The following is a 72,089-nucleotide window of genomic DNA, read 5'->3' as shown; positions in this document are numbered from 1 at the left end:
ATCTATTTTCCAAATGATAGCTCCTGTACTGCAGCATAACCACAAAGCATAAAGTTGAGGTTTCTGCTGGTATGAGAGTCAGGGCCGGATTTACATAGTGGGTGCCCCTAGGCCTGCTGCCATTCGTTACCCCCATCCCCTCCCCTTTATTTGGGCACATATGCAAATTTTCATCATCAGATCTGGGGATTGCACAATTGAAATTTCTAAAAACGATTATATTTCCCACTCTTCCCCAGTGTTTCTGAAACAATGTGGATGTGGCTGGCAGCATGCTGCCCCCCTAAAATCCTGCTGCCCCAGGCATGGGCCTTGGTGGCCTCTCCACAAATCCGGCCTGATGAGAGGAGCAAGAAAAATTGGAATAGACAAGGAAAGGCTCTACTTACTTGGGGTGGCAAAGGTTAGGCACCCCAAGTGATTGTATATACTTACCTGATACCCTGGGCCAGTGCTCCTATCAGCAAAAAACGGCACCAGTCCGGGTTCCTCTAGTGAGCACCATGAAGTGATCATCTTCATGCTTCTGCGAAAAGCTGAACTTTAATGAAGAAGTAGTCTATTTCATTCTACTGCGCATGCATCTGCCACGGGAAATTTTAAGAAGAAGAAGGAAGCCGATCGCTCCATGGTGCTCACTGGAATAACCCCAGGCCAGTGCAGTTTTCTGCTGATAGGAGCACCTGTCAGGGAAGTAAATGCAATCACTTGGGGTGCCTAATATTTTGCACCCCCAACTAAATAGGCATTTCCTTCTCCTTTAAAAGGAAAGGTTGTCTTGCAATCTGTACAAGGCCATTGACATCAATAGACAGGAGACTTATGTAATACTGTAATGTTATTGTTCATTGTTAAATGATTTGCATGCGTGAAAGAATAGGAAATGATTCAACAAGCACCAGAGCTAACAAACATCTTGGGACAAAAGAATGTAGTCTGAGTAATGTAGAATAGGACAGATTACTTAGCTGCTGAGAGATGCTGAGAGATGCTGGGAGATGCTGAGAGATGCTGGGGCTTGTAAAGTAGCAGTTCAGTTACAGGCAGGACTTGAAGCTTATACAGTAAATCAGCCATAGGGGATTGTGTCCAATGCAGGAGAAAAGGGGCATTTATTTGTTATATGACCCTATGCATTATTTCTGCCACCAGATATCAAACTACAGATCCTGGTTCAAATTCTAGAAACCCTGCTATTGCACATAATGCATTAAAATCCAGCTCTATTGACCCACAGAGCCCCATTTAATAAAGTTTATGAAACCATGACTAAACTTACTCTAAAACCAATGAATACATCTAAAATGAATCCTCTTCTATGTTCTTGTCCAGAAGTCTTGTGTTGGCTCTGGTGGGGACTCACTCAGTAGATTTTGGCTCAAAATGCAAAGTCTCACGTTTTGGAACAAGGCTTCGGCACAGCAGGCTGATTTCAGACCATCTAGACCTAGCCTAAGTTCTCCAGGTCCTTAAATTAAACTTTGCAAAGAACCTCTTAATTATATGCTATACAAGTGTAGAGACCCTGATGTTTAGATATATTTAACTCAGGCAGTTTGCCCTTATATTGGACATCTATGTGGTCCTTTGATTCACCCAGACAGCTATATTCCTTTTTGTGGGTCCATTGTAGTTCAAGGTTTGCCCAGTAGGTGGCAAGTGTTTAAGAGTTTAAAAGGGATTACACATATGCTCAAGGCTCTCTTCCTGGATCCCACCTTGCGGGGAGGTGGGTACATTAGTGGGTCTGGACAGCATCAGGTCTCAAGGTAAGGTAAGTAGTGGTAGAAGCTGATGTTATAGTCGCTTTATGAGTGAAAGATAGTGGCAGGGTAATTTAGTGAGTAGCTTTCTGGCTCCAACAAAGAGAGTAGTTGGGGTTAGCACCCTTGCGGGGATCAGACAGGGACACAAGTGGGTGAGCTCAGGAGCAGGGAAAGTGCCAAGGAGCAAGATACCCCATTGGATTGCTAGTGCTGGGGAACATCACCAACACAGGCTGCACTACCCCCTGACAGGGATCCACTGGAAATATCAGTAAGTTTCCACTGTGTGCTGTGATTATACTTGAAGAGCTATACTGCCTGACTGCTGTGAGACATATCATCTGCCATTGTCCAATAAAAAAGTTATTTGTTTAAAGCAATCACCATGGACTGCTGTTATTTATCTAATAGATTTGTGCACTAGAAGACACCGGAGGGTTAGGTGCTTAAAGGGACCACTATGTATTGCTGGGATTTGCAGGTAGTTGTCCAAAGCCTCAGGGTGCCCGGGATACACTGGCAGCAGGCCCACCTACAGGTGCGCTACACAAGAAGTAGAAAACAGTTGTCAAATGCCCCCTTTACAGCATGCTTAATGTGTCCCAAGTCAACCTCCTTGATAGCTTCCAGTCCCAGAAATCCCATAGAGATAGAACTTCCTGATTGTTGACCTTGTGTAGGTCAATAGGATCCTTGGAACCAAAACCATGGACACATGAAAACAAAAGAAGGGCCATTCAATGCACTCATTCAGCTCATTCATTCAGCTTTATGATCAATTCATCAAAGAGCTTTTAGTGATTTTGAAATTATAAGCTTGAAGACCTGGTAAGAGTACCAGAGAGTACTACCCACAGACAAAGTGAGAAGTAATGTGGATGAGTACATCAAGCTCATTTGGCCCAGACAGATATGATTCAAGGTGTAAGTAAGTGGGCATCTTGGTTACCACATGCCCCTAACATTATTTGCACAGACAGGGTCCATAGGGCAAGCAGAGAATAGCACACACACAGGGAGCTTAGGGCAGGCAGAGTACGGCACACACACAGGGAACATAGGGCAGGAAGAGTATGGCACACACAGGGAGCATAGGGCAGGCAGAGTATGGCACACACAGGGAGCATAGGGCAGGAAGAGTATGGCACACACAGGGTGCATAGGACAGGCAGAGTATGGCACACACATGGAGCATAAGACAGGCAGAGTATGGCACACACAGGGAGCATAGGGCAGGCCAAGTATGGCACACAGGGAGCTTAGGGCAGGCAGAGTATGGCACACAGGGAGCATAGGGCAGGCAGAGTATGGCACACACAGAGTGCATGGGGCAGGCAGAATATGGCACACAGGGAGCATAGGACAGGCAGAGTATGGCACACACAGGGAGCATAGAACAGGCAGAGTATGGCACACACAGGGAACATAAGGCAGGCAGAGTATGGCACACACAGGGAGCATAGGGTAGACAGAGTAAGGCACACAAAGAGCCTAGGGCAGGTAGAGTATGGCACACACAGGGAACATAAGGCAGGCAGAGTATGGCACACACAGGGAGCATAGGGTAGACAGAGTTTGGCACACACATGGAACATATGGCAGGCAGAGTATGGCACACACATGGAGCATAGGGCAAACAGATTATGGCACACACAACGAGCATATGGCGGACAGAGAATGGCACACACAACGAGCATATGGCAGACAGAGTATAGCACACACAGAGAGCATTGGGTAGGAGAGTATGGCAGACACAAGGAGCATAGGGCAGGCAGAGTATGGCACAAACAAGGAGCATAGAGTATGGCACACCCTGGGCCAAGACAGATAGGATTCAAGGTGTAATTGAGTGGGCATCTTGTTTACCACATGCCCCAAAAACCTAATAGAGCTTGGGGAGCAACTTAAGAAGATCCAGTGAAATGTCATCTGTGGGTCAGAGAGCCCAGTTGAATTCAGGCTGGTTTTGAGTTGTGACTGTATCAAAGGTTAGGCTAAAGTAGGCCTCTCTGGATTAGCCTGGAAGTCTTGGTATTTTTATAGTCCTCCTATTACCTATTTAATATACCTGGTGGATGGAACTACCCCACTGTTTCACCACAGTGGATTTTAAGTAATTGAAAGAATCAACCTTTATTACTTTTTTTCTGAAAAGGTATGCACTGCAAAGGACCCAGTTCATGGTTACCATTAAAATCGATTTTATTGAGGCATATCTTCTACATCATCTTCTACTGAAAAAAAAGAAAATACTGTGGGTCACAAGATTGCAAGCATGAGCAGATTCTTGATGTAAGAAGTTGGTAATCTAAAGCAATCCAGGTCAGACATAGATAGTATCTCTGCTTGTGAACTATGATGTAAGAGGAAAGAAGTTTGTGATCTCACACAGCCCACGTCAGACATAGACAGTATTTGCACTCGTGGAATATGAAATAATCGATTTCAGTAACTGCAATATATTGGTGATGCCAGTATAAAATGATAGTCAGTTTGTAGCCTTAAAGGTTAAAACTAAATAAGCTTTATGAGAAAGGTCTACATAAATACACCAGTAAACCCTCAAAGTAATGCGCCTCTGAGTCCTCTCTCAAAGGAAAGACTATATTTCCTTCTATTGTGTATACACAGACTTCTGTATCAAACTCTGTTTTCAGCTTAAACCTCCAGGGCATGGGCTTGAGCATGCTCAGTTTGCTTCTCTCTCCCCCCCCTCCCTCTTATCCCCACTGAGACCGGTGCTAGGAGTGAGCAGGGAGAGATTTAGGCATGAAGTGATGTCACATCAACATACCTCCCAACATTCTGGAAATAAAAAGAGGGACAAAAGAATTGGCGGGCATAGCCATGTTCATTTTACAAAATTTGCCAGATTATGAAAGCAGGTTATGAAATCAAAAGAAACCCTGCATTGCTTTCCTTCTATTGTGTACAGATTGACTTCCTTATTTCAGCTTAAAGCCCCAGGGCACAGGCTTGAGCATGCTCAGTTTGCTCCTCTATGCCACTTCCCCTCCCTCCTCCCTGTTGTAATCTGAGCACAGAGCCATGAGCCAGATGGGAGACACTCAGGCAGGAAGTGATGTCACACCAAGCTAATATGGCAGCTGCTATCCTAAACAATCACAGAGCTTATAGAGCTGTTTACTCAGGTATGGTAAAGCATTCTACATAATAAATGTAGCATTCTAACTTGCGCTGTTGTGGCTAATCTATTGGCAATAAAGCCTTGGTAGCTTTCCTTCTCCTTTAAGTATGTTGATGCATCCTGTAAATAGTGCTTATTGAGGATGGATCACAGTTTAGTACACCCTGATATATGTAGTGCCAAGATCCTGCAGATGGTGCCTAATTACAGCTCTTAACATTTGATGGCTAAATATATTGGGAGCTGAAACTTTGTAAACATATGGCTAAGGTCAGTTAAGGCAGGCTTACCTGGCTTCTCCTGAATAAAAGATTATCCTGTAGGTGATACAGATATTCTAGATATTTCATAATACAACAAGGATTTTCTTAAAAATAAAAAAAAGAGGTCAATTGCGTGAAATATGGATTCCTAAATTGTAAACAGGACCAGAACCAGATTTAAGGTGAAGGTGACTAGGGTACTAAACTCTAAGCCATTTCCATTGATTCTAGAACAAAAGGTTAGGTTAATAGGTAGAAAGTTAATATGGTAGTAGTGCAGAACTTTTTCCCACAGTATCCAAATAAAAAGAGTTTGGCCTTACACAAAGGCAATTACAGGAGCAGTAGAAAGAACAACTAATCATAGGATAAGAGCCGACTGCAATAATATTGCAACAAAAGCAGGAAGGTCTATTACAAGCTGAAAAAACACCTTGACACTATAATGAAAGAAGTCATTTAAGGCAAAATATGCAGTCACTTTTAACGTTATGAAAACATACAGTAGTGGGCTTTTCCGTGCAGAGTGTTTTATACAGGTATAGGATCCCTTATCCGGAAACCCGATATCCAGAAAGCTCCAAATTATGGAATGGATGTCTCCCATAGACTCCATTTTATGCAAATAATCCAAATTTTTAAAAATGATTTCTTTTTTCTCTGTAATAATAAAACAGTAGCTTGTACTTGATCCCAACTGAGATATAATTAATCCTTATTGGAAGCAAAACCAACCTATTGAGTTTATTTAATGTTTAAATGCATTTCTAGTAGTCTTAAAACATGAAGACCCAAATTACGGAAAGATCCGTTATCCGGAAAACCCCAGGTCCCGAGCATTCTGGATAACAGGTCCCATACCTGTATAAAGGTGCATAGTGTACATGGTCCCTCACTCAGCTGTCTACAGTGCAATGCAGACATATTCAAAACTCTTGACCAATACTGTCATCTTATTCAATGACAAGTGCAACACAGAAATGTTGTTTGCTGTGATAGAAACCTCCATGCACTCTATATTGATCTAACTAAATCTTATGCAACAACCTTGATTAGTCATTTGCATCATTATATATGCACTCCTGAATATGACCTTGGACCCTTTTTTGCCTATATAAAATGACATATAAATTATATCCATGGCTTCCTTGGAAACAGCAAACCCAGTAAGAAAATTGCATTTAAAAAGTGTTGCCATGCTGTCACAATTTTTTTTCTGTTTCGTAGACAATCTATTAATCTACTTTTGAAGTTTTATCAATAACTGGCGATTTTGGGGTTCCTTCAAGTATATGACATGGATTTCATCTTTCGCGAAGATTGGCTGAAATTGCAATGTAATTCTACCATACGCTGACAATGCGCTTTCATATTACCTGACAGACAAAATGTATATGTAATGGCCATGTTTTAGGGTCCATGTTGAGGGATAAACTGTAGCTTTCCTAAGATTACATTGTGAGGTTCTCTTCAGGTACATTCTAATGATTATTATATGGTACTTCATGTGTTCTGGGGTACACTTCCTGGGGGATAGACAAGCAGTTTCTTGCCACTTTACTGAAAAAGGCCATGGGGTTCCACAGTTGAAATTCCAGGTGGTTGACAGTGTGCCAAAGTTTCACAGAGGAGAAGGAACGTTAAAACGAAGTAAGCTTTATCAGAAAGGTCTATACAAATACACCAGTAAACCCTCAATGTAATGCTACTCTAAGTCCTCCTTCAAAAGAAACACTATATTTCCTTCTATTGTGTACACGTGGACTTCTGTATCAAACGTCCTTTTTCAGCTTAAACCTCCAGTGCATGATGGGCTTGAGCATGCTCAGTTTGCTTTTCTCTCCAACCTCCCTCCTTCCCCCCCCCCTGTAATCTGAGACCAGTGCTAGGAGTGAGCAGGGAGAGACTCGGGCAGGAAGTGATGTCACACCAAGCTAATATGGCAGCTGCTATCCTAAACAAACCGAGAAAGCTGCTATGACTGTTTACTCAGGTATGATAAAGCATTCTACAGAATAAATATATTTTTCTAGCTTGCACTATTGTGGCTAATCTATTGCCAATAAAGTGACTAAGAGGTATAGTTCAGACTGGAGACCCTTCTTCCAATTTATCTGCAAGAGCCCAGATGAGGTGAAGAGTTGCAACGTCTACTCTTGAGCGCTGCCTGGTACAGTATAACAGCCATACATCGTTCTTTTACCATATGTGAACACCCAGATTTCCACAATAACTCGCAAGCAACTACCCTTGTTTTCTGTTACCTGTCTGCAAGTGCTATTGGCCCCCACATGGGGTCAGAGAAGGTCATGCTGTTCAGTCCATCTTGGAAATTTGGCAGATGTCAACCTTAAGATGAAGTGCTAATGTTTGGATTTAGAGAGGCCAAGATTTCTTCCTGAGGGGATGATTGTGTTTGGGGTTATACATATTTATAAAATTCGCTTATTATGTATATCATATCATATTGCGTCATCTACTCCCACAGTGCTGCATAGAGTACGAGGATACAAGCACAAGACATAGTTATAGTTGCATATAGTTAGGAAATACTAGGGTAGAGGCTCTGCTCATATAGATTCTACCTGTACATTATGATATACAGCGAAACCATTATGTTACTGTGGCACAGGGCCCAGAAAATAAATACTTACTGGCTTCATCAGGGATGGAATAATGTACAGAGGGCCTGCTGTTCCTGTGAACATATACAGAATGCTTGCATGGCACCAAAGACCCAGTATGAACACAATACATTAATCTTGTGTGTCCTACTGATATAGGACTTCATGGTTTTCTAAAGGTGGCATTAGAGGCACTCAAAAATGCAATGAAGACTGTGGCCACAAATTGGCACACTTTGCGGTGAGTTAGTAAGCTTGGGAGGATGGGAACATACACAGTATTTAGTGGTTTTTGCACGTTTGCAGTTCATGTTCATCTTGACATCAAACTTATAAGAGGCCTTGAGATAAAAATGGCAGCCATGGTTCTAAAAATGTCATGGGTAACAAATGAGTTTCAGGCCTCCAGGCCACATACTGGCCTTTAATCTTGTTCCCCAACAGTATCTATAACTGTACATGGCATTTTCCCTATATTTTACCCTAGAAGGTGAGTTTAAAGAGTTACTCCCAGAATATTTAATACCCAATTTGGAGAGGTGGAATGGTTGCTGTGGGTTGCTACTTGACAGTGAAATGACCAATGTTGTACAGTTGCACTAAAGTAATAAATATGATTGGTTGAAAAAAGGTAAAATAAACTCCATGAAAGGTTTTATCCTGCAAAAAAAGGTTTTTCTCAGTATGCATAAACAATTGCTAAATATTCATTGCATCAACATGAATAAAAACAAATTCAAGTTCTGTTGCACTTAATACATATACCTTATGTTACACTAAAAACACGCATTACCCACATGTTGTCAATCTATTACACTATGATGGAGATGCATGCTGTATGGCTGCAGAAAAAACAACACAATTTAACTAGATCCATTAATTAGCCATGCAGAACGTGGATGTGAATGTCCCCTTTTAAAACAAAACTGTAAATTAAAGGGCAGACTGCGGTTGTGCATTTTTCATCCAACGATGATTTTCCATTGGAAGCCATCACTAATCAGACTGCAGCACGAGGCGTTTATGTGTCTTTCTTGAAAGGTTTTGGCAGGGGGCACTCATCTTTCTAGGAACAGGGCTTCCTTTTAAAAACATGACACATGTTAAATCCATATCCTGTTTGTCTAATTAGCAGTCAATGTATACTTGCTGCCTGGTGACAGGTCGTTATGGGTTATTGCACCATGGGAGCATATTCATAAAGACTATGAAAATGGAAATTACAATCATTGTAAGTTAAGTAAATTATTGGTGTAAAGGTGATATAAAATTAATGGCATCCCACTTTATTTATGAAAGTGCCCATTTTTATTCTTTGGACGTTAAATTTCAATGATTTTATGTCATTAACTTTCTTACTCCAGTTCGACTATACTCTGCCGCAATCTGCAGGGTTGCAGAAATGAACAGTTTTAAGTCATTGGGTGGAACATTTATCCAATAGATGGCGCTATTGAAGCTCAAATAAGCTTTGGAGGCATTGTACAAGTAATAATTTATTTTTATCGGCTGGGAATTAGCCGGGAAAGACAGTGATGGAACAGCAACCATTGTCTGTGGGTACAGAGTGCAGTGTTACTAGCTGCAGCAGCTGTATTGCATGACTGTATATATATGTATATATACCATATGTATTTGCAAAATAATCATGCAAATACCTGGCATGTGGAAATACTTATTCCATTGCTGCAGGGCAATACAAAAAGTTCTGTCTTTAAATTATGGAGACCTTTACATTAATTTATATCACACAGAGGTTTTACAATAATTTAACAAACAAGAGTGAAAGAATAAAACATAAAAAATGTTGGCCCTGCTCACAAGAGTTTATAATCTAAAGAGATTATTTTTTTAAAATGTAATTATTTCATATTAAGGGCTCATACAGATAAACACTCAAACCTGCTCTCCCCTGCTTTGAGTTTCAAAGCTCTCAGCCACAGGGGAGTGCAGGAAGCAATACAGTACATCTAATTCACTTGAAGGGCCTGCACTGACACAGGTGCATGCAAGGGCCCTGAACGCAGGTGGAGCTCAGCATGTTGCTTTCCACATGCATTCGGAGCTTACATGCACCTGTGTCAATATGGGCCCCTTCAAATGAATTAAAAGTGTTCCATCCTGTGGTCCCCTGCAGCTGAGCACTTTAAAATGTAACGCAAGGGAGCGCAGGTTTGAGTGCTGGTCTGTATGAGCCCTAAGGGTTACACCCCGACCCCTCATCTGCAGATGAAAGCAGTAATAGTAGATGGCTGTGTCTGCCCCTATAAAGAGCTGCATGTTCTTTAGGAGAGTTGCATATTCACAGAAGCATACAATGCACACCATGATATTGTAACAGAATGTTAAATGGTGGTATAAAGTTTTTATGTATAGGGACCATGTGTGAATGACTGTGAGGGGACCAGAGCCAAGATTAGGGGTAGATGTTGGAACACTGTTGGTGGGATTTGCTTTGATTCAGCCACAAGACCATTAGTGGGATCAGGCCTGGCTCTCAATCCATAGGTTAAGTTCTTCTACTCCCATTTCAGCAAACCAATTCTGTACTGACCTGACTTTGTTCCCCAAACTGTTGCCATGAAGTAGGAAGCACAGAATTGCCACAAATGGGTGTGGTTTAAATTGTCAATTCAAATAAGGGGTGTCCATATACCTCACCGATTATGAGGGGTGCAAGTAAGTAGGAACACAAGATGTTATTTGTAAATGTGAGTTCCCATAAAGAATGTCATACCAGCTAAAATTGCTTAGTATTATAGTAAAATGAAGCTATAGTAAAATGAAGTGGTACCATTACTCAAACTGATAGACACCAATGATTTACACCAATAATGCGCCAGATGAGACCTATTTTCCTCAGGGGTGAAGCCTCTCATCAGTATGGTGTGCCACTATAACTGTATGCAATGCACAATAATTGGGTGAAGTGTTTTTTGAAACTTTACCATAGAACTTATTTATGAAAGAACATGATCCACAAAGGAGTTCAGTGAGAGATAAGCAGGAGCATGTAACACAGTGGATAGGCATATACGCACAAGTACCAATAGTCAGTATAAGTCCCCACAGGGACCATAGCATACATAGGGTTGCCACCTTTTCTGGAAAAAATACCGGCCTTCCTATATATTAATCTTTTTTACCTATTAATAACATTGGGATCAACCATAATGCTTACAGACCAGATGGCAACCCTAAGCATACATAGTGTATACTTCTATATAAGGTAAACACAGGTTTCAGCTTTTTCCATAAACAGAGCAAACTCTAACGCTTAGTCCCTACTTCTGGGCAATAATCCCACTTAACACTCCTTGGTGGAGCCCTGGCTGCTCGGCTAAATAGCCTGACTATCTATTACTCCTAGAGTGACCTATGACAGTGAGTAACCAATCACTTGCTAGATCTTGCTAGATCTGACCTTGTCTAGGTTCTAAGTCCAAACCTCCCTGCCTACTCAGGTAAGGGGACTAACAAAATGGACCCTGAGCCTGTGTGCATCAGCTTTTATATTAGAACATGGTGCCATCTAGTGGCTAAACCTGGGATGATTATGGGTCATTCTTTGACCGAAGAAATGGAGTCTAGCCCCTGTATAACTAAGAGCCCCTTCAGTGGCAAAACTTTATGAGATTGCCTTATAAATGTGGAATACATGTATCTATCTTCTACATTATCATTTTACTTTTGGGCTGTTTGTGGTTAGTAGTTCTACAGAATATTAAATTAAGAAACGGCTGTACAACAGCAGATTTCTGCTCATTCTATTAATCATTTCCTTGTTCCTAATGGTTATAATTTTTAATAAACTTATTATGCCAACCTATCGCTTGGAAAAATTCAGATTTGTTCATATTTTATTTTGAGTGGCACCATTCTGCCACAAGGTGAGAGATATATTAACACAAAAAGCAGGGAAAATTGGGAGTGCATCCATTCAGAATAATCTGCAGAGCATATTCAGGCCTATTGGATTTCATTTACTTTCATGGGCAGCAGAAGAGACCAGAAGAAACCAGAGGCAGACAAGGAGAAGTGCCATCCCAATCATATATATGAGCATAATTGTTTGTCAAAAAGACAGTAGTGCAGGTTAAGACGTATGCGTAGTGGTGTCAAGGAATAATAGTCACTTGCACCTTGGAGGTATAGAAAACAATGAGCAGATTCTCATGATAGATCAACTTATTCAGATTGATGCTGAGCAGCCCCTAATAACAGGCCACTGTAGTCACCTGCTTCTGTAACTTTAGAATTGAGAGTGAGATGGTGAGATGTTTGGCCAGGCTGTGGGAAGGACCAAATTCATATAAATCCCCTGGTTTATGAATACAATGTTGGACAGGCAGGTGCTCGGACACATTATTTTTGGCCATATAGTTTGCATTTCCATAGGCTGTTTGCTTGAAAGTTCTATTCACTTTTTTTTATATAATGTAAAATGCCCAGTACCCACCCTGTAGGAATTAGAAATATGTTCAGTCTCACACTTCCAATGGAATACAGATGCAATTTCTGTTATTATGCAGTGTAGCACATTGATAAACATAGATATATTTTGATATATACTCACGTGTCAGCTGATGTACGACTTTAAGTTCAGTAACCTATTTGCAACACTGCCTGGACTGTGCAGCTACACAATAACTCACCGGCAGCACTGTTTGTGCATGTGTCCTGTATATGTATATATAATATTAACAGACACATTTAATCTAGGCAGTGGCCTCTTTATATTGGATTCCTGCCCATTCCTCACTACCCATGTCATGCACACCAGGCTAGGAAAACTTCTATACATATATATACACCATTGTGGGTCACTGGTCTAATCTTTTCTCAAACTTACAGCACGCTCTGAAGGAAAGTAATGTGCCCCCTATTGTAAAATACAGTATAAGGATAGAAGTTGCCATATAAAGGCAAAGCTGTAGTCCGAGTAAAACCCCCTTCAGTGACATTAAGCAGGAGTGACAGGAGCTTATCTGAAAGCAGTTTCAACGTGCTGGCTCTATCTGAAAACAAAGGGTCAGGCACAATTACACACATGTACTAAAACTTAAAAAACACTTTCTGGTTCAAGAATTACATTTGAATTGGTAGACTGTATTGCTTGCAATGTACACAGTGTAATTTAGTGATAAAAAAAACTGTACCAAAAAAAAAAATCTAAATTAATTAAACTGACCCCCTGCAACAACAATGTTCCCTAATCGGGAATCGAACCTGGGCCACAGCAGTGAGAGCACCGAATCCTTACCACCAGGGAAGTTCTACCCTAAGGATTGATGGAACTGAGGTCAACAGCAACTTATAATCATATGGTTACACAAAGGCATTTTGTAACCCTCATATTCTGAAGAATTTCTTCTCTGTTGAACATGTGCCCCCTTTTGCATAGCTGTGTCCTTCACTGAGCTGTATGCACTTTTATCCACTCCACACAGGTGATGCTGGATTCAGATATTCTTATATTTGGCAACAGAAACTTTCATCATTTTTTTACATTCCATGTGTTTTATGGAGTCATCAAATGACATCAATAAACACTAATTATAGTTGATTACTAAGCACCATTTATACAGTGCCCCCTACTGTAAAATAAGATACTAGAAGCTGACTTGGAGATCAAGAGCTGGGTGTTTTTATACAAGTTATGGAATATCGAGATCTTTGTAATAGCTTCAGCATTCATTCTTTTAATACATAAATTGAATTAGTGATGTGGCGGGGACACAAATTGCATCACTAAGCAGTAGGCAGGAGCAAACTATATTGCAGAGAAAAATGCCCTTAGACTATAATAGATAGTATGCCCACTTTAAAAAAAATGCATTTTAACACCCATTGACTTCAATGCGTTTGCCAACTTTTCTTTTTACCATTTTGCAAATTTTTGGTGATGCAAAACATGTCAGATTAAGCAACAATTATACCTGATGACATTGCCAAGTAACATTTATAAATATATATTTTACCTGATATTCATGGGCCTTGGGTTTTATAAAGAGATATAGTTATATTGCAGCCAAAAATTACACCAGATCCCGTGTATGGCTAATTTCAGTGTCAGACTGGGGGGTCTGGGCCCACGGTGGCTGCCACATCAGGAACCCACACACCCCTCTGGGCCCCCGAACCCACCCTCTGCCACTCCCTTGGGCCCCTCGCCACAAATCCCCCTTCCTCAGCCATCCGCCAGTGCATAACTTCTTCATGTGCGATATTTCTAGGGATGCACCGAAACCAGGATTTGGTTTGGGATTCGGCCAGGATTCAGCCTTTTTCAGCAGGATTCGGATACGGCCGAATCCTTCTGCCCAGCCGAACCGAATCCGAAGGTGGGGAGGGAAAATCGTGTGACTTTTCGTCACAAAACAAGGAAGTAAAAAATGTTTTCCCCTTCCCACCCCTAATTTGCATATGCAAATTAGGGGTCGGATTCAGTTCGGTATTCGGCCAAATCTTTCACAAAGGATTTGGGGGGTTTGGCCGAATCCAAAATAGTGGATTCGGTGCATCCCTAGATATTTCCTCATTCAGAGGGAAGCAGGTCAGTGCCGACGTGGCCTACTGGGTTTTTTCCCAGTGTCCCGTCGGCCCAGTCGACCCTATCTAGCTATAGTGGCTTCCCATTGGGGACACCAATATTCCCAGATGTATCAGATTTATGTTGCAGGCTGCCCTGGATTCTATGCAGATACACAGTAGCCACCTGAACTAAACATTAGTCAGCTCTACCCCTCACCTACTTTACATCACTGGAAATTATGCTTTTAATATTGAACATACTGAGTGATTTAGAGATTTATTAAAACTGCCATTCCCTCTTCCACTCTGGATCTCACATTTGTTTTTAGTGTTACAAGAGAACATATAGGAATCCCCTTTGTTTTAGATGAATTGGCACATACATTAAGTTCTGACTGGTGAGAGCATTCAGTGCCTGTTGCAGTGTAGCCGGCCCACTCTGCTTGTGAGAGTTTAAAGACAGAGAGAGAGATCATCTGCCTCCTTAAAAAAAAACTGGAACACATGGCACTGAATACTTGCTAAATATAACTAAGGGCTAAGTTACAAATCTGGCTGCACCTCTGTAACTTCTTGCTTCCAAACATAATAAGGAGCTCACAGACAGGTCAGAGACAGAGAGAGAGAGTTTAAAGTAAATTCAGGGAAACCTGTGCCCCCCCCTCCCCGGTCGAATTCTGCTATACAAACATAAGCACCTGTCTCACTCTACACTCTCTCTCACGGACTTGGAATTCCTTCTACCAGTGAGATATGTTAATGGGAAATTCTGGATAACAAGGGATTGGGAGAAAACAGCAATGTGTGTATGATAAAACTAATGTAGGATGGGCACTTATTCTCACTAAGGGTACAATATCATTGATTAGTGTTGCTCAAACTGTCAGGTGTGCTTGCAACATTGGTGATCCCAGTGGCCTCTTACAGATTTCTAGGGCAGCAGAGATCACTTCTGCTTCTTGATAGAACTTATTTAAAATAACAAAACACATGTAGCCATGTTTTTCCACTTAGTGCTGCTGCATTCTGTTCGGAATCCAGCATAATTGCACTCACCGCATAAATGTACACACATATAAATGAAGTCTTATTTCTTTCAATCGCAAGGTATCTTCTCTTAACATCTACAAGTTCATCAGTCGCCAGAGATTTGTTCTATTTCCTCTTGATTAATAAGTTAATAATAAGAGTTCAGATTCTACCATGCCCATTATTTATTTTGTTTGCAGTCTCTAGACTTTTTTTTATAAACCGGAGACTAAAAGTGCATTTTTATGATGCTGTCATATCAGTGCTTTATTTCTATAGGTGGCCAATGGTCACTAGAACTTCTCCCAGGTACTGTCTTTCCACAATGAAGATAATAATGTAAATGTAGCACACGGGCAGTACAAACACTGCTCACTGCTTGATCAGCACGTTTAAGGACCTCACTTATCAGGTGACCCATAGATGCTTATAGTGCCGGCATCTTTTTGTTTCTAATTGTACTTTGGGAAGGGCCGTCTTCCCCAGGTCTGTGCCCTGGGCAGATATTGACCATTGAAGGACCTCGGGCGTGCACGTGAATCTTTGTATCTGCTTATAGGGCACTTTACCATGTATCTCTTCTAACACAACTAGTGAAGTGTAGTTTTAATCCCATGCAGATGTTTGAGTTCCTTCAGCCTGTTGTTGTTCAAGCAGAATGTTGCAACCATCTTAGATGTTTTGCCAGAGATGAAGAATAAATCACTTCATGTTCTTTCCAGTGCAGATGGTTGAGTGTGCAATGGACTAATGCACAATATCCTGGACCCCATAGGGGTTAAATGGAAATATGGCTAGGAGCACTTGGTAAACATGCCCTGGAATATCAGAGTAAAAAATAACATGGAGTCATTTGCTTATAACCAACCTTGTACAAGATGTGTAATAAAGAGAGATTTTGTAGTATTTGAATGTTGTATGTACTTTTATTTGTGTCTCATAATGTAGCAATATTTTCCGTGTATTGTTTAAAATACATGTATCCTTTAATGTGAATGTTCTTTTGTAAAAACAAATAAAAATATGTTACAAAAAAAACATGCAAAATATGACCATATCTCAGTTCAGACTCAACCAAAACACTTTTCCAATCTCTAATTATCCCACACCGTGATTACTGCAACCTATGCCTTGCAGGTATTCCAACAAGTCTCCTTTCACAACTTCAATCTGTTCTAAATGCTGCTGCTAGACTCATTCATCCCTCTCACCACTCAGCTGCTCCCGGTGTCGGACTGGGACACCAGGGGCCCACCGGAAAAGCTTAGACCAGGGGCTCACTTTCAGTACTATTATTCTTCCTCTCCTCACTCTATTCTCCTAGTCTCTTTTCTTTACATAAAATAATCTTTTATTCCATCTATTTAGCCTCTTTGTTTAGCAGCATGAGGGCCCACCGTGAGTTTTCCTGGTATCCCGGTGGGCCAGTCCGACACTGGCTCCCATATACATATCTCTTCACTGGCTCCCAATCTCCTCTAGAATCAAATTCAAACTACTCACACTTACATTCAAGGCCTTTAACAATGAAGTCCCTCTCTATATTTCATCTCTGATCTCCAAATACACTCCTTCCCACCATCCTTCACTTTACTTCTGACCTTCATCTCGCTTCTCCTCTCATCACTTCAGCCCATTCTCATCCACAAGACTTCTCTTGGGTATCTGATCTTCTCTGCCTTGAGCTGTCAGACTTTCTCCTTCTTTGCAAACTTTAAAACGTTCCCTAATGACCCACCTGTTTAAAGAAGCTTATTCAATGTACCTTGTTTAATCAGTCATTGTTGTATCATAAATCACCATTGATGAATGGGGCAAATACTAAAAGGGTTGGTAACATATAGGCAAGTTAATGGCTTCCTATTTTGGGCACACAATGTAGCAAAAAGTTCCAAAATATAATTATTAATACTGAAAGGTGTCAGCATTAATAGAGGAGTGATAGGGCCAAAATAGTTTTTCTATTACCATTAGTCCTGATGTGTGGTATAGACATAGGCCTTAGTTCTAAGCTTGTGTATTAGAGACAACAGTGATTGTCTAGTAGTCTCATATTGTGAACTCAATTGGTCCCTTATAGTGTCTGGGCTCAAATAAACCTATACCTACTACATTAGTACTACAACAGTACCAGCATAGGCTGAAACCTAAGTCTGCCTGTAATTAACCAAGTAAAACAGCCAGTCAGTTTTTACTATAGGCATGATAATTATAAAGCCAGAGAATTATGTTTTCAGAGGTTAATAATTGTTTCATTATTCAGAACAACTCTCTTTTGTGCAAATGAGTTAAGAGCAACATGGGGATTCATCAAAATGTCAACATGTCAACTGAGCTTTATTGGCTCCATATTGTGTTCCTACCTGTTATACAGTAGGTTTACAGGCATATACGTTATTTGTTTATGAACGTTCATAAAGGATACAGACAGATTTGTGGGGTGTCAAAGCAGCAAGTCTGTGATGTATGGCATTTTGAAGGTACAATTGTCATTTGTACAATAAAGCAAGTATAAATCTAACCAACTTTCCAGTATTCATTCATTAAAATGTCTCAGCTCAGTGGTTTCTGTGGTAAAGATATGTAAACTTATGTTAAATAAATGTTATGTTAAAAGTTATGTTAAATGTAACTCATATTGAAAACAATCTCTGTCTGTCCCTCTTTGTAATCGGGTTCTAGTTTCTCCTCCATTACTGTTACTCATGTAGCAGCTTCTGCTACATTGTGTCAGGAGTCGGAAATGCAGAGAATATAAACAGCCAGAGATACTGCTTTTAATACAAATGAGGAAACAGAAAAAAAACACAAGCAAACTCATTATGTAAGCAGTGGGGTTATTGTTTAATGCTGTTGCATATAGCTATGTTATGGAAGGAACTCGTTGAGCTCAGGGGTTCAGATGTATAGCAAATGATATTGAGTGTTTATTCCAGTTCTGATATTTCCAGTTACTAAAAGTTTCATTCACTGTCACATAAAAAAATAACAGAAAATAAGCTACATTTTTGTTTTCTGTGGGGTTGTGCTATCTCGGTTACATCATAAGTCTAATTAGTGTTTGCTTGTGATCAGGATGAGATTTGGGTTTGTATACAAAGCTGCACACCAGATACATGGCCATATATACACACAGTATAAGGCTTTAGAAAGAAGGTCTTCCATCTTGTTCTATTCAGTGTGGTATACAGGGTTGGACTGGGCTGGTGGGACACCAGGGGAAATCCTGGTGGGTCCTGCCCCTCATGGGCCCTGATGCTACTGACTGTTTGTGATCTGAAGGATGGGTGAACCAATTGCCAGTGGCCTGAACTTAGCTGTGCCATGGATATGTATGCAGTGGGGTGGGGGAAGGTTTGTGAGTTAGTGGACTCTTGTGGTGTTGGCCTTGTTTATCTCACATACCCATGTCTGACACTTGAGGAATAGGGAATAGCTAGGGAGCAGCACCACCACAGAGCCATGGACTTTGATTTAATATGAGATTAATCAGCAGATTTATGCAACATTGAACTGAGAATATCTATAGAGATCAAACGTATCAGAATGAAATCACTATCTCAAACCCCACAAGGATCAACTCATCTGAGATGCTGAATCCTATGGAAGTATAGCCCTACAGCGCAGTGCCTCCACCTAGGGAACACTGAGGAGCACACCTCAGGGGGAGTTCCACTAGGAAAAATAAAACACACAAGTCTGCAATGAATAAATATAACTTTATGTAAAATTGTAGTGAAAGACCTTGGGTAATCTGCACTCCTGTACTGGGGGACACGTGGGAACTACCTAACTCACTATAGGTATCACTCTGACTGTCTTTCCAACACAGGTACTCTCTCACATGGCAGGTACACAAGGAAGACCTGTCCTCACCCTGGGTAATCATACAGTGGCCAAAGTATCCACAGGCAGGTGATAGAAACTGAAGCTCAAATGGTTACTCAAAGCAGAGCACAACACAGCCTTTTATAAGCTCTTCCCGATTAGTCTTTTCAAGCAGCACTGTCACATTTTACAGATCTGGATCCCTGTGGCTGCCTCAGTTGTTCCTTTATAAGCTCTGTCTGTAACCCTGTACATTTGGCTTCAAAGACAGAAAAACAGGGGAAGGACTTGTCTGATCCCCTACAGAAGTATATGATCAGCTGGAAATTATTATTGCTAAACATGCCCTCAGTGTAAAAATCAGTTGCTTTGAACATGGGAAGAGGATGTTCTAGGGTAAGGGTGTATCATTTTTTAGCCTCCCATTCAACCAAAGATAGAATCAATGGTACAATGTTGTGCTGAGCATTGTAGGATTCACCAGAGAACCTGACATTAAAACATGACAGTAGTCATTTTTAGATGCATAATAAAAGCCTGTTGATGGAATAAGTGCCTTGAACTGACCAGGAGATGCTCGGCAGGCCAGTCTGACCCAGCATTGGAATTTCCCTTGCAAATTTTGTGGTGCAGGACGAAATGTCAGACTTTTCTAGGGAGGTTTTCTTTTTTACTTTTTCCAAGAACCTAGGGTCCTGCATCTTAATCCAGACCTTCAAGCTGTTTGTCTTTCTCCTTGATGCAGCTTCCAACTTGTCCTCATATATCTATCACTACTGTCTCTCCCAGGCAACACCTGCACTGACTCAGTATAGTCGGTATGCTGACATACAAGATGGATGCTCTTTAGTTAACCTTTGTTAGTGATACTTCACCAAGCCATATGCCACTGCCTTCAGTGATACAAAGAAGGTAAATCCAGCGCTTGTACCTGAGCTAATTTGCTTCTTTACCGACCAAACACATAATACATTGAATGCACAGGCTTTTGAAAAAAAATTCTAAGCCTACATAAGTCTAAGCTGAAAGCTTCATCTAACAGCTGAAGAATGCAGAGGTTGTAGCAGGTGAGCAATATTATTTAATTAGAAAGATACATTATAGATGGCACAACTTGAGAGAAGCCCAAAAAAAAAAAATCAAAAATCACATCTCATAACACATGTTCCTTCCTTTATTGGGCTCATAATAATTTGCATGGTATTATAATGCCTTTTTTTATCTATTCATCATTCCTTATCAGCAATTATATTAAGAGGCACCAGTTGGCTCTTTTGAAGGAGACACGATTTGGCCAAACGGAAAAATAAACTGGTGGTGCCTACCAAGCATGACACAACCCGTGGTGGATTAACGGGATATGGGGCCCCTAGGCTACATCAACATGCCCCCCCCCCTCTAGGCTACTGCTAGGCTATGTGCACCAAAACTCTCTACACCAGGTTACTTCACTGGATCAGCACACATCTCGGCACAATCACACACATGCCCTTGCCTGCCTTCTTATCCCAGCAGGTGCTCCCAACTGGACCCGGTAGCAGATTGGCACCTAATCACACTGCGCCCCTTGGCTACAGCCTAGGGGAGCCTGTGCATAAATCCACCCCTGACCACAAAAGCAATGTCTGATAACTATTCAAAAAAGGGCCATTGTACAATGCGCAGCTCTAGGCACAATCAGTAGTGATGGGCGAATTTGCGCCGTTTCGCTTCGCCAAAAAATTTGCGAATTTTGCGCGAAATTCGCGAAACGGCAAAAAATTTGCGAAAACGGCGCCGGCGTCTCGTTTTTGACGCCGGCGCCTGTTTTTGATGCCAGCGCCCGTTTATTCGACGCCGGCGCCCGATTTTGACGCCGGCGCCCGTTTTTTTTTACGCCGGCGTCCGTTTTTTCAAAAAAAAAATTTTGACTCCGGCGAATTTTTTCCGCTAATTTTCGCGGGCGTTTCGCAAATTCGCCGTGAATTCGCGCCTTGCGAATAAATTCGCCCATCACTAACAATCAGTATTTATCCAAAGCACTAGGAATGAATAGAATGACAGCACCATGAATGATATATTGATGACAGGCAGGATCTGGCTCTTTTTGTTCTGTTTGTTTAAAGGAAAAATAATGCCACACCTTGTTAAAAAAAAGCAGGCAGGAAAAGGATTTAACAGAGGGCAGTCATCAGTCCTGTGGGGAAACAGCAGGAAGCACAAAATTTGGAATCCTGGCCTCTCAAAAAGGGGAATCTTGTAAAAGTCACTTCAATAGCTTCTTCTATGAGTTTCCTTTTGAGATATTATTTAATAATAATACCGTCTCCAGAAACACCACCTGAGTGACGTTTTTCAAGCAGCAATAATATATTCCGTATCCACCACTGCTGTAGTGTATACGTTGACCTTGTAGGCATTATTTGCCCAGTGTGTTCTTCATTTTCAAACCACTGCCACTTAGCTGTGTGAGCTTGTTCACATTCTGTCTAAATATCAATAATAATACCGTCTCCAGAAACACCACCTGAGTGACGTTTTTCAAGCAGCAATAATATATTCCGTATCCACCACTGCTGTAGTGTATACGTTGACCTTGTAGGCATTATTTGCCCAGTGTGTTCTTCATTTTCAAACCACTGCCACTTAGCTGTGTGAGCTTGTTCACATTCTGTCTAAATATCAATAATAATACCGTCTCCAGAAACACCACCTGAGTGACGTTTTTCAAGCAGCAATAATATATTCCATATCCACCACTGCTGTAGTGTATACGTTGACCTTGTAGGCATTATTTGCCCAGTGTGTTCTTCATTTTCAAACCACTGCCACTTAGCTGTGTGAGCTTGTTCACATTCTGTCTAAATATCAATAATAATACCGTCTCCAGAAACACCACCTGAGTGACGTTTTTCAAGCAGCAATAATATATTCCGTATCCACCACTGCTGTAGTGTATACGTTGACCTTGTAGGCATTATTTGCCCAGTGTGTTCTTCATTTTCAAACCACTGCCACTTAGCTGTGTGAGCTTGTTCACATTCTGTCTAAATATCAATAATAATACCGTCTCCAGAAACACCACCTGAGTGACGTTTTTCAAGCAGCAATAATATATTCCGTATCCACCACTGCTGTAGTGTATACGTTGACGTTGTAGGCATTATTTGCCCAGTGTGTTCTTCATTTTCAAACCACTGCCACTTAGCTGTGTGAGCTTGTTCACATTCTGTCTAAATATCAATAATAATACCGTCTCCAGAAACACCACCTGAGTGACGTTTTTCAAGCAGCAATAATATATTCCGTATCCACCACTGCTGTAGTGTATACGTTGACCTTGTAGGCATTATTTGCCCAGTGTGTTCTTCATTTTCAAACCACTGCCACTTAGCTGTGTGAGCTTGTTCACATTCTGTCTAAATATCAATAATAATACCGTCTCCAGAAACACCACCCGAGTGACGTTTTTCAGGCAGCAATAATATATTCCGTATCCACTGCTGTAGTAGTGTATACGTTGACCTTGTAGGCCTTGTTTGCCCAGTGTGTTCTTCATCTTCATTTTCAAACAACTCCCATCTAGCTCTGTGAGCTTGTTCACATTTTGTCTAAATATCAATAATAATACCGTCTCTAGAAACACCACCCGAGTGACGTTTTTCAGGCAGCAATAATATATTCCGTATCCACTGCTGTAGTAGTGTATACGTTGACCTTATAGGCCTTGTTTGCCCAGTGTGTTCTTCTTCTTCTTCATTTTCAAACAACTCCCATCTAGCTGTGTGAGCTTGTTCACATTCTGTCTAAATATCAATAATAATACCGTCTCTAGAAACACCACCCGAGTGACGTTTTTCAGGCAGCAATAATATATTCCGTATCCACTGCTGTAGTAGTGTATACGTTGACCTTGTAGGCCTTGTTTGCCCAGTGTGTTCTTCTTCTTCATTTTCAAACAACTCCCATCTAGCTGTGTGAGCTTGTTCACATTTTGTCTAAATATCAATAATAATACCGTCTCTAGAAACACCACCCGAGTGACGTTTTTCAGGCAGCAATAATATATTCCGTATCCACTGCTGTAGTAGTGTATACGTTGACCTTGTAGGCCTTGTTTGCCCAGTGTGTTCTTCTTCTTCTTCATTTTCAAACAACTCCCATCTAGCTCTGTGAGCTTGTTCACATTCTGTCTAAATATCAATAATAATACCGTCTCCAGAAACACCACCTGAGTTGTTGTTGTTTTTGTTTTAAAAATAATGCCAGGCAAAGGCAGGCCGCCACGCAGAGGCACTAGGGGCCGTGCTGCTATGCTATCCTGTGGCCCTAGGAAATTGCCCAGTTTTAAAAAGGCAATGACCCTGAACTCCCAAAATGCTGAAGAGGTAGTTGACTGGCTTACACAGCACACCCCATCCTCTACCGTTTCTAACTTTACCACAACATCCTCATCCTCCACTGCTATGGGCACCCCACGTAACACTTCCTCCACCCACCGGCGCCCCTTCTTCACTGGAGTCAGAGGAGTTATTTTCACATGAGTTTCTTGAACTGAGTGATGCGCAACCATTATTGGCAGAAGAAGATGAAGGAGATGAGGACGTTACACCAGATTTAATTCTGGCAGAGAACACAACAGAGATGGACATAATGAGTGATGACGAGGAGGTCCCCGCTGCTGCTTCCTTCTGTGAGCTGTTAGAAGAAATTGATGCATCTGAGGAGAATGATGATGAGGAGATTGATGTTTTGTGGGTGCCCAGTAGAAGAGAGCAAGAGGAGGATAGTTCAGATGGAGAGACGGAGAGTCAGAGAGGCAGGAGGAGAATAAGACTTAGAAGAAGCAGGGAGGACAGCTCGCAGGGAACAGTAGGGCAACAACATGTATCGGCACCTGTGGTCAGCCGGCCAACGCACCCGCCATTGCCGCCAACGCCGCCGACTTCTACTTTTACCCCCAGATTGCCAGCCTCAAAAAGGTCAGCAGTGTGGGATTTTTTTAATGTGTGTGCCTCTGACAAAAGCGTTGTAATTTGCAATGAGTGCAGTCAGAAACCGAGTCTTGGGAAGCCCAACAGCCACATAGGTACAACTTCTATGCGAAGGCACATGAACGGCAAGCACAAAGCACTTTGGGAGCAACACCTCAAAGGCAACAGGCAAACTAAAAGCCACCCTCCTTCTGGTCCAGCATCTTACTGCTCTACCTCTGCTGTCCTTGACCCGTCTGAACCACCCTCCACTCCGCCTTCCACCTTGACCACCAGTTCCCATTCCCAGTCATCTGCCCCCAGCCAAGTTTCTGTGAGGGCCATGTTTGAGCGTAAGAAGCCAATGTCTGCGAGTCACCCCCTTGCCCGGCGTCTGACAGCTGGCTTGTCTGCACTCTTAGCCCGCCAGCTTTTACCATACCAGCTGGTGGACTCTGAGGCCTTCCGCAAATTTGTAGCAATTGGGACACCGCAGTGGAAGGTACCCAGCCGCAATTTTTTTTCAAAAAAGGAATACCACACCTGTACCACCATGTGCAGAGCCAAGTCACCGCATCTCTGTCACTTAGTGTTGGGCCAAAGGTCCATATGACTACTGACGCATGGTCCTCCAAGCATGGTCAGGGCAGGTATGTCACCTACACTGCCCACTGGGTGAACTTGGTCATGGCTGGGAAGCAGGAAATGTGTGGCTCAACAACGACAGTGGAGTTGGTGTCACCGCCACGGATTGCACGCGGTTCTCCCACCACCTCTACTCCTCCTTCGCTCTCTACCTCGTCTTCTTCCTCTTCTTCGTCCTCTGCTGCTGGGTCCTCCTCCTCCTCCACACCTGTGCACCCCCAGCTCCCCCTAGGCTATTCGACGTGCCAGGTACGCCGTTGTCATGCTGTCTTGGGGATGACGTGCCTGGAAAGCAAAAACCATACCGGATCTGTACTCCTGTCATCTCTGCAGTCACAGGCCGATCGGTGGCTGACCCCACACCAACTGAAGATCGGAAAAGTGGTGTGTGACAATGGAAGCAATCTGTTGGCAGCACTGAGACTGGGCAATTTAACACATGTGCCCTGCATGGCACATGTTCTGAATTTAATAGTACAACGTTTTGTCTCAAAGTACCCAGGATTCCAGGACGTTCTCAGGCAGTCCAGGAAGGTGTCGGCCCATTTCAGACGTTCCTATACAGCCATGGCACGCCTTGCTGACATTCAGCAGCGGTACAACATGCCAGTCAGGCGTTTGATTTGCGACAGCCAGACTCGCTGGAATTCAACGCTCCTCATGTTGGAACGTCTGCTGCAACAACAAAGAGCCGTCAACGAATACTTGTTTGAACTGGGTGGTAGGACTGGATCTGCAGAGCTGGGGATTTTTTCCCCCGTTACTGGGTGCTTATGCGCGATGCCTGCAGGCTCATGCGCCCTTTTGAAGAGGTTACAAATATGGTCAGTCGCACCGAAGGCACCATCAGCGACCTAATACCCTTTGCTTTCTTCCTGGAGCGTGCCGTGCGACGAGTGACAGATGAGGCTGTAGACCAGCGTGACGAGGAGCAGGAAGCGCACGATTTCTGGTCGGAATCACCAGAACGAACCCAGGCACCTGCTGCAACGCAGGGAGAGGTGTCAGAAGTGGAGTCAGAGGAGGAAGGTGGCTTTGTGGAGGAGGAGGACCAACAGGAAGCAGGCTTCCCAGGGGGCTGGTGGTGACCTTTTGGGGACCCCTGGTCTTGTACGTGGCTGGGGGGAGGAGACCGTGGATGATGCAGTCCTTGATAACGAGGAAGCGGAGATGGATACCTCTGCATCCAACCTTGTGAGAATGGGGTCTTTCATGCTGTCATGCCTGTTGAAGGACCCCCGTATCAAGAGGCTTAAGGAGAAGGACCTGTACTGGGTCGTGACTCTACTAGACCCTCGGTACAAGCATAAAGTGGCAGAAATGTTACCAACATACCACAAGTCTGAAAGGATGCTGCATTTACAAACCAGCCTGCAAAACATGTTGTACAATGCTTTTAAGGGTGATGTCACTTCAGGAACTCATCAACATTCCAGGGGCAGAGGTGCCAGTAATCCTGCCACGAGCGCACCTGCAAGGACAAAGCACTTTGGCCACTCTGTAACGTCAGACATGCAAATGTTTTCTTGTCCAAGGCAGCGCCAGAACCCTTCTGGATCCACCCTCAAAGAACGCCTCGACCGGCAGGTAGCGGACTACCTGGCATTAACTGCAGATATCGACACTCTGAGGAGCGATGAACCCCTGGACTACTGGGTGCGCAGGCTTGATCTGTGGCCAGAGCTGTCACAATTTGCCATGAACCTCTTGTCTTGCCCCGCCTCAAGTGTCCTCTCAGAAAGGACCTTCAGTGCAGCAGGAGGGATTGTAACTGAGAAGAGAACTCGCCTAGGTCACAAAAGTGTGGATTACCTGACCTTTATTAAAATGAATGAGGGGTGGATCTCGGAGGGTTACTGCACGCCGGAAGACTTGTTCTGAGTTTCTGATTCTGACTCCCCATGCAGCTGTCCTTCTCTGCACGCCTCATGACTCCACATACAGCTGTCCTTTAGCGTCCTCCTCCCTCCACCACCGTTACAAACTAGGGTGCAAACCCTACTGGTTTAATTTGAATCCAGGTAAATCCTGAGTTTTTCTGGCCTCTGTGCTTCAGTGGCTGCGACAAAAAAAAACAGAATATTTTCAGCATTTATATGGCATATTTTTTCTGGCCTCTGTGCTTCAGTGGCTGCGACCAAAAAAATTGAATATTTTCAGCATTTATATGGCATATTTTTTCTGGCCTCTGTGCTTCAGTGGCTGCGACTAAAAAAAACAGAATATTTTCAGCATTTATATGGCATATTTTTCCTGGCCTCTGTGCTTCAGTGGCTGCGACCAAAAAAATTGAATATTTTCAGCATTTATATGGCATATTTTTTCTGGCCTCTGTGCTTCAGTGGCTGCGACTAAAAAAACCAGAATATTTTCAGCATTTATATGGCATATTTTTCCTGGCCTCTGTGCTTCAGTGGCTGCGACCAAAAAAATTGAATATTTTCAGCATTTATATGGCATATTTTTTCTGGCCTCTGTGCTTCAGTGTCTGCGACAAAAATTTTTTCTATTGTTAGCATTTATATGGCATATTTTTCCTGGCCTCTGTGCTGCAGTGGCTGCGACCAAAAAAAAATTAATATTGTTTGCATTTATATGGCATATTTTTTCTGGCCTCTGTGCTGCAGTGGCTGCGACAAAAAAAAATTAATATTGTTTGCATTTATATGGCATATTTTTTCTGGCCTCTGTGCTGCAGTGGCTGCCACAAAAAAAAATTAATATTTTCAGCATTTATATGGCATATTGTTTCTGGACTTCTGGTTCAGTGGCTGCGACAAAAAAAACATAATTTTTCAGGAAAGTACACATGCCTAATTTTTCAGGGTTCTGCAACAGTGGCAAAATCGCATCTTTTATGGTCACCGCAGGTGATCAATAAAGTAGACCAAAACTGGGCCCACACTGCAGAATCAGTGTTTTTTGGTTCGCTTCACTGTACATTGAATTACCTCTGCCTGACCGTGCACGTGCGCACAAGCACGGTGACTGCTAAACACACCACTACAGAAATATTGCCACCAACAGGACGAACATCCTGGAGGTGACAAGCAACTAGTAATTAAAAACTATTATTTGCTCACTTGACGGTATCATTCATTAATGCTCTTTGCGTCTTTTTGCGTTGCAGTAAGCACCGCGTTTCGTCTTTGCGTGTGAACAGGCTGTAACTTTTACACGACTTGATTGGCATGTAGACGCCGGACGTTTTAAAGCATTTTATTACACAGGTTTAGAAATGTAGTGTGATTTCTGCCCTTTACAGCACAAAACGCAGCGCTGTGTCAACAATGGATTTTTTAGAAACATTTTTGCCCTTGATCCCCCTCTGGCATGGCACTGTCCAGGTCGTTGCACCCTTTAAACAACTTTAAAATAATTTTTCTGGCCAGAAATGTCTTTTCTAGCTTTTAAAATTCGCCTTCCCATTGAAGTCTATGGGGTTCGCGACGTTCGCGAACCGTTCGCATTTTTGACGCAAGTTCGCGAATATGTTCGCGAACTTTTTTTCCGACGTTCGCTACATCCCTACAAATAATCATTTATCCCAAAATCTCAAATGAATTCAGCATGAGAGTTGCGCATATACTGGCACGTCTCCTACAAATTAAATGTATTCCTTATACACGGAATGTTTGCCAGTCAGTGCTGTTAGCGGATTGGTTGCTACGGGTTACCAGACTGAATGCAAGCTTTGCCATTTTTAACTATTAACCCAAAAATTATGCAATTATGAAATCCCCCCCATCCTTCTAGTCCATATTATGCCAACATTCCTGTCCATTAATATGCCCAGGATACAGCAAAACTATTCCCAGATAGCAGGTTCATTATTGTTGGGGCTCCCAGATTCATTATCCCTAACTGGCCTTCAGAAGGGAGCAGTGTCGTACTGGGATGCCAGGGGCCCACCAAAAAGCCTTAGAACTTGGGCCCACTTTCCAAACTATTATTCCTCAATCTCTTTATTCTCCTAGTCTTTTATATATACTTACTATATTCTTCCATTATTGCACATTTTTCCTCAAGAAGAAATAGGGAATGACCATGAAATTGGCCAAATGGCTAGAGGCCACTGACACCTGGGCCCACCGGGAGTTTTCCTGGTATCCCTGTGGGCCAGTCCTACACTGGAAGGGAGGCCCATCCATTGTTCCTGGGTTGTCTGTATCTGAACCCTACATTTTGGGTACTTCTATATTAGGAAACTGAACAGCAATGATACTAGTGTATTTCTGAAAGTGTTTCCCAAATTGGGGTGTTCCCCCCCGAAAAAGCAGTACTAGGGAGCTCAGCCTGAAAGCCGGTTAGAGTGAGATTAAAGAAATTGTTCAGTTTAAAAATAAAAACTGGGTAAATAGATAGGCTGTGCAAAATAAAATAAATTTCTAATATAGTTAGTTAGCCAAAAATGTAATGTATAAAGGCTGGAGTGACTGGATGTCTAACATAATAGCCAGAACACTACTTCCTGTTTTCTGTTATGTTATGTTAGACATCCAGTCACTTCAGCCTTTATTCATTACATTTTTGGCTAACTAACTATATTAGAAACATGTTTTATTTTGCATGTTTTATTTTGCACCTAATCTATTTACCCAGTTTTTATTTTTACACTGAACTCTTCCTTTAAGGGAATTGCCTATTTGGATTCCCAGCTTGATGGTTTCAGGGGGCCCTGGCCAAAGCTTAGCCCTCACCACTGACATATACATAAACCAACTACTGTCATGTCTGTAATCTATGAAACAAATATCTGAGATGACCAAAATGGCCTACTTCTACAAGCAGTGTCGGACTGGGGGGGGTCCCGGCCTTCCAGGGCTGCCACATCAGGGGCCCAAAGGCACCTGTACTGGGCCCTCGACCCCCCCCCCAGGCCCGGAAAGGCGGCAAAATTTTAGGGGGTGTCATGCTGCCCAACCACACCTACATTGGTTCAGAGACATTGGGGATGTGCAGGAGAGACAACAATTCTTTAAATTTCTTGTGCGCCAATCCCCATTATCCGGTCCTAATGATGAAAATTTGAGTGAATAAAAGGGAGGGGATGGGGGTGACGAACAACAGAGGGCCTAGGGGTGCCCACTATATAAATCCGCCTTTGACCCCCCCCAACTTCAGGGCCATTCCCTTCGGCAGCCGTCTGCAAGCGGCCTCCTGCCCTGACTGGCACAATTGTCTTCTAACGATCGGGGTGTAGAGAGATCGCCGGGAAGGTGGGCCACCTTTTTTTTTTCCTGGTGTCCCACTGGCCCAGTCCGACCCGGTCTACAAGGGCCAAGGCAGCCCTAGCTCTGAGCACTGTGCAGTTTCCAGAAGAAACTGTTAGTTGCCAATAAAATACCAACAACATGATCTGTCCTGGAGGCTTATTTTACCTCTGAAAGAAATCAGGTAAAGCCGTAACATGATACACCTTTCTACCCCATAGGAAACATACCCCATTGTTCCCTGGTGTGTTATGTCATGTTGCCTCACTCAGTCAATGTGCAGTCCCAGTGCCTAAAGCAAGCAGCCCAAAAAGCATGTTATTTTAGTGAGATAATTAACCACTAGAAGCATTCATCTCCATCAGACAAAACACAGCTTATCATACAGCCATCAGTCCTTAGAACAATAAACAATAGGAAAAACTGTGAACTTCATACTTCAGCTATGACAGTATATTTGAATCTTCTGGTGGCAACACATTACATAAGAGACCACAATGTCAGAGTATGAGAGATTCTTTGACAGAAGTACATTTCTGGGAGCTAAAAACATAACAAATAGGTGATTTCTCCCGCACACCTGTCTTAACAGATAAATCCAAGTCCACTTGGTGCTCAGCGATAGAGGTAACCGGCAACCTCAAAACAGATACTGAGAAAAAGGCACACTGGCACACAAGTTGTGAATGCAGGTGAAGTGTTTTATTACCGGAAGTGCAAGCCCCTTTGTCAAGCACCATTCACATTTTATATACAGGAATATACATCTACTAGACATGACCTGTAAGTCATATAACGGTACCTAGTCTTGACTTGTCAGTGCTGTGCTGAAATGTATAGTTGAACCAAAGCTGAAGGGCCACAGGACATATATTTCTAATTTAATTCCTGCAGTTGGATATGTACAATGGCTTATATCCAGTTTAGAATCCATTATCATTGAACAGTGAAATTCTGGTGAGGATGGGGTGCCCATATCTGATACTGGCAGCCAACATGTTTGTTCCCTTGGACTCACCTGTTCTTCTCCAGTCAAGACACTAATTCTGTTATTCTTGTTCTCGGGTATATTTATCACAGAACGTGCAAGGCATTGTGGGAACTGGAGTCTTGGCTGGTATTTTGAAGGCACAGCTTGGACACCACTCATATCAATACTAAGGGGCACATTTACTATGGGTCGAATATCAAGGGTCAATTAACCCTCGATATTCGACTTCAAATATCGAAGACGAAGGATTTACAGCAATTCGTTCAATCGATCGAACGATTTTCCTTCGATCACAAATTGCCTAGAAGGCCTATGGGGACCTTCCCCATAGGCTAACATTGGTGCTCGGTAGGTTTTAGGTGGTCGAAGTTTTTTTTAAATAGACAGTACTTCGATTATTGAATGGTCGAATAGACGAACGATTTTTAGTTTGAATCGTTCCATTCAAAGTTGAAGTCGTAGTCGAAGGTTGAAGTAGCCAATTCAATGGTCGAAGTAGCCAAAAAAATACTCCGAAATTCGAAGTATTTTTCCTTCTAATCCTTCACTCGAGCTAAGTAAATGTGCCCCCAAGAGTATTATAAAATTGTTACCCCATGCAATATTATACTATTTTTATTTTGCAGCAGCTAATACTGGGGTAAAACACTAACTTACACCCCATATATATATAAATAGCATAGTACCGCACTCAGTGGGAATACTTGTGAAAAAATCAAGATTTATTTAAAAGAATTTGGCACCCGGGCAAGTTTAGGGTGTGCTCCTCCATTTTATATATATTTATAAATACAAAACAAAAATCGCGCACCCAGGCATATTTATTTCTTTTTTCATGAGTGCTTTCATCATTCTGAATATATATATATATATATATATATATATATATATATATATATATATATATATATATATATATATATATATAAAGCCAATGATGATTCTATGTATACGGGGGACGCACAGCCGGGCCCCTCCCCCTCCGTACTGCTGCATTTTCTGTGGCGCACGGGCTGCCGGGGGGCCCTGAGGGGGCGCACCACCTGCTCCCCCGGTAGTTCCGCCACTGTATATATATATATATATATATATATATATATATATATATATATATATATATATATATATATATATATATATATATATATATATATATATATATATATATGGGGATCATATAACATTCTCTCTAATGCTTTATTTACCAGTAGGTCTTTCCAGCTGACACAAGGTCACCCATTCCGATTAGAAGAAACGAGTTTCTGCTTAAATATTCGGAAGGGGTTTTTTACAGTGAGAGCTGTGAAGATGTGGAATTCTCTCCCTCAGTTGTACAGGCTGATACATTAGATAGCTTTAAGAAGAGTTTGAATGGTTTTTTAGCAAGTGAGGGAATACCGGCTTATGGAAGATAGCTCATAGTAGTTGATTCAGGGACTAGTCTGATTGTATCTTGGAGTGACAAAGAAATTTTTTCCCCCTCTGAGGTAAATTGGAGAGGCTTCAAATTGTTTTTTTTTGCCTTCCTATGGATCAACTAGCAGTTAGGCAGGTTATATATTGATGTAAAATGATGAACTTGATGTACGTGTGTCTTTTTTCAACCCAATTTACTGTTACCATGATTATTTCTATTAATCTCTAATCGTCAACACCTCATACTATATGATAAAAAGTAACCATATTTGGCACTGGGCTTCTTGATTTATAGAGTTCATAAGTCCCTAAATTCACACATTAAGCAATAAAGTCCAGTTTTAATGCAGTTATATACAGTATATATATAGTCGTGGTGTCACTAAACATAGAATACAGGGATTGGGGTGCAGTAATTATGGGCATAACTTGCCCTCCAAGTGAGTACATCCTTATAAAGTCTACTGATATGCGGCCATTCATATTGTGGGATATGATAAAGCTGTACCTTGACATTTGAGATTTCTCTCTGTATTTTTTCTTATGCAATTTTAACCCGATGGTTTTAAATTTGTAAACTGTGCTGCATGAAATGGTGTGACTATATCGGAAGCAGACCCTGTCATTTCTGCAGGGCCCAGGAGGTACAGTATAGGGGTCTTATGTCTATGAAAGTTTATAAACAAATGTTATGGGGGCTCTAAGATTTTAACTTCTAGTTACACCACTGGCTACGATGTAAACAGGAACATTTCTTTTATAAGTTCAGAAGAGTGTGTGTATTTTGAAAACATTGTTGTTGTCTGTCTTAAATCGTTGATCTGTGGTCCTGCATGACATGCCAAACATATTTACCTGCACTGCATGACCCAGCTTGCCTGAAACAGTACAAGCAGATAACAATGGGGGGACGGAATTTTAGTTGCATCTAGGAATGTACACAACTCCACAAGGGCATTCTGCTGTGGCACTTTTTGAATTCTGCATCCTTTCTGAAAAGTGTAATACAGGTATTCGTTATCTGGAAACTTGTTATCCAGAAAGCTCTGAATTCCATAGACTTCATTTAATCCCACAAAAATGCAGATTTTTAATAATGGTTTAATTAATTTTCATAATAAAACAGTAGCTTGTACTTGATCCAAACTAAGATATAATTAATCCATATTGGAAGCAAAACCAACCTATTGGGTTTATATTTTTGCAAGCTTGTAAGCAACATGTTGCTCCCCAACCCTTTGGATGTTGTTCCCAGTGGCCTCAAAACAGGAGCTTATTTTTTAATTCCAGGCTTGGAGTCAAATTTTGGTTGCATAAAAACCAGGTGTACTGCCAAACAAAGTCTCCTGTAGGCTGCCAGTCCACCTAGGGGCTACCAAATAGCCAATTACAGCACTTATTTTGCAGCACCCAGGAACTTGTTTCGTGCTTGTGTTGCTCCTCAACTATTTTTACATCTGAATGTTGCTCACAGGTAAAAAAAAGGTTGGGGGCCCTGCTTTAAGGTATCAAGATCCAAATTACAGAAAGATACATCATCCAGAAAACCAAGCATTCACTTTGCATCAGTTTCTGTATACATATAAAGTATATCCAGTCAGCAGCACCTCAGAATAACAGTCCCAGAACTCCCTAACTCCCTAACCAGTAGGATCTACATTACTATCTTTTCTATATTTAGGAATATATTTTTTTTGTATTTTTGAAGCAAAAGTCCTGTGTTTTTTCGTGTGCTACTTATCATCTCTAGCGGCTACAGGCATCTGTTATGGTCTAAACCTCCACTGGTACCTTTTGTTTATAATCCTCTTACCAAAGGAAAGTAAAAATAATATATAAATTATGGGAAATTACCTTCCTGTAATTTGTAGCTTTTTAAATAACGAGTTAATGGATCCTATACCTGGGACAGTACTAATCTCTGTGCATGTGCATGTGTTTAAGTATGTGTGAGTGTGTTGCATATTATGTGATAAAGACAGAGAAGATTAATCAGTGTGTTGTATTTTCAGCCAAAACTAAATACAGATTTTTTTTTGTCCCGCTGCAGAGTGCCAGAATGTTGCTTTGAAGTCATCAGGCTCTAATCAGTGTTTGGCACAGTCATGTTGTGCCTGTAATAATAGCTTTCACTTTACTATTATGTTTCCCATAACATGTGCTGGACTTGTCCCAGGTGATGTTGTCACTATTGGGCTAGGACATTACTGCCTATACCAGAGCCCATTTACTAATGAAGGGGGCAAAGTGCATAAAGTGGCTGCAAAGTGCAAAGACCTGTGCCTTTCCCATGAATACAGTGCTGCCTGTGTTCTGCTGCACTGTATTTAAAGGGGTTGTTCACCTTAGTAACTTTTAGGGGCCGATTCACAAAGGGTCGAATATCGAGGGTTAATTAACCCTCGATATTCGACTGGGAATTAAAATCCTTCGACTTCAAATATCGAAGTCGATTTTAGCGCAAATAGTGTGATCGAACGATCGAAGGATTATTCCTTCGATCGAACGATAAAATCCTTCGAATTGAACGATTCGAAGGATTTTAATCCAACGATCGAAGGAATATCCTTCAATCAAAAAAACTTAGGAAAGCCTATGGGGACCTTCCCCATAGGCTAACATTGAGTTCGGTAGCTTTTAGATGGCGAACTAGGGTGTCGAAGTTTTTTCTTAACGAGACAGTACTTCGACTATCGAATGGTCGAATGGTCGAACGATTTTTAGTTCGAATAGTTCGATTCAAAGTCGTAGTCGTAGTCGAAGGTCGTAGTAACCCATTCGATGGTCGAAGTAGCCCAAAAAAAACTTTGAAATTCGAAGTTTTTTTACTTCGAATCCTTCACTCGAAGTTAGTGAATCGGCCCATAAGTATGACGTAGAGAGTGATAGCCTAGGACAATTTGCAATTGGTTTTCACTTTTCATTATTTGTGGCTTTTGTGTAATTCAGCTTTTTATTCAGCAGCTCTCCAGTTTGCAATTTCTGCAATCTGGTTGCTAGGGCCCAAATTACCCTAGCAGCCATGCACTGGTTTTAATGAAAGACTGAAATATGAATAGGAGAGGACTGAATAAAAAGATGAGTAATAAAGAGTAGCAATAACAATAAATGTGTTTATTGTAGCCTTACTAGCATTTGAAAGCTGGAAAGAGAAGAAAAAGGCAAATCATTCAAGAACTATAAAAAGCAAAACATGAAGGTTGTGATGCACTGGGCAGGGGGCATTTGTTGATAATTTTCACTTTCGCATAAAGTCTATAGCAATATATTGGGTGGTGCTCCTCTGAGTATATTATGTAGATCACTAACCTCTTATTCCCTTTCACTAAGACATTATTGGGGTAATTGTCTTAGTGAACGCTTACCATTAAATAACATAATAATATTGTTTAGACAGTTGAAAATTACCGATTTGATTGCTGTTGGCTCCCAGGGGCTGTTGGTTCAGTGCTGGGTATTGATCACTACTAGTTTCACTGGGAAAGGACTGCCACAAACAAAACTATGTAAAATTAATTTAAAAGAAACATATTGTGCATTAATGTGTTTAAATATAAAAGGATTGCTCTTACAGAAGTAGTGTTTCAGGCTAGTTTATTAATTATTTTTAGAAAATCCTAGTAGGGACTACTGTTCCATCTCCTTGTGCCTCCTTCCCAGGCTGTGCAGAGGAGCTGGAGGCACTCAGCACACTGCACTGTAGGAAAGGAACCAATCAGCAGCTAGGCTGACCTGTCTTTGTTTGTGTGACTGCAGGGTTACAATTAACAAGCCCCTACAGAACGCATTTTAGAACATTGTCAGGGAAAATCGTTGTCCTGCATGCGCTGTCCTAAGCAAGAGGAATGCGACATAGCATGATTTTTTACTCACCACTCCAAGGCTGATGTCACACCTCGTTTCTCCCTCCTCAGCCTTCAGCTCTTGATCCTCACTCCTCCTTACTCAGCCATCCATCCTGGGTCCTCGTTCCTCACTCCTCCCTCCTCAGCCATCCATCCTGGGTCCTAGTTTCTCCCTCCTCAGTCGTCAGCTCTTGCTCCTCACACCTCAGGATGCGCATATTCAGCCCTGGGCCCTGATTATAGTTACTTGTTTTTGCCAATAGGGGTTTTAGGTTTTTCAATTGCAGCAATTAAATTCGAGCTACAGCTGACTGCTAAGGAGAGAGACACTAGGACGCAGGAAGGATGGCTGAGGAGGGAGGAGCGAGGACCCAGGATGGATGGCTGAGAAGGGAGGAGTGAGCAGCGAGGACCTGACAGCTGAGAAGGGAGGAGCAACGTATGACGTCTGCTTTGAGGAGGGGTGAGTGGAAAAGCAGGCTACGTTGCATTCCTCTAGCATAGGAGATCGCATACAGGAGATGGATTTCCCCTGACGATGTCCTAATATGCATTCCGTAAGCCCCCTCTTACTGTGCCCCTGGCCAGGGAACATTAGAACACACCCACCTCTTATTTGAAACAGGAACAGGGGCTGTAGCACATTTACAGGGAGCTCCAATAAAGTGGCATTTTGAAGACATTTATCTTTTTTAGCCCAGAATGAAACCAGCACCATATATTATTCATTATTTCCTACAACAATAGGAGGATTTTTGTCTGCTTTAAAGTTATGCTATTAAACAGTACTGGGTGTTTTTGTTTTTTATGGAAATGTACTTCTAAAGTTTTAATGATATACGAATGATTTGCCTCTAGGAAAGAAATGAGTGAAGAATCTTCTTTTTTCTATACTTTTTCTGTTCAGTGAGACTCTGGTGCACCCAGCACGTAGATTCTGCTCCCAGTATTTATAACTGGTTGGTGTACAGACTGTCCTCCCTCATTTTTCTCGATACTGTAATAGTAATGATACTGCAGATTAATGTGCAATAAAATGTGTCACTCTCCACTCTTTATGTCTAAAGATATATGGAGCTTTTGGATGAAAAGCAGAAGATAATATATCATATAAGTTTGGCCTTTGAACGCTGATGGGAATTTTGAAGCCATAAATACATTATCAGCGTTATCTAAATAGTGTTTATCCAGGGAAGTGTTTTGTCTGCCCTACAGTGGAATGGCAAATCAATTGGGAGCAGTCATTACTATGGATATTACCTGTCAATTAGGAGTTAGCTGTGCCAATGAGTCCATGAAGTGGAACTAACCCTGGAGATACCACCACCTTCGAACCAGGTGATAGCTCCAGGGTTCCCACAGCACCTTGTATCAATAGGCACAGCCCATGAGTGCCAAAAGCATTGGGCCCACCTGTCACTTACCCACAATAATTGTGGGAAATTATGCCAACCGGAGATAGAAAACATAATCAAGTGCATGCACGAGAACAGGCCTAGGTACTCTTGCTGGACTTGGGGTAGAAATATGTGCCTTGTACCCCAAAAGCTTTGTGCCCTAGGCATGTGCCAGTTCTGCCTACCCCTAGTTCCGGCCCTGCCTGTTAGCAACGTAGATCTTTTCTGCTGATTCCCGACACATGCTCTGGGCTTCTGTCAAAGACTTAAAGACAGTTGATGTAAGTCATCATTTCTGGTAGAGTTTGAGGATGGGGGGCAGCACCAGAGGAAAAGCCAAGGCAATGCCCTTTGTGCCATTAGCTTTACAAAGAAATACAGTTAAACATTATGGAGCAGTCTCTGGTGCACACAATAAAAATTGAAAAACATTTATTTAAAGGGAAAAGTGATTGTGCCAGATGCAGCACACACTCCAGACATATACTAGAGCACTGTTGTGTAAGTACAGTTAATACCTGGAAATGAAACCACTCTATATTCGGCTACTGATCATCTGCTCTTTTAAAATCCTGCATCATTTATTTGATTGAAAGTTATATTTAAATATACCAGTGTAATATACCATGTGGGGCTTAGCTGGTATGACTGGTCCTTTCAAAGGCCAGATCATTCATTTTCAATATATGGATGAAGCAAACTTAATTGATGCATTTGGTACATACAAGGCACATTATTTCAGATGAAAAAAAAAAGATTTAGCTATCCGTGTGCCAAATGCTAGGGTAAATACAGAGCAGGGCACCTACTCTGTGTGTGTCTATGTTTATGTATGAAGGAAACATTAGAAGGAAACAGAGTTCATACATCAGCGTGTTACACCATTTGCCATTACATCAGCGTGTTACACCATAGGGATCACTGGGGACAATACATATAATTATGTTACTGTTTGAAGGCTCTTCGCTGATGAGAAAGCGCTTGTTATGGGTTTAAGGGATCGAAAGTTAATCCTAAAGGGAAATGCAAAAGAGAGTTCTTTAATTTAACTGTATTGCACAGCCAGCCGAACTCTATGGAAAGTTTAAGCCGGCCATATCATTCCTGCAAATGATTTTCCAACAATAACAAAATGATATGTGTGTATAAAGATATGACTGCAGCTGCATCAGATGCTCCCCATAGACAACCCCAAGGAACCCAGAAATTGCTGAAAATGAACCAGTGAAGCAGGACAGAGGATTTTAGCCTCAGAAGTGAATTGCAATTGGATTGTAGCCTGGATACAGTTTTCCCTTTGCTTAGGTGAACCTGTCCTTACAGTTGGGATTTAATTGATTTTACTATGTTATCTTGCACCCACAGTACTCACAGGTAGTGTTAGTCTTAGTGCTGCCATGTGACAATCCTTGCATTTCTATCATCACCCCACTTGCCCAATGTTTTAGGCGTTCCCTTCCAATTAAAAGTACAGAAAGCTCCGAATTACAGAAAGGACGTTTCCCTTAGACTCCATTTTATCATATCCACTATTTGTGATTCGGCTGAATCCCCAAATACTTCATGAAAGATTCGGCAGAATACCGAACCAAATATAGAAATAAGCATATAGAAATAAGGGGTAGGAAAGTAAAAAGTGGGGGAAACATTTTTTACTTCCTTGTTTTGTGATGAAAATTCCCTTTCCTGACCCTAATTTACATATGCAAATTAGGATTCGGATTCGTTCGGCCAGGCACAAGGATACGTCTGAATCCAAATCCTGTGGAAAAATGCTATCTGAATTCTGGATTCGGTGCATCCCTAATTTTATCCAAATAATCCAATTTTTTAAGAATGATTTAATTTTCCTCTTTATTAATAAAACATTACCTTGTACTTGATCTAAACTAAGATATAGTTAATCCTTGTTGGAAGCAAAACAATTCTATTGGGTTTATTTAATGTTAACATGATTTTCTAGTAGACTTAAGGTATGAAGATCCAAATTACGGAAAGATCAGTTATTGGCAGGTCCAGAGTATTCTGGATAACAGGTCCCATACCTGTAGAAGCTGCCAGTGATATTGATCTAGAAACATATTTAAACAATGTTGCTTTTGCAAAAATGACAGATCCTAAAACTCATTTAGAGCAAGAGCTCCTGTAGTCACAAAATGGATGTCTGAATATCCAGAAGAAAAACTTTCAATCAGAAAAGATACTTTCTGCAAGTCAGTGGCACCAGTGTTCTATATCTGATATATTTACCTGAGATAAGTGACTATAGACCTGTTTGCGCAAACACTACTATTTTATGGGGGGGGGGCACCATAGGGTCACCATGGTGGCAAAAAACATTGTACTTAAATGACAACAGACACAGCCATTGTGGGTTCTAATTAGGGCTGATAACATGATTTTTGTAACATAATTGTATTACTCTTGTGCTCACTGGCACACGTGCATTCTTGTTCCTGGGTGCAATGTTTATTTAAGTAATAAGACACCCATGGAAAACCCCGGGTTACCTTCAAAACCTTAAACCTGAATAGTGTTAAGGGCAGCCTTCCTGGCAGTGATAGGGTTAAATCAGAACTGAGCAACTAGAGAGCTGCACTGCCATGCTAAATGTGGATACACTAGTTTAATGGCAGCCAGCAGAATGTGTCTCCTTACTGAGTTCCCGTAACCCTTGCACAACTGGGTTGCACACGTTCAGGGAAGTGGATCGAAGAATTGCCTCTTAAGCCTGCAACTAATTAAAACTGATTTTCACACCAATTAGCAAATTGTTCAGCTTTGTGTTCTTTTGGCTGTGACGTCAGTTTCCAAAAGCTTATGTGTTCCATACCTCCAGAGCTTACATTCTACCAAGTCTAAACAGAGCATGTCCATGAACATGAGTGTATACTTCTTAATATGCCCCACTTCTATCGCTTCCCTAGATCTGGTTGAAGGATTATTCCAGCAACAACATATCACCATCAGTTTTTAAATGGTCCTGGGAGATATATGCCACCTCCAATAGACTGGGAAACACAATGCAACACTGAACTAAAAAAGTATTGACAGATGCCACCTCTCCCTACTATACCTGCTATCCCACAGCAACACTTCCTTCCCAGAGACTATTATCTCACTGCTACTATAGGCACAATCTCTCCCTACTATACCTGATATCCCACAGTCACAGTCCCTTCACAGAGACTATTATCCCCACTGTTACTATAGGCACCATCTCTCCCTACTATACCTGATATCCCACAGTCACAGTCCCTTCACAGAGACTATTATCCCCACTGTTACTATAGGCACCATCTCTCCCTACTATACCTGCTATCCCACAGCAACAGTCCCTTCCCAGAGACTATTATCCCACTGTTACTATAGGCACCATCTCTCCCTACTACACCTGCTATCCCACAGTCTCTGTCCCTTCCCGGAGACTATTATCCCACTGCTACTATAGACACCATCTCTCCCTACTATACCTGCTATCCCACAGCCACAGTCTCTTCCCAGAGACTATTATCCCACTGCTACTATAGACACCATCTCTCCCTACTATACCTGCTATTCCACAATCCCTTCCCAGAGACTATTATCCCACTGCTACTATAGGCACCATCTCTCCCTACTATACCTGCTATCCCACAGCCACAATCCCTTCCCAGAGACTATTATCCCACTGCTACTATAGTCTATAGGCACCATCTCTCCCTACTATACCTGCTATCCCACAGCCACAATCCCTTCCCAGAGACTATTATTCCACTGTTACTATAGGCACCATGTCTCCCTACTATACCTGCTATCCCACAGCCACAATCCCTTCCCAGAGACTATTATCCCACTGCTACTATAGTCTATAGGCATCATGTCTCCCTACTATACCTGCTATCCCACAGCCACAATCCCTTCCCAGAGACTATTATTCCACTGTTACTATAGGCACCATCTCTCCCTACTATACCTGCTATCCCACAGCCACAATCCCTTCCCAGAGACTATTATCCCACTGCTACTATAGGCACCATCTCTCCCTACTATACCTGCTATTCCACAATCCCTTCCCAGAGACTATTATCACACTGCTACTATAGGCACCATCTCTCCCTACTATACCTGCTATCCCACAGCCACAATCCCTTCCCAGAGACTATTATCCCACTGCTACTATAGGCACCATCTCTCCCTACTATACCTGCTATCCCACAGCCACAATCCCTTCCCAGAGACTATTATTCCACTGTTACTATAGGCACCATCTCTCCCTACTATACCTGCTATCCCACAGCCACAGTCTCTTCCCAGAGACTATTATCCCACTGCTACTATAGACACCATCTCTCCCTACTATACCTGCTATCCCACAGCCACAATCCCTTCCCAGAGACTATTATCCCACTGCTACTATAGGCACCATCTCTCCCTACTATACCTGCTATCCCACAGCCACAATCCCTTCCCAGAGACTATTATTCCACTGTTACTATAGGCACCATGTCTCCCTACTATACCTGCTATCCCACAGCAACAGTCCCTTCCCAGAGACTATTATCCCACTGTTACTATAGGCACCATCTCTCCCTACTACACCTGCTATCCCACAGTCTCTGTCCCTTCCCGGAGACTATTATCCCACTGCTACTATAGACACCATCTCTCCCTACTATACCTGCTATCCCACAGCCACAGTCTCTTCCCAGAGACTATTATCCCACTGCTACTATAGACACCATCTCTCCCTACTATACCTGCTATTCCACAATCCCTTCCCAGAGACTATTATCCCACTGCTACTATAGGCACCATCTCTCCCTACTATACCTGCTATCCCACAGCCACAATCCCTTCCCAGAGACTATTATCCCACTGCTACTATAGTCTATAGGCACCATCTCTCCCTACTATACCTGCTATCCCACAGCCACAATCCCTTCCCAGAGACTATTATTCCACTGTTACTATAGGCACCATCTCTCCCTACTATACCTGCTATCCCACAGCCACAATCCCTTCCCAGAGACTATTATCCCACTGCTACTATAGTGTATAGGCATCATGTCTCCCTACTATACCTGCTATCCCACAGCCACAATCCCTTCCCAGAGACTATTATTCCACTGTTACTATAGGCACCATCTCTCCCTACTATACCTGCTATCCCACAGCCACAATCCCTTCCCAGAGTCTATTATCCCACTGCTACTATAGGCACCATCTCTCCCTACTATACCTGCTATCCCACAGCCACAATCCCTTCCCAGAAACTATTATTCCACTGTTACTATAGACACCATCTCTCCCTACTATACCTGCTATTCCACAATCCCTTCCCAGAGACTATTATCCCACTGCTACTATAGGCACCATCTCTCCCTACTATACCTGCTATCCCACAGCCACAATCCCTTCCCAGAGACTATTATCCCACTGCTACTATAGTCTATAGGCACCATCTCTCCCTACTATACATGCTATCCCACAGCCACAATCCCTTCCCAGAGACTATTATCCCACTGCTACTATAGGCACCATCTCTCCCTACTATACCTGCTATTCCACAATCCCTTCCCAGAGACTATTATCACACTGCTACTATAGGCACCATCTCTCCCTTTATACCTGCTATCCCACAGCCACAATCCCTTCCCAGAGACTATTATCCCACTGCTACTATAGGCACCATCTCTCCCTACTATACCCAGGGTCGGACTGGGGGGCCCGGGGCCCACCGGAACTGCTGTCCAGGGGCCCCCCTCCGGCCCCCGCAGCCCTACAAAAATGCGTCTGCCCAGCAACACCGCCGCTCGGCGCATGCGCAACAGCGGCGTTCGGCGCGCATGCGCAACAGCGCCGTTCGGCGCGCATGCGCAACAGCGTCGCCGGAAAAAAATTTTTTTTCCCGTGATTGCAAATATTTAGAGACGGGTTCTGGCCCGGCGGGGGCCCACGAGGGTCGGGGCCCACCGGGTTTTTTCCCGGTTTCCCGCCGGGCCAGTCCGACACTGACTATACCTGCTATCCCACAGTCACACTCCCTTCCCAGAGAATATTATCCCACTGTTACTATAGGCACCAACACTCCCTACTATATCTGCTATCCCACAGTCCCTTCCCGGAGACTATTATCCCACTCATATAATAACTCACTATGATGCAGAGCCCAGGGCAGTCACCCCTGCCTGAACCCAATAATAAATATATAAAACCCTATAAACAGCTATACATACAGCTGTCACAACAGACACAAGCACACAGCACAAGTCAATTTCTTCCTCATATTCACTCGCCAATCTTTGCTGTAGAAACATCAAATATTCACTTTGTTTCCAGGGAGAGCATATTTTATATAAATATATTCTGTATATCTGTGTTTAATTTTATATAAAAAAAAAATTAACTCCAGACATTAGCACGGTATATACATATTGTAGGCATACTATGATACATCAGAATTGTACAACTCATATACAATGTTTTCCTGTGCCCTGTACAGACAAATTAAAAAAAAATCCTATCACAGGACAGAGTATATGGTAACTCTTGATAATAACAATTATGACTTCTGAAATGTTATGGAAAAGAGTGGCATGACACTCAGCTACCACATTTAGAGGCGATATTATATTTTTGTACAAACAAAATTAGCCATGGCATCCTTTGCTTTTTATCTAGGGAAAAACTACAATTCCCAGCATCCTCTGGTGTCTGAAGTGGCAGGGGAATTGTAGTTCGGCATCACACATAGCCAAGTTCCTGTTGTAAACATTCTTTAAACTAATGAAAACTAAATCTATTTACTGGAATTTAAAATGATTGGCTGCTAAGGTCTGTGAAAAAAAGAAAAGAAACTGACAGTAAGGGTGGATATTAAGTATTCATTTAAATTACATCTTTCCTGTTTATTTTCCAGTCGCTGGTTACTTGGGGTCAGTGACCCCAGCAGCGACATAAGTGATAGGATAATATTAAAAGCAATAAATAAAAATGAGAAACAATGCAAACTGTCTTGGGATATCAAAACATAATTTTATAAAAGGGGAAGTAAACTCCAAAAAGAATTTCCAAGCAGATTTTCAAGGTACATTCATTGCACATTTCCAAATGGTTTTAAGGTTATTTGCATTTATAATTTCAGCAACTGTCCTCTTTCCATATTGACATTGTTTCAAGAGTCAGGCCCAGCAGTGCAGAGATATGGCTTTCCATACGGATTCCATTTACCAAATACATTTAAAACCAATGGAAATGTATATAAATCTAAGAAGTTATTCCATTTATCATTTGTTTTCTCACTGCCCCTGTGACCGTTACAGTGCAATGGATTCAGACTGTACTTTTGCTCAGTGGCTGAGACTCTCCCCCCTCCATTAGTGGTCATGTGCAATAGTATATACAATTCATATAAATAGGTAACACAACGCATTAGCAAAATATTCATGGACATATTCTTTGGAGCTGCTTACAAGTTATAAAAATATTTGAACATGTAAGTCATGTAAGTCAGTAGTTTTCCCTGACGCACGGCTGTATCAGCAACATGGACTGTGTAAGTGCATAAATATTGACTGTCTGCTCATTCCTCCGGAGCAGAACTAGGCTGCTGTCCCCCAGCGTGTCCAATTAATACTATACATATAATAGCAGCAGTCATGTGTTCCTGGTTTACAGAGCCTAGGCTGTACTATTGAGACACTATGTCCCTTCACTCTGTGGACACACAACAATTACTGACCCCCTGTTTGGTTTAGTTGCTGTGCACCTTGGAGGAGAGGGGCTCCTGAGGAAGGTGAAGGCGAGGTTAAATGTCAGACTGTTTATGGTTGGAGTTGCCATTGCCATTCTTCAGGCTGGTTTCCTCGGTTCTGCTACTGCACCTACTGCTACTGCTCAGGCTGCCGTTCCCCGGTTCCTGTCCATCGGCTACTTGTTTGATCCCATCACAGTCCAAATGAGTGCCGGAAGTATAGGGGTGCCTCATTAGGTCCTTGGAAAAGGAGTGCAACTTGCGGTCAACAGTCCTCGGACAACGCAGAAGCTTCCTGAAAGCCCGTCTGAAATCAGGGCTCCTGCAGTAGATGATAGGGTTCAGCCCTGAGTTGATGTACCCCAACCAGTTCAAGAACAGAAACACATTGTCATCTATAAACGACCTGCAAAAAACTTTAATGATGTTCGCCACAAAGAAGGGTAACCAGCACAGGGTGAAAATGCCCATGATGATGCCCAAAGTCTTGAGAGCTTTATGCTCCTTGATGGCTAGAAGTCCAGATGGTCTCCTCCTGGAAGTCCTCCTGTTTTTGTTGGTGGGCACCGGCGTCCCATTGAACCTTACCTTGTCCTTTTCTATCAGTTTGACCTGCCTGGTGGCCACGATGAAGACCCTGACGTAGACAAAAATCATGATGACCAAAGGCACGTAAAAGGAGATGGTGGAGGAGACAATGGCGTAGGGCATGTTGGTGACAAAATCGCAGCACTTGGGGTTGTCGTAGCACCTCTTGGCTTCTTCATTGTGGGTGTCTCTCCACCAGCGGTTCATGATGGGTAGGAAAGAGATGAGGGCAGAGATGGCCCACACAAGACATACAGTCAGGCGGGCCCTGGCCTTGGTCACCAGCATCTCATACTTGAGAGGGGAGGTAATAGCAATATATCTGTCCACAGCTATCACACACAGCGTCTCTATGCTGGCCGTCACACACAGAACGTCCACTGAGGTCCATAGCTCACACACTGTGGTCTCAAACAGCCAGTCTCCGGTGACCAAAATAGTGGCCCCTGGTGGCACCACGAGAAGTCCCATGATGAGATCGGCGCAAGCCAAGGAGGTGATGAACACATTGGTCATGGTCTGCAGCCGAGGGGTCTTGGCAATTGCTATAATGACCAACAGGTTCCCAAACACAATGAGCAGGACCATGAAGGACAGAACTGCCCCCAACATCCACCTCTGGGACAGGCTGAGCCAGCTGGTGCCATTGCTGCTGTCCAGTTCTGAGAAAGTGCCGGTGCTGTTAAGTGGCTGGCAGGGAGCCATGGTGTATGTAAGTGGCTAGAGGTAAGTGTCCAGCTTAGTCCTGGCTTAGGGGTGTAGTTGGTGGGGTGAGCAGCAGCCTCAGCCCCGTGCGTAACGACAGCCCGTGTGCCATGTCCCGGGGAGTTACGAGCTCTAAGTAGAACTTTCAGTCCCAGACTGAGCACCAGCCGCTGCCGCTGCGACTTCACTTGGCAGGGATCAGGGGGCGGGGCTAGCGGGGAACCGGGGGCGGGGCTGGCGAACTTGCACTTGTTAAAGAGACAGAGCTCGAACAAAACTGGTGGAAGTTTAGAGCGGAGCAGCGCTAACTGCAGGGACAGCGCCTAATAACACGCACATCTATACGAGCGCCCAAAGTAAAAGCTGCAGAAGCCACTGTATCGCCAGATCACAAATTCTGCATGGCCGCCTAGAAAGCAGCACTGTCTGCAGCGTGCATTTGAATTGCTAATTAGCCACGCGTGATTACTCTGTGCCTGAATTTTAAAGAGATACGGTCACCAGAAATTAAACCTTTTTTTAACACCTATGATAACTTTGTGTTTGCGTGTTATTTATAATTTTGCCTTAAAAAATATTTGCCCAGTGCTTTTACATTACCTTTCTGATCCCCCCATGTTCCTCTATCAGGGGCTGCCATATTTGCGCAGCAGTAGTCTGTTAGCATTAAAAACTCTAACTGGCAGTTTGAGAAGGCAGAGCCAGATTGGCCAATCAGTCAGGTTTCAGAACTTCAAACAATTACTTACAAAAGCAGACCTATCAGAGAAGAAGGATCAACAGGACCTATAGGTAACTTTAATGTACATTAATATTCTGAAGAGTATTTTTTTTTAGTGTCAGTATCACTTTAATCCGTGACGTGTCCACCCGATGGCTCTCAGCATCTGGGCATTTACTCACTATCGGGTATTTCTACTGTCCACACGCCTGGACATGTGTAACCAGCTTAAATAATAAGCATTCATTAAAGACAGATTTCATTCTTCAATTTAAATATCCAAGAGCCTCCTGGTAATGGCCTGGGAGTGCAGTTTTTCCTAGAACGTCCAATCAGATTGCAGTCAGTCTCTCTGACTGTTGGTGAATGCTTTGGCAGATGAGGAAATGAGAGAAGCAGCGTGAGCGGTTTTTCATCAGGTCACTTTTATTGTAAAAAAGGCTGCGCCATTTACAGGGGCGATCCTGGCCCCTCCGTGCTGCCCCCCCCCCCGGAAATTCATTCTTAAAGCAGCATTTTTGCCGCCCCTGGTACCTAGTGGGGCGCTGCCACCTGAGGCAACAGCCTCAACTCACCTCATTGGCGAAGCACCCTTGGCCATTTCGGTACCAAATGTGACATGCTGACATCACCAGACATTTTGAATGAGGTCACTTTTGAGTTCTTTTGACATAATGAGGTCATTGCCTTGGTGCTGAATGCTGATATCACCCCTGCAGTGTTGTAGCACATGGGCACCAATGAACCAGCCAGGGTGGCACCGTGGCAGTCTTGCATACCTAAATAATTTTAAGGGTGCCAGTGGATTTTAGTTTTACTATACCTTAAAGTAGCTTGGTGCTGGGACTTGCGTGCTTAATTGGGCTAGATGCTAGAACATAGAGGACTGGCATATTGTAGCCATATTTTGGTTAGGTATGAACCCATGTGGGATAACTAAGGGTCAGGTATCTACCTTCCTTTAGAGTATAAAAGCCTTATGTGGGGGTTAGCACCTTAAGTGGGGGTTAGTTCCCCTAAGGTAAGTGGGTGAAGGTGTATGGGTAAAGGCATTTGAGCAAACAGTACAGGGAGCAAAGTGATAGAAATAGGAGTAAAACTGATCTAAGGAGACCCAGGAAGGCCCCTGAGAGCCAAAGGCACCTCCCACAGCGTTAACAGACACTGAGGCTATGGGAAGCTGGGAGTCAATAGGGATCAATATCCCCCCACAATTTACACTTTGTGCACTGGTAGATAAATATGTATTGTATACATTTGGGGGTTAGGTTTACAAGTCTTACATGTGGTGGTGGTGGCCGATAAATTTTATTTTGCTAGGAAGCCTGAGAAGGTCAAGTTATGACCGTGTCCGGTATATGACATTTTCATGAGCCGCATTATAATAATGATGTCATGCAATGACATCACTGTATTTCTTGGGAAGGCTGGGAGTCATACAAATCCTTTGTAAGCAAATAGACTCAAAAAAAAGGTAACACTATGGGGCAGATTTATTATGTGGTGTAAAAAATGGTGGAATATTTTGCCAAGCATCGCCATTCGCCATGTAAAAAAAAAGAAGCCTTTTTTTGTGCAACTGACAGAACTTACTTACAAATGTTCCGGCAGCAAATCTGATGTTCGCATGGTGTAAAATAAAATACATTTATTTTACACAACCTTTTACATGGTTCTTTTGAGGAATGTCGTTTTACACAGCATAATAAATAGGCCCCTACATGTAATGCTAATACAGATAGACCCTTATTTCTAACATATTAATGGCTACCCCAGGGTGGCAAGAAGACCTGAAACACCCCTGTGTATTGTAACATAGATAACCTGCTGTCAGGAGATGGCTTCCTAGTCACCCAGCATACAGCCCTCATGCTGTTGTTGATCTGCAACTCCCAGCATCCACTGTTAAACAAAGGGTATTTCAGTATAGTTACCCATCATGCCCAGGGAGGGATGTTATTTCATGAACTTTGTTTGTGTATTAGGAGTGAACACTTATTAGATCAGTGCCATGCCAACTCATTCCTTTGATGCAGCTATAAATGCAGGAAGGAAAGACCAACCAACAGCCCTCCAGCTGTTATTAAATGTAACTATTAAGTAGGGATGCACCAAATCCAGGATTAGGTTCGGGATTAGGCCAGGATTCGGCATTTTTTAGCAGGATTTGGATTCGGCCGAATCCATCTGCCCGGCTGAACCAAATCCGAATCCTAATTTGCATATGGGAAAATATGTGATTATTTTGTCACAAAACAAGGAAGTAAAAATGTTTTCCCCTTCCCACCTCTAATTTGCATATGCAAATTCAGTTTCGGTTCGGTATTCAACCAGATATTTCGCGAAGGATTCGGGGGTTCAGCCGAATCCAAAATAGTGGATTCAGTGCATCACTACAATTAACAGAAAACTCTTCCCATGCCTTAATTGGGAGTTCCCTGTCCTGCAGAAACCCAACAAAAAGCAACCAGCCAAAAATTGATGGCTCTTCACATACCCCATCTCCAGATTCAGAACTGGGGCAATGGGGTTGGTGGCTGCCATAGCTGAATGTATCCCTCTCCACCCCCAAAGGCTCTGAGGTTCTGATTGACAAGCAGGAGCATGCACACTAGAAATTGACCCGGTCTTGAGTTGCTATTTAGTAGCTTAACGTGAAGCTGTAGAGATCTCCACTTGGCCCAGCAGCGTGTATCAGTTTAAAGGGGATTAGTAGCAGGTTTACAAGATACACTGCAGGGAACATATTGGTCCCATCACCTTAAGAGGAGAGAAACGTCCTTTTTATTAACCTCATTCAATGCGTTTGTCACTGATTAATTGCCCCCAGTTGTTCAATATCTCCAGGCAGAATGATTCCCTTTTGCATGTGGTTTGAATTAAAGGAAAAGGCACACTGCAATTAGGCATCATGGGAAGTCCTGGCTGGTTTTCGAAGAATGTTTTTATCTCCATGTTAAAATTACTCTCTGATGTTTCTTTACTGCATCCTCCCTCGTATCCTATAGGGTTAATTAATTTTCAGTAGCATGTCTGGGTCTGTCCCAATTGCTTCCAAAAGCTCAGGATCCTCAGTATTTCTGTAATAAATCAAGCATGTCCACACTGCAACTCCCAGATACCCCTGACAGCAGAACTGCTCAACAGAAGGAAGGTCTTGCATTCAAAACGTCACGGGGTTGTTCACCTTTGAGTTAAATTTTAGTATGGTGTAGAGGGTGATATTCTGAGACAATTTGCAATTGGTTTTTATTTTTTATTATTTGTGGTTTTTGTGTTATTTACTTTTTTATTCAGCAGCTCTCCAGTTTGCAATCTCAGCAATCCGGTTGCCAGTGGCGGAACTACCGGGGGAGCAGGGGGTGCGAGCGGGCCTGCTCCCCCTCAGGGCCCCCCGGCAGCCCGCGCGCCACTGAAAATTTGGGCCGTACGGAGGGGGGTTTGGTCAAAATTACCCTAGCAGTCATACATGGGTTCAATTAAGAGACTGCAATATGAATATGAGAGGCCTGAATAGAAAGATGAGTAATAAATAACAATACATTTGTAGCCTTACAGAGCATTTGTTTTTTTTAGATGAGGTCTATGACCCCCATTTGAAAGCTGGAAAGAGTCAGAAGAAGGTAAATATTTTTTAAAAACCCAAAAAAAAATTAAGTCCAGTTGAAAAGTAGCTTAGAACAAGCTATTCTATAACATACAGCAGTAAAGTCTGATTGAGGTTTACAGGGCACAAGTCACATGACTTGGGGCAGCTGGGAAATTGACAATATGTCTAGCCCCATGTCAGATTTCAAAATCGAATATAAAAAAATCTGCTCTTTTGAAAAATGGATTTCAGTGCAGAATTCTGCTGGACCAGCACTATGAACTGATTCATTTTGAAAAACATTTTTTTCCCATGACAGTATCCCTTTAATGAAGATCACTTTAAAATTCTTCTCCTTTTCTGATATAATCAAGTTCCTATTCGTTATCCCCCTCTCAGCAATGCGTCTCTCTACATGCAGCTTTGTGTCAAGAATCGGTAATTTTGAAAGACAGTTATGTAAAGGTCCCCATAGACCTTTAGATTTTTCTTTGCCGAACGACCGATTTTAACGAAGTCCGACCAATTTGTGAAATTATCGTGAAGTTAGCGGGATTTGAAAGATCGTACATCTTACGATTTTTCGTCCAACATCTGTAACAAAATTGATCGGCCAGGTTAAAAAATCTTTGTCGGTCCCAGTGCAATCTATCTATGTTTGCAGGGCCAAGAAGGCAGCTACCCTCAGTTTTGCTGGCAATATCGCCTGAAATGGTCTTTTTAGTTGATGGACACATTGTACATTTAAACAATCGTTTCAAGATAATCGTTGTCTCACGATACAGAAAAGATCTTTACATCTATGGCCAGCTTTATACATTGCCTAGGCAATGGGAGCACTCAATGGGAGTCAATCAAAATCTGACTCCTGCATGAGAGAGAGAGGGGGGTTAGTACCCCTTTAAGGAATGTTTGGTGAGTGTATCTGAACTGGTTTAAGTAGTAATTAAATTCACAAGGAACTGACAATGTGTACTGAAAGCTGTTTAGGATTACATTTTCTTTCATTATGCAAATAATTGTTTTGGGGTTTCATCAATTAAAATAATTTTTTGTTTTTAAAATTCACTGTTGATGCCTGCATGCAAGGGGACAGACCTCCCCCCCCCAGGCAGAATGAGATCATTTAACACTTGCATTACTGTACCACCTATATTTAGCACTGACAGGGTTAACACTAGAATGTGCTTGCTATGTCTGTCAATGGAGCTACATGGAGCTGTAGAAGAGAATGGATGTGCTTCTCTCCCCCTGCTTATAAAACACCGATGGAGAGCAGTGGAGCTAATGCTCTGTGTTACTTTGGCCTTACTCTCACTGTCCCTAAAGACCAGGAACCAGTTTGACACTTACTGGAAAATAATGGGAGTGAGACTGAACATAAATATATTAGAGAATAACCATAAAGATCAAGTCAATCATTCAGTCTGCTTCTGGTTGTTAGGGGCTCACTGCCTGGGAAACAGAGATCAATTTACAAAAAGTTCACAATGATACAACATAAGGACAGATGCAATGTCACTTATTACTCTAACAGATGTAAAAGCGCATTCTGGTGTGAACTTAAAGGAGAACTAAACCCTTATAAGTCATATAGCTAAAAAATGCCATATTTGATATACTGAACTTATTGCACCAGCCTAAAATTTCAGCTTCTCAACAGCGAAATGATCCAGGACTTCAAACTTATCACCGGGGGTCACCATCTTGGAAAGTGTCTCTGACATTCACAAGTTCAGTGGGCTCTGAGCAGCTGTTGAGAAGCTAAGCTTAGGGGTCATCACAAATTATCAAGCAGAAAATGAGGTTGGCCTGTAATATAAGATGATGCTACAAGGCTAATTATTAAATTCTGATGATAAAATTGCACTGGTTTCTGTGCTGCCATGTAGTAATTATCTGTATTAATTACTAATCAGCTTTATATTGTGACATTTCTATTCTATATGTACTGTATATTGTGAGTGGGTCCCTAAGCTCAGTAAGTGACAGCAGCAAAGAGCATGTGCAGTGAATCAGCAGAAAAGAAGATGGGGAGCTACTGGGGCATCTTTGGAGACACCGATCTTTACTGCTAAAGGGATGTGGTTGCCTTGTGCTGGTACAGAAGTCGTTTTTACAAATGACTTTAAAAGCACTGGCATTTTTTAATAAATGTATATTGGAAAGTTGCTTGGAATGATGTTTTCATTTATTAGGGAAATTTTTTATTGTGGGGTTGCCTTGCCTTTTAATCCTCCATAATTAAATTACTGTAACTGTGCCTTGTTGGAACTTCTTTCCTAATGTGGAAGTCACAATCTCAAGTGATTATTACCCCTTATTTAAATACCACTGATATATTCCACAGCCTTTTACTGAAATTATACATTGTTTATTATTGTCAGTCCCTGCCCCAGTGGAGCTTGCAATCTAAGGTTCATATAACATTCATACACACTATGGTCAAGAGTATTCAGAAACCAATTAACCTGCCTGTATGTATGCCTTTCGTGGATCATTTGTGTCTGCCAGTGCAAGCATTGCTGCCTCATAATAAAAAAAAAACACAGTAAAATTCACTGCAGTCAATTGCACCACTGCATTTTTTCTTTTCTTAGCAATAAAAATATGGTTTATTTCTTGCTAAACAAAACTCATTGTGGTGAATACATTTTTTTGCAGAGTTTTTTTTGGGACACAAAATTGTATTCTTATTTTTAGTGAAACAAAATGCATGCATTGTAATAACTTTGGATTTTTTTTTAATGCAAAAAAAATGTATGGTGAAATTCTAGTGCCAATTCACAAAAAATGCAATATATACCACAGAACTGTACCAGGTGGATGTTCACTCATCCCTTTCTACTATACATGGCATCCTCCAGACCACACAAAGACCAGACACGTGTGGTCCCAACACTACAAATAATTTTACTAAAACGACTGTATTTGTCCTGAAAAGAATCTGAAGTATAAGTGATCCCTCACCCAAACCCAATTAATATGGTATGACTCTCCCTGTAGGAATGCTGGGATCTAAGCACATAACTGATGACTTACATTGTTCAGTCCATTGGGGAATGCATACCTAGTGGGAGATAAAGTTACTAACATAATATTATTACAAGTGAAGCTGGAGGAATCCATATGTTTCTGTACAATCATAATGAATCAATTGCTCTATGTAAGACTTTATTGTGATACTCACACTGTACTCCCTCTCCCTGGCAGCGGCCAATGGACCCTCGACATGGAAACACTTTTGTTTTTACCATAAATAAAGAGGGTGAGTGTTGCCTTGTTGGTACAGTGTGTTAAACAGAGGAAGTGTGTCCTCGTCAGTGATTATGTTAACATATTTGATACATTGTCTAACAATTAGGCCCCGGTGCCTGCCAAATTTTCCTGCTTTTTCTGTTGGGCATATCTCTTGGGAAAAGGAAGCTGGAAGATTAAAGGTAGTGTATAATGCAGCTTAGAATATTCTTCGCTCCCTTTGAAGTTTTGGGATGCGGAAATATGCTGGTATGTCGGTATATCTACTTATGCCTTGTCTTGTTTTTTTTTTTAAATAGTATAAATAAGAATATGAACCTGGTAATGCGGTCAATATATGGGCAATAAATGAAAAGCGTTAGGAAAAAGAATACAGATATCCAGAAACCCGTTATCCAGAAAGCTCTGAATTGCAGAAAGGCCATCTCCCATAGACTCCATTTTAATAATTACAAATTTTTATAAAAGATTTGACTTTTTCTCTGTAATAATAAAACAGTACCTTGTACTTGATTCCATCTAAGATAGAATTAATATTTACTGGATACAGAACAGATCTTATTAGGTTTAATTCATTTTTTAATAACTCCTTAGTAGGCTTAAAATTACAGAAAGATCCCTTATCCAGCAAGCCCCAGGTCCATTCTGGTACCTTTGTACCAAATTAAGGAATTTAATATGAATATTTAATATGGATATTAATGCCCAGTTTATGAGTATACATAGCTAAGCAGAATGGAAAGAATTAATTACAGAAGGTGCTTCTTACCTGTACAGGTATGGGACCTGTTATCCAGGATGCTTGGGACCTTGGGTTTTCTGGATAATGGATCTTTATGTAATTTGGATCTTCATGCCTTAAGTCTACTAGAAAATCATGGAAACATTAAATAAACCCAATAGGCTGATTTTGAATCCAATAAGGATTATTTATGTCTTAGTTGGGATCAAGTATAAGGTACTGTTTTATTTAAAAATTCTGATTATTTGATTATTATAGAGTCTTTGGGATACAGCCTTTTCGTATGTCTGAGCTTTCTGGATAAAGAGTTTCCAGATAATTGATCCCATACTTGTATATCTATTTAGCTTCCATTATACAATATACCTGTTTCCAGAGATTATACAGATGGCCATAGTCCCTATTAATTGAAGCCTTCTGATGTACAGTGAATTTTGATCATGTTTGCCAAGAGCTGCACTCATCCTTTAAGGCAATTGGATATGTCTAAACTAATCTGAGTCACTTATTAGAAAGGGTGCATTGACTTATAAGTAAAGTGCTGATATCTTCAGTGGCAGTGTAATAACAGGATCAAAGTTTGCCCCAGGCCTAGCAACCCATAGCAACCAATCAGCAGGCACCATTTAGTGACCTGTACTTGAAAGCAAATATCCTATTCCTGTGACTGCAAGCATGTGTTATTATAAATGTTCTTTCATAATGCCTGTATAAGTCTTCTTTCACGCTGAACAAGTGTAATAATCAGTGAAACAAAGTCTTACTAAAATGCAGTATATTATAGAATCAGGGCTTATAGATTAAGTAAAAGAGTTTTTAGATCATCTGGCAATACTAATTTCAAGCACCTGATATTGCTGCCTGGAGCTAATAGCATTTGTTATTCATTTGATAACATCATTTGTAATTAAAATATGATATAATATATGATACAGTATAATGAACAGCCAGAAGAGGGGATCACCTACTGAGAAAACGGAAATATGACGAAGGTGCCATGTGTGAATGAGAGGAAACTTAATAACCAATACAGTAATGAAATCAGCTTGGGTGTATTCTTTCTATGTGCATTAATCCAGTCTAATCATATCCTGTTCTAACCTCAGGTTATGAAGAATAAGACAAAGGGATCTTTCAGAAAAATACATTTCAACATCGGATTACTACTAACCACAAGTAAAATGAATGTACGCTTCAACTCATGGGTAATCATCCCAAATGTTGCTGACTGCACTGAATTCTGGCCCTGCAAGAAGCCTGCCTCTGAACATGTTAATAACCAGCCTTTCAGCATGAGGGTTGTATATGTGGCTGTCATTAAAGTTATAAGGTTGCAAACCTCATCTACTTATAGATTAGCCTACGCTCCTTTTAGAATATAACAAGAATATGATCTTGTTGGAGGGTCCTAAGTAGTCCTTCAAGTACCACATATACCATCCTCCTAAATAATACCCCAAATGATATCCTGAGTAAGCATCAATATTTTAGTCACAGCCTCAAACGTACTTACACACTTGGTAATGGAAAACTGTTAGCAGTTACAAGAGAGGAGCAATTTACAAGAGATGGAGATCTGCATCAACACAATAAAGCAGTAAAACCATATTGTTATATGATTGTTTTTAGCCAGTGTACTTCCTGAGATGCTTGCTCCAGCCAACATATTTTCCAGCAAAGAAGGAAGTGTAAATAAAAGGATTATACCATTGTTTAACGGTACTCTGTCATTGCATTGCTACATATTAAGAAGTATAACCGTATTTAAATAAGTAAAGATTTTTCAATTGTTGACATTAACCATAGTCATGTAACTTCTTTAAACTTTCTACCAGGCTCATGTAAGATTTGACTCTATAGTGGTGCATTGATGACACCATGTAAGACTCTATTTATTATCACATATCACAAGCCAGAGCCAACTTTTTTTTGACCCGTGAGCAAGTCAGATGTAAAAAGAGTTGGGGGGCAACGCAAGCATAAAAAATGTTCCTGGGTGGTGCAAAATAAGGGCTGTGATTGACCATTTGGTAGCCCCTATGTGGACTGGCAGCCTACACTAGGCTCTGTTTGGTAGGACTCTTGGTTTTTATGCAACCAAAATCCTGGAATTCAAAAATAAGCATCTGTCTTGAGGTCATTGGGAGCAACAGCCAAGGGGTACCAATGAGCAACATGTTTTTCACAAGCTACTGGTTGGAGATCACTGCACTTCTTTTGGCTGCACCCCTTCAGTTATCAAGTTAGCAGGACTGTGGCTAATGAATATAAACTGAAATTTTGACTTGATAGACTTACTGACAGTGAGTCAGACCATCTTGGTAGAAAGGGAAAGTCTTTGACTATAATAAGAAATTATCTTATTTGCAGACTTGGCTGGTCTAGAGCAAATTGGTAGTTTGCTGGCATATGTATCGGGGCAAACAACTTCCCTGACCAATATCCTTCTGAAAATCTATCAGGTAGGTTTCAGAGTGACATGGGATGAAGACCGCATTGGTTGGTTTAAGCAGTTCGTTCTCAAGGGGTCTCCTTTGAGGCTTCTTGTAGCTGCTCTCCCTCCTATTATTGATAAAACAACAGGACTGTGACCAGTGCTGAAATATATGGCCTTACAGACACTGAAATCAAGACAGATCTGTGTAGTGGTTTAAGATGTCCATACAGGAGCTGATATGAATCAACCTTCCAACCACATAGGTATCTTTTTGGATCATGTATGTGGGGCAAACCTATATCTTCCCTAACAGTCAGTCCACAATTATTGGATATCTATCAGGTAAGTTTAAAGATCACATTAGTCTGTTGATGATGTCCTCTCCTGATGGCTCTCCGTATTATCAGTTGAACCTTGGCTTGGTACAGATATTCTAGTGTGGGGGCCAAACGTAGGAGACTATGATCATTTTACGTTTTGTGGTCTTAGGATAAAATAAGTAGTAGTGTTAAAGAATGTAAATGTATGTTTATTATGATAAATGTTCAATATTAGTATGTATACATGAGTAAAAAAAAGACCATACTAGAAGGGGAAGACGTTAAATATTATTTATATTTATAGATATTATATTTATTGTGCATTAAATTTAATCTGAAAATCACTGTGTAACCGTACACCATGTAGATAGGTGAATAGTGTAAAAGAATTGTACTTAAAAGGTAAAACAATGTGAAGGAACAGCCCCACACCCCATCATATACCTCAAGTGACACGGCACATCCTGAGAAGACCCTGGTGCCCAGTAAGCCTTTGAACAAAGGAAATGTCATTGAGACTGACTCATTCTGCCACAGTTACTGAAGTAACTTTGTTATTGGTAGTGGTGGGGGGGGTCTGGCAATGAGGGTGAAATAATTAACTGATTGAGATAACGTAGAATTATTATTCTCTTTATATTTAGTGGCTGATGAAAACATAACACTATGTTCTGATGGCATAGGAAAACTTAAATTTGAGTATTGTCACTGTGTGTAACCCATTGTAACCAATCAGTATTTCATTTTTTACTATTTAGTGCAGTTAGGATAATGAAAGCCAATATATGATTAGTTGTTATGGAAAACTAAACAGGACAAACATTATCCACATAATATTACGTTTAAAAGTGCTGGAGTCATTCTTTTGCTTCCCAATGGAACCTTTGGGGCCAGGAGTGGGAACTTCTCCCACATCTGTACTGATAGCAGGTGCAGATGGATGATTATGTCATCCATTGTGATGACATCATATTTATCAATTGACTTTCAGGCGCAAACAGCACTGAATTGCCTTCAAAAGATCTTCGGCTCTTGCCCAGCGTGAACACATTTATATTTATCATAATGGGTTGCAACAGTCCATGACAGACAGTTTATTTTATTTAGCGTTAGTTTGTTGAAATACAGTGATACCCATCTCAGTATACAAAACACAAATCACAAAAATAGGGGATTGTTCAGGCTCATGGCTTTACTCCTATTTGCACAGTTGCTCTTTGAAGTTATAGACTGGTTCCTCTCAATTTCTCATTACAATGAAATCCTTTTCCAAAGGACAACCTTATAATGTAAGTTGAACTGGAATTTGTGAGCAAAACTAATATAACTGAGTGTCTGGCCCACCCATTCCATCCAAAACAATCCAGCTTGCAGGACCCAACAGCAAGATTCTTTAAACACAGAAAACATATTGCCTGTTTGGCAACACCTTCCTTGAAGATCATGTCTCCCACCACAGAGAAAAGGAAAACACAAATCTTTGCCATTCGTTCCCATCATATAAAATCCCACATCCTCCCCGTGCTTTTATTCACTTAAAGTAGAATTCAACCTGTTCTGAAAAAAACCCGTACCCCCCACCCCAGGTAGACCCCTCCCTCCTCCCCCCAGGCTAACTACCCCCCCCCAGGGAGATGCCCCATACTCCATACTTACCCTTCACTGCAGATTCTTCCAGTGAAGTTCCACATGTCCATCTTCTGCGTACTCTGTAAGCAGGGTAGGCGGCTGCCAAGGGCGCCATCAGTGAGGGGCGCACTTTAAAAAGTATTTTTGATTTTTTTTTGTTTTTTTTTGTTTTTCATTGTCTTTTCGTTTTTTTTTAAAGCGATTATTTAATTATTTATTTTTATAGTTTTCATGGCACTCTGGCCTGGGGCGAAAACATCCCACCTTCTTACGGCACTTCCGCCCACCCTCTCCCTCTTGCCGGCAACTTAGTACTGCAGCTTAAGAGCTGCCTGGTGGCGCATCGCGTCTTGCGTCACACATGTACGCACGTCACTGACGCCGGCAGAGAGCGTCACACATGTACGCACGTCACTGACGCCGGCAGAGAGTCTGTGGACAGATGCGCTGGTGTAGCTCAGTCAGGCTCAGTGCTCGCAGCCTTGCACACTGTTTGCAGGCACTGAAGATTGGATTTTGTACTGTGAAGGTACAGATTTGGGGCCATTTTTTTTAATGTTGCTGCTGGGCTGGCACAGGTATATAGATACTTGGGGGGTGGGGGGGCAATATGATGGTTGGCTACTGGCACAGGTACAGGGGGGCAGTATGGTTGGCTACTGGCACAGGGGCAGGATGGCTACTGGCACAGGTACAGGGGGCAGTATGGATGGCTGCCGGCACAGGTACAGGGGGGCAGTATGATGGCATATGATGGATGGCTGCCGGCACAGGTACATGGGGGGCAGTATGATTGCTTATGGCATATGATGGATGGCCGCTGGCACAGGTACAGGGGGCAGTATGATGGCATATGATGGATGGCTACTTGCACAGGTACAGGGGGGCAGTATGGATGGCTACTGGCACGGGTACACGGGGGGCAGTATGATGGATGTGGCTGAAGGATTGGCTGAAACTCTGCATCTACATATTAAGCTACCTCAAAAATGGAAGGGCTGTCAGTGTAAGGGCTACCTTGTCACTGAGGATGTTTTATCTTATTGCACTATTCTCATAGAAGTTGTGTTAAAAGTAAAATGTTGTGGCCATTCCAGTATTGATGTTAAGTGAACCCTTTATTTGCACTTTGTTTAACAGGATCAAATTATCCTATTGTTTTGTTTTTCTGACATTTACCCATTTACCTTATTTTTGTTAAAAAAAAAAAAAAAAAAAATATATATATATATATATATATATATATATATATATATATATATATATATATATATATATATATATAAATGAAAAGTTTCATTCATTAATGTGTTGTACACTTTCTTGTTTTCTTTATTTAAATATACATGGTAAGGTGGAAAATGGTAATGCTCTTTCGGGAGGGGGGGCACTAATTGAAACTATTGCCTAGGGTGCCAAACTACATTGGCCCGGCCCTGTCTGTAAGCTGACTGCGAGAACGGTATTTCTGCCCATGCGCAGTTGGAGTAGTTTGCCAGTTTGCGCAACTGTGCATGCACGGAATTACATGAAAATTGCCAATCTCGCAGTCAGTTTACCGAGGACGCAGAAGATGGACGCATGGAACTTCGCTGGAAGAATCTGTGGCGAGGGGTAAGTATGGAGTATGGGGCATCTCCCTAGGGGGGTAGTTAGCCTGGGGTGAGGAGGGAGGGGAGTACGGGTTTTTTTCAGAACAGGTTGATTTCCTGTTCAGTATAAAAAACTGAAAAAATAGGCTTTGAAAAATATAAAATGTTTCTAATATAGTTATCACTGTTATAACTGTGTAGTGAGTTTGCAATTGATCCTCAGCATGCAGCTCAGATTCAAAAGCAAAACAGTTATGACTCATGTGGCCCCCCCTCAAGTCACCGATTGGTTACTGCCTGGTAACCAATCAGTGGAAACCAAGAGAACTGCAAAGCAGGAAGTAGTGTTCTGGCTATTATGTTACACATCCAGTCACTCCAGACTTTATACATTAAATTTTTTAACTAATTAACTGTATTTTATAAATTTTTCGTACAGCCTATCTATTTACCCATTTTTATTTTTATACAGAACAATTTCCATGACTTCACAGAGCATGACTGCCAAGAACTCTTCAGTCTTTAGTTCGGTAGGGTTAAGATGATAACACTGGAGATAGTACGCATAGCCATGTTGATTTGTATAAATAAGTGTTACCAAAAAAGTTTCTAAACTTGAAGCAAACAGTTTATATCTTATTAAATTACTCCCTTAAAGGAATTGTTCAGTTTAAAAATAATAACAAGGAAATAGATACTTTTTAAATAAAATCAATTATAAATTCTGCACCATTTCCCGGTTATTTCTTCTACATTTATCTTTTTTATATATACTGTATATATATATATATATATATATATATATATATATATATATATATATATATATATATATATATATACACGGTCCATAGATCCTCTGCACACCATTATGTTGCAATTACCCAGGTGCTACCAATAAACTGCTGTATTATTCATTCATCCAAAAAGTAGGTGCACACTGGGATTTAATAAATATAAAATTTAAACTTTAATTGTCATCTTTAAAAATCGGCCAACGTTTCGGTCTCCACTTAAGACCTTTATCAAGACCAAATTCAGAATAAAAAGACAAAGATTTAAGTAGTTAAAACATGTGCCACTCACCCAATCGTGTGTAATTGCACCAGTCTTGTGACTGAAAAGAAAACCTGCACCAAAAAATGCATAGAGAAATCTTTAGAATAGGCAAATATACACATCACATGGAAAAGAAACATTGATTAAAACCACATCCACTGAGATCGATATATGTATATTTTCTGTAATGGGTATTGTACTTTGTGCTTACCTATTAAAGTACACAGCATTTGTATTATTTTATATTTGTGAAAAAGTCAAAATCCCAATAAAAATCTTGACTCCAACTCCTGCATGAAACAGAGTAGTAGGAAATGTGACTCTCACAGGTCCTTCCCATTACATAGACCAATACTTTTAGAGAACAACAGTACCTTAATACATTGCAAACGGGTTCTCCTAGATTTTATTATGATGCTCTTGGAACAATTGTTCTTTTCTGCTATTTGTTGGAGCCTAGTTCAATACACAGGGGAAGTAATCAAAGAAAAAAAACACTTAATCTTGGCTTTCCAACCTGAAACCTGCTGGCTGTTGTTAAACTACAAGTCCCATCATCCATCCACAGCCTTTAAGGAAAAAATACCGCTGCAGCACCTCTTTGTTGCAAAAACTGAAAACTTGTATTCATTAGGTCAAACAACCAGGCAAAATTTCAGGCTTACTCTTGCCCTTTCTCAAGCCATCCACAGCCTTCACTGCTGAAAATATTATTCTCTCTGCAGTGACATCAAATTTCAATTTGTTCTAAAGAGGAAAAGAAAAGGCAGACAGGGGAAAAAGCAGTTCCAGCTGATGATTCAAATCCAGGGACACTTGGACACTTGGACAAGCAAAGTAAGATAGAAACAGAGCATGTAGCAGCTAGAGAGGAAAGGCAGCTGGAGACAATTATTAACAGGCTTTACTTGGATCTTAAACGGGTTTGCAGAGCATTGCATAATGCCTTATCAGTAAATATCCAATTCATGAAGGCTAACGTGTTGCTAGAGCTGTAACCATTTTAGGCAGTACAGCAGAAGATTATTTGGAGTGTAGCGCAGTCTTTGGTACACAATGGGCAGGAGAAAAGTGTCAGGCAAATGAGTGGACAAGTAACTATTGGATGTGAGAAATGTGAGAGAGAGACCTATGGAGAGTTATATTATATTGTGTCAGTAAAGCATTGTCCTTGTTAGAACACAAACAACCTAAGGGTTGACTTTGCCTTCAGTCACGGAGACACTGGACACCTCTAAATATAACTCATGCAGCATTGCCAGGGTGTACAAGAGAGCAATTCAAACAGTCAGCATTGACTGAGCATTTTGGGAGATGTAGTTTAGCTGGAAAGATTCAAGGGATCTTTTAATATGTACAGGGCAGGGAGCAAAACTGCAATCTGTCACTAAACCATGTTTTATTGGGTGCAAACCAAAGTGCTCTTTGAGCAGTATGGAACCCAGTGGAAAGGCCCAAAATCAAAAGACTTCCATGTCTCTTAAGATTGTAAGTTCTTATGCGCAGGGTCCACTGATCCTATTTTTATTCTGCAACCCATGAAGGTCAGCAAGATGCATGTATCTACAATGGATAGTTAAAAGGCCATGCAGCATGTGGATTTTATATGAGCTTTCTATTAGTTGTTTGCAGCAATAAAAAAAATTGGGGTACTCTAGCATTTTAAAGGGGACCTGTCGCTTTAAGAAATAGTTCCAAATCCTACTGTATGATGTTAGTTAAGCAAAATAAGCTTCACTTACAAATTATTTAAATCTTGTTTTTTTGTTTTTTTTTAATATATTGGAACTACACAATCACAGCAAGCAGACGGGAGCCATTTTGCCATTAAGTCTATGGCATAGAGGAGGGACCGGCAATATGATTGGCAGCTGAGACTTTCAGACTAGTTCATAACAGGATGTTTTAATAAACAACTATTTGGGTTTAATGTTTAATTTGAAAATGATTTTTATTATACAGCTTTTTTAAAGTATTTATTTAAATCCAGTACATGACCAGAACAAGGTACAATGAAAGAGATTTCAGTATAACAAGGGACATACTGGAATGTTTCCTTATTATTACCCCTGGGAAAACACTGTGCAAGGATTTTAGGGAAGAATAGGAAAGCGAGTGAAGAGAAGAGCATAAGGAAAGGTAAAGAGAAGAAGCTATAAAGGGAGAGATACTGGTAGAACGAAGGAACAATGAGGATCAAGAGTTTTGGCTCACAGGCACTTAGGCAGAGTTCAACAAATTATATTAGAGTGAATGAGTCACCATTTCAATATTGCATGTGAATTATCTTGAGAAAAGCTCCAAAAAGAGTGTGCGGATTTCAGCCAGGACCTGTTTAGTCTATGGGATCCAACCAGACCAAAGGGTAGTCTGGTGATTTTAGTATTCTTTTAGAGTAGGATTAATTGCTTAAAATCCTACAATACAGCTTTTAATGTCTAGGTGAAAGATCCCCCTTAATAAATCACATATTCTACGTACATATATAGGTATGGGATCCGTTATCCAGAAACCCATTATCCAAAAATCTCAGAAATACTGGAAGCCCATCTCCCATAGACTCCATTTTAATCAAATAATTTAAAACATTTTCATTTTTCCCTGTAATAAGATTGTACTTTATCCAAACTAAGATATAATTATTCCTTACTAGATGCCAAACAATTCAATTGAAATTATTTTTGTGGAGGTCCAAATTACGGAAAGACCTTTATGCTGAAAGCCCAAGATTCCGAGCATTCTGGAAACAGGTCTTATACCCGTGCTACATATAATAACACATTGTATGACACAAGAAAGAAATTCTTATTCAAATCAAGTCAAAAAAAATAAATAAATGGAAAACTCAATACTGCATTTGAAGGCTTCAGTTTGCTTCCAGAAAACATACGTTAGGCTTTGGGTTTAATAAGAGAATCAATCTGCAACAGATACAATTTTTTCCCATTTCTATCTCTTGGAAGGGGCCTCTCTCTCTACAAATGCCATCCTATTGTAGGAGGCAATATCCATTGCATTAACACTCTATGGGGCAAATTCACTAAAGCGCGAAGCGCCTATCGCAAATTCGCTTGCGAAGTGGACCTACGCTAGCGGTACTTCGCACCCTTATGCCTGGCGAAGTTGCGCTATGGCGAAGGGACGTAACTGTTCTAATTCAATAACCTGCGCATTTTACTGAACGTTACCTCTTGCGCCAGACTTGCCTTCGCCACCTCAGTCCAGGTGAAGGGCAATAGAGTAGATAGGGATTGCTTCAAAAAAAGTTGACATTTTTTCTAAGTCCCAAAAAACGCTGACATCTTTTCCTTTTTTAAGGGTGATAGGCTGAAAAAGATCGTACATTTTTTTGGGGGTACCCAAACATTCTCCCCTACATTTCCTAACATATGGCACCTAAACTATACAGTAGGCAAAATAACAACTCTATTTTATTTTATGAAGGTTTGCCAGGCTTGTGTAGTGTAATGTATTTGCTGCTATTTGCTGTCCATTGTACTTTAACTTGTCGCCGTATGCAAATTAGGCACCACTAGCGTAACTTAGCTTTGCTTGATGAATTAACGCTAGTGCAACTTCACTACCGTTCGCCTCATTGAGTGCAACTTTGCATTTTAGTGAATTTGTGTAGCCCTAGCGAAACTACGCCTGCGGCGAAGTGTGGCGAAGCTGTCGCTGGTGCAACTTCGGATCTTAGTGAATTTGCCCCTATGACTCCATGCCGGCAACTTATGTTACTTGGGAGGAACCTAACACCTAACTGATATTTTTTCCACACAGCCATCTGCTACGATAACTGTAGAAATTTATTTCTTTGCCATATCTTTTTCATAATGCACTGTTTTGTCAGGCCTCTTGGTAGGAGAGCAATGAACATCTGGCTGTAGAAAAAAAAATATTTTTAGATTTGCATATGCAGTAAATACATTGGTGGGATTCAAATCAGTGTATGATGGTCTAACTTGCAACATGTTTTGGAAAATAGGCCTTATCAAAATGTTTTATGGGGAGATTAGTTTGCCAGTTGTCCAAATATTTGTGCTTTGATGTGGCAAAGCAGTTGTCCATGCTTTACCTACTCACATGCCCCCTACCAAGATTTGAGATGTGCTGTGACCAGATGTCTTGACAAAGCCATTAAGATACATAATTTGTTCTTAGACATTGCATTTAAGTTTGTCAGTCAACACTGACAAAAACTAGTGCTATGCAGATATCCAATTGTCTGTCCAGATATCAGTGAGATCAGATCAGTCTCTATAGGAAGCAAATTTATTAGAGGGCCCCACAGACCTATTTTTGTGTTCCTCAGCCCTGGTAATTGCACTGAAGGAATGATGGAGAGGCTTTGATGATGAGACTGTAAGGATCCTACCTAGCAGGTACAATGTAGTATGCCTCTACTTACATGGGAGACTTTATGTCAAGGAATATGATGGAGTAAGAAATCGTAATGGCAAAGAATATTCAAAAGGCATGTTTGATGGTGAAGACTTCAGAACATATGTTGACTTAATGTCTTTTCTGCATCTGCGTCAGTTAAGACGTATGTCCAGAGAAAAACAAAAAGCCCTAGTCATCAAGCATAGGTCTTCTAGATTGTTTTAGATCTTGCACAGGCCAAGTGGCTACTGACTTGATCATCAGTGGCTGCGTAGGAAGCTGTAGCTGTATATGGACACCTTAACAGTCCAGCAGATAAAACCGAGACAATAATTCTCTCCACCAATGCAGAAGTCAACAAAAAGGCACCCTGTCATGTGGGGTAAGGCATTTAGCCTGCATTATTTCTTTAGACCCTAGCAGATGTCCATGCAGTCGACTATCAAAGTTACAAGGTGCTGATCCAGCGGGAGGCTGCCCAAAAAGTCTCCAATGTGTACTGTATAAAGTCAAAAAATTACAAAGTTGGATCACAAACTCTTATTAGAATGATATCCATGCATTCACCATAAAACATCATGAAGCTGGCTTTGGAGAGCTAGGGAAATATTTGATCTAATTATATTGCTTTGACAATACAACCCTGATGTTGGTGGACTACAGCTGAGCTCACACTTTAAAACTTCTAACCTTAAAGGAACAGTTCAGTGTGAAAATAAAAACTGTGTAAATAGATAGGCTGTGCAAAATAAAAAATGTTTCTAATATAGTTAGTTAGCCAAAAATGTAATATATAAAGGCTGGAGTGAACAGATGTCTAATAAAACAGCCAGAATCCAACTTCCTGCTTTTCAGCTCTATAACGATGAGTTAGTCAGTGACTTGAAGGGGGGCCACATGGTACATTTCTGTTCAGTGAGTTTGCAATTGATCCTCAGCATTCAGCTCAGATTCAAAAGCAACAGATATGACCCATGTGCCCCCCCCTCAAGTCTCTGATTGGTTACTGCCTGGTAACCAGGGTAACCAGTCAGTGTAAACCAAGAGAGCTGAAAAGCAGGAAGTAGTGTTCTGACTGACATTTTATACGTCAAATCACTCCAGCCTTTATACATTACATTTTTGGCTAACTAACTATATTAGAAATATTTTTTATTTTGCGCAGCCTATCTATTTACCCAGTTTTTATTTTTCCACTGAACAATTCCTTTAATATGTTAAAGTATCACAAGTTCAACAACAGTAAAGTAAAACATGGCTGAGCAGATTGGTGCTTGCCTCTATAAAATACCAAAGTGATCTTTAATAGGTTAAAAAAATTCAGTGCTCATCATATGCTCTACAAAATTACCACTGTCTCCAAAACATGTATTTGCTGATGACATGGGGGTTTTCTTTCATTAACATATTTAACATATTGCCGCAATCTTCGTGGTAAGACATATTTAACTTATGAACACAATTCTGGTGGTAGGACAAATCAAATAGACATGATCCATATCAGATTTCTTTTGTTTAACTGCATGGAACATCCAAAATACTAATAAAATTTATGGGTCATTGGATGGAAAGAGGTGTTCCCTAGATCAAATTTGCTAGTGATTAACATACATACCCACTTCTGCAATGTTCTATTATGATGCTCCAAAGCCTTACGTTTCCCTCTACCCCCTTATCAATCTGCACAAAATAGGGATCCAGTCTCACTAACAGACCCTTACTTCTCTCATTCCAAGGGAAAATATTAAGAAATTCTGCAATATCAAGAAACCTGGCATAACGTTGTTTACAGTATTGGCATCTGCATTATTTTATGATCCTAAAGTTGGGATCATGAGAACTTTATGGTACAGATAGTGGTGTCATTATTTTGTGTGTTGCTGTCCCTATTGCCCTAGCAGTTTTTTTTATGCCAGGATAAACCCTGTGGTCTACAGGGAGCATCTTAATGAAGAAGATTCATCACTAGACTTCATTGATATCGCTAATGGCAAGATAAGAGATTATTATTATAATAGTATATATGATATACAGTATATAAATGTATTAGTCTGGCACATTGTAAAATCAGTGTAATACACTGCACTCAGGATGAAGAACTCCTAAATTTGGAACTCAGTCAGCTAATGAGATAATGGCTTATTGAATGTTCCCTTTCCACATAGAGGATGCAGATGCAAATAGAATGGAAAAACAAACAGTCGTGCCGGCTGGCTGGATGTGCAGTAAGCAACTGACTGGAAAAACAAGAGCAAAGAGAACAATTTTCAATAAAAGTTGAAAAATAGGGGTCACTTATGACCACAAGTGCCATGGAATAAGTGCAATTTTGGATGTAAACTTTTTTTACCCATAATGCATTGCTTTTCAGCTTGCACTGCTGCAAGCTACTTTCTGCTTTGAAGTGGCAGTAGCTCAAGGGTTCCCCAGCGTCAATAGTTCACAACAGGAGGTGAGAAGGACCAAGCAGTGTAAATCACAACTTATCATGACTACAACTGTATTTGTTGTCATAAATGACCCCTAATGAGTAACATAAACTCTGTCTGGCCTTCAGGTGGACTATTCAGGAATACAGGTAGATACCAAACACAGGATGGCTAGTATAGCGGGGTTAACCCCTGCACGTTTATTTGCGTCAGTGATGTAACGTTTCGGGGGCATTCCCCTTAGTCAGACATGCAGAACATCCTATACAGTGTGTCTTATACCCCAAATAATTAACCTGTTAAATATATTGCCAAAAGTGACTAATTTGTGTTGTGCAACATACACATAATATACGATATATAGGTATTTGTATTAGTCCACATCAAAGGTCCTTCCAGAAATCATCACGAGTTGTAGAATAAAGGGGGAAGTCCCAATGATTCAATAACAAGTCCATTGAAGTGCATTAAATCCATTTCTTTAGTGAACCTACCAATAGGGGTATAATCTCACTCTAATGACTAAATCAAGTGAACACTCTAGCGAAAACACCAACCTATATAAAAATAACCCAGAAAATATACAAATCAATTATTATACATTAACCACCCTTGATCCCTTGATTTTGACATGGCATTAGCAGGCAATAATAATGATAGAAGATTATGCTATCTTACCCTATCCATAAGCTTTCCCTGTAGTATCGTGTTCATAGAAATAATCTATATAGGAATAAAACAATTATAGTTAGTTAGATGGCGGGCTACTCATTTGTTGATTTTGGAAAATCTAGCAAAATTTCGAAACCTCAATAATTTTTCCAATTTGCATACTTTATTAATAGCACCTGAAACGCTTCTCATAGAAAGCAACAGCAGCAATGCAAAATAGAACCATTCCCATAACAATTTTAGTCATGAAGTCTGGAGGAAATTTAAGAAAAAATGTTTAAATGACCAATTTAGTTATTTTGTGATAACTAGGTGTATGTGTTTCTATGGGGTTATCATGAAACAAGGAGGAATATGCATTATAGGGAAGCCTGTACATTAGATTGCAGTAAGTACTTTAGTGATCGAAAACTTCTACTCCCTATTATACTGCATGTATTGGCTTATGGCAGAAGGCCACAATTTTTGGTATGAAACAGAGAACACTGTGTTGTATTGCCATACTCACTTCTGTTAGTCGCACAGCCTTAAATTATGCAAGAGAACTAGCCATGTCCAGCTCCAATAGCTTTTTGAGAAGAGCACAGGGACAAGAATGCTTTGGGACCTGTTCCAGGACGGAGATTCATTATCTCACATCATTAGTTATGTCGATTAGATTTTGTTATCATCTTGGGAAACATATTAGTGTCTGTAGGCAGTAATTATCAGTTGTTTAGTTGGGAGCTTTGGGATTTGTCAGATTGTATGTGATTCTCTAAACTTCTGAGTGTCTGAATGTCTGACATGAATTCAGAGTCAGTGTTCTATACTGGTCAGAGCAGCTTGTTTATGAAACATGATTTATATTGGTTACGCAAAATTGCTCCCAACGTGTGTTTTCTAGAAAGTCATGAGCAAGTTTTGACTAGCATTTTCATCATGTGGGTTGCATCACTTCTGGAGCATGCTTTTGCATTTGCATTCAGTACATTGGGTGCAAGTCTGGTGTGCCATTTCATGTAACCTGCTGTAGGAAAGTTAGAGCTACTGGCAGTCCCAGGATTCACCAACATCAGTAGGTGCATTTGCACTACATACATTAGAAGTGGCAGGATGGATGTATTAGCAACCGTTTAGAAGTGCAGGAATATGTTTGTTGTACCTTCATTTGAATGCATTTATATGCATTGTTTTACATTATGTCCATTTTGGAACCCATACATTTGTGTGAGCATTTAGAAATTACTCCTTCCATTTTTTTAAATCTGAGCTGGTATTATCATAAAACAGAAAGTCACTAAAAAGAATGACATCCAGTGCTGTGCTCAGTGTTAGTCGGATATGCAACATTCTTATCAGAAGCCCTCCCATCGGAAATGAAGAGCCACTCAACTTAAATAAATAGTTTGAACTTAAAAATGTTTGCTTTGGATTTGCTTCTTAATGAGATTTGCTTTGGCATGGCTCTATGCTTGCTACTCTGTGCAACTAAAATTCTTAAAAGAATTCTGAGTAATGCAGTGGTTGCCAAACTGTGGGGTTGACCACCATTGCAGTGCCTACCCTGAATGCTAGTTAGGGTGATTTGAGGACTGGGATAATGCCCACATGGCATACTGGATGGTTCCATGTTAGTGGAAACCAAATAGAAGAGAAGAAAACAGTAAAAAGAGCTAGGAAGTAAATAGACAAGAGGAGTTTATGAATAGGAAGGGACAAGAGGCAATGTAAAATCAGTAAGAGAAGGAGAAGCATAAGACAGGAAGGAAAAAAGATAAAATTGGAAAAAGGAAAGAAGGTGAATAAAAACAGGTGAGAGGACAACAAGGGAATTTTAGAAGTGGAGTTTACACACCTGTGTCCCTGGCATCCTTTTATGTGAAATTTGTACCAAACATGTACATGACCCTAAGCCTTTGTAGGCTCAAATGTGGCTTCAAATGGGTGTTTGTAGTAGTGTTGTGCGGGTCGGGATTTTCCACCTGCCCTCCCTCAGCCCGCGTCCACCAGAGCCCCGACTTCCGGGTTCCTTTTTCAGACCCATGCCACCCTGCCAATGATATCACAAAAGGGGCGGGCACGCAGGAGCGTGTCTATAAAAGCTCAACCCGAAAGTCGCCAGCATTTGTACGGTTGCGGGCAGGGAGAGCAGTCAGAAGAGCTCAACCCGCCCGCTACCCGTAGAGGGGGGTGCGAGGTCAGCCCAATCCCGCCCTACCCATGGGTATCAGGCTGGCCCAGCACATCACTAGTTTGTAGGAACAATGCCAACATAGTCATCAGAAGAACCACTTATTTAAAAGTCATAAGAGGAACCAGTAATTTGGCTGCTTGGGTTGCTAAGTGATACCTGTATTTGATTAAGATTAGGGTGCACTCCAGTTTGTGAGATCATGTCCAGAATGTGATAAATCACCTTTCCATTAAGGTTTATGCTCTATTTATTCACAAGTGTAATTAAGAATGTTCCACCCACCACAAAATACCTGACTTTACAAATATAAATCATTGCAGCACAATAAACCTGTCAGCCTGATTCTACATCCCTACTGGGAGACTTTCTATCTGAAAAATAAGCTGAAGCACAGTGTATGCTG

The 72,089-nt window shown here is 41.3% G+C and overlaps 1 protein-coding gene and 1 long non-coding RNA gene across 2 annotated transcripts; one reads left to right on the top strand and one right to left on the bottom strand.

Annotated features, from left to right (window-relative positions):
* Positions 1-43,997: 43,997 nt before the first annotated feature.
* Positions 43,998-46,859, bottom strand: LOC108712710 (beta-4C adrenergic receptor). The gene has a single exon (XM_018255070.2). The coding sequence runs from the start codon at positions 46,677-46,679 to the stop codon at positions 45,441-45,443; it is 1,239 nt and encodes a 412-aa protein (XP_018110559.1). The 5' UTR covers positions 46,680-46,859; the 3' UTR covers positions 43,998-45,440.
* Positions 46,860-50,995: 4,136 nt separating this feature from the next.
* Positions 50,996-56,781, top strand: LOC121402128. Its single transcript, XR_005966586.1, has 3 exons — positions 50,996-51,023; positions 54,203-54,257; positions 56,096-56,781. It is a non-coding gene; the product is annotated as an uncharacterized LOC121402128 (long non-coding RNA).
* The last annotated feature ends 15,308 nt before the right edge of the window (positions 56,782-72,089 follow it).

This window comes from Xenopus laevis, chromosome 3S, assembly GCF_017654675.1.
Source record: "Xenopus laevis strain J_2021 chromosome 3S, Xenopus_laevis_v10.1, whole genome shotgun sequence".
NCBI lineage: Eukaryota > Metazoa > Chordata > Amphibia > Anura > Pipidae > Xenopus > Xenopus laevis.
This window is presented reverse-complemented; position numbering and strand designations above follow the sequence as displayed.

Bases quoted from the DNA above. Each gene is read 5' to 3' on its own strand.
- LOC108712710 (XM_018255070.2), bottom strand. From the start codon at position 46,679: ATGGCTCCCTGCCAGCCACTTAACAGCACCGGCACTTTCTCAGAACTG.